This window comes from Equus quagga, chromosome 10, assembly GCF_021613505.1.
Source record: "Equus quagga isolate Etosha38 chromosome 10, UCLA_HA_Equagga_1.0, whole genome shotgun sequence".
NCBI classification, from domain to species: domain Eukaryota; kingdom Metazoa; phylum Chordata; class Mammalia; order Perissodactyla; family Equidae; genus Equus; species Equus quagga.
The window spans coordinates 78,627,552-78,699,640 of NC_060276.1; the positions used below are offsets into that span (position 1 = coordinate 78,627,552).

The 72,089-nt window shown below is 38.2% G+C and overlaps 1 protein-coding gene and 1 pseudogene across 2 annotated transcripts; both read right to left on the reverse strand.

Annotated features, from left to right (window-relative positions):
* Positions 1–12,892: 12,892 nt before the first annotated feature.
* On the reverse strand, positions 12,893–38,858 carry RRAGB (Ras related GTP binding B). 2 transcript variants are annotated; one of them, XM_046673591.1, is made up of 11 exons: positions 38,184–38,858; positions 37,281–37,314; positions 34,254–34,353; positions 29,754–29,837; positions 27,785–27,851; positions 23,149–23,371; positions 20,244–20,339; positions 17,941–18,063; positions 15,514–15,605; positions 14,340–14,455; positions 12,893–13,416 (listed from the first exon to the last, which is right to left on the reverse strand). In XM_046673591.1, the coding sequence occupies exons 1-11, from the start codon at positions 38,273–38,275 to the stop codon at positions 13,319–13,321; spliced, it is 1,125 nt and encodes a 374-aa protein (XP_046529547.1). In that variant the 5' UTR covers positions 38,276–38,858; the 3' UTR covers positions 12,893–13,318. The 2 variants fall into 2 exon arrangements, with proteins under 2 accessions (XP_046529547.1, XP_046529549.1); XM_046673593.1 differs by lacking the exon at positions 29,754–29,837 and having other exon boundaries at positions 38,184–38,857.
* On the reverse strand, positions 24,040–27,766 carry LOC124245828 (aldehyde dehydrogenase, mitochondrial-like; annotated as a pseudogene).
* Positions 38,859–72,089: the final 33,231 nt, after the last annotated feature.

Consider the following 72,089-nt stretch of genomic DNA (forward strand, 5'->3'; position numbering starts at 1 on the left):
GGTCCACCAAGAGGAGATACCTTCTTCATATTCTCACAAAAGTGCCATAAACATTAGTGGCATACCTGAGCTTATTCATGGTCATTAAATGTGTGCAAGTGGATGAACACTTCCAAGGATGATTTGTAGTTCAAGAAGAGCAATGAGCTGAGGATGGAACCTTGAAGAAAGCTTACATTTAAGGCAACCGGTAGTGGAAGTGGAATAGGTGTGTAAATAAATAATAAATGAAAGAATGAGTGAATAAAAGAAACAGAAAAAAATGGTTGAGTTCTAAGAGATACAGGGAAGTATGTTATAATGGAAACCAAGACAAGATAATTTCCAGACACATGTGGTATAGTTGGGTAGGTGTGTCCCTGGATGTCTGTTACCTTATTTTCTACATTCATCTTTCTTGTTTGATATATTTAATCAAAATATGTAGAATTATAAATCCTATAAAATATTATGAAGAGATCTGGTAAGATAAGACTGAAACTGTTACTTTTTTTTGCATTGTGTTCCTGTTATCTGTTACAATGTATGTCTCCTCCAGTAACTGTGAGCTACTTGAAGCCAGAGACTGGTCTTAGTCATCACTGTATCCCTGGAACCTAGAAAAGTGGCCTAGAGCAGGCACTCAATAGTGTTTTCTGAACAAATAAATAAATGGCTGCCCTTAGTGTCTAACACAGGGCATCACACAGGATAGACTCTCCAAGAATGCTTATTAATTGCTCAATTGATTGAATCAATGAGAAACAAGCTTCTTTCTCTTAAGGGTTCAGGTGGATGAGAGACTATCTCTTTCCCCACTCTGGTAGGATAATTGTGCTTGCATATGCTGACTTAGGAGTTAAAACACATCAAAATCTAATTAACTCTACCAATTTGGAATTCATGATGATTCCAGCAGGAGCTGGGCTATAACTTTCCTTATGTGGAGGAAGATCACAAAGAAATACCAGAGAGCAACTGGACTGAGTCACTATTCAGAGTTTGGTCCTCAGCTTTGTAGGCCCAGATGGACTTCATTCACTCACCCACATGATAAATTATCCCACAAAACCCAAATTCCCAATTATTAATTCAAATGAGGACTTAAATTTTGCAATTTTGTGTTATATAAATAGGACACAGCCTTTCCCAGTATTGGGGTGCCTGGTATACCAAATGAGTGATCATAAACTTGCTCAGAGATGAGGGAATTAGAACAGAGGAAACTGGATAGCTTTGCCGGATGTTTCATTATGGCCATGGACAAAACCTAGTGCATGATCCCCGGCTCAGAGAAGACTCTACCTCTCCAGTGACCAGAGTATATGTGTCTTCCAGCACTCTTGGACAGCACAAAAGAAATGCTGCCAAATTCCTACCCCTTTTTAGATGTAATATAGACTATTCATTTCTACTAACACAATTTCCCCCCCAGCTTTATTAATACCATTGGTCGGCCCATACTTTCCTTCAATTATGTTAAAGTTTGATTAGATTTCCAAACCTTATCCTTCCTGCTTTGACCAAGGAGGCATCCTGATTTTTCAAAGTGACTTCTGCAGATGATTCATCTCACTGAATATGTGGTGAATTCATTAGCTTAACTCTAAGAGGGCAACATTTATTTCCAAGGTCACTTTAGCTTCAGATGCTGACAATAGCCAAGGTCTATGACTTTGTTTAATCCTTGCTTTGTTTAACTCATTAGTCTTTAAAAAGATTAGTTTGCAACATTTTAAATTCTGAGGATTTCATGCAAAACTAAGAAATTTGGGTTGCTCTTGAAAATTTGGCAATAAAGAGATCACATTTCTTCATGGTAACAATTGGCTCAAGCTGAGAAGTGGCTGCCCAGTTTAGATAGGGCATGTGCGTGTGATTTTCTCTCTCCATATTATCCCCTGACAATGAGGCCATGTGTCCCTCGCCATTTTATCATATTGTTTCTCTTATTCTTGCCTGCTTTACTCATGTATACTACCTGCTTTGTCCCTCTAGAAATTTAAGTTTGCAAGCCATGAATTACCTTTAAAGAAATGGCCTACCATGTAAACAAACAGTGTGAGTATAAACAAGATTTCAGGGGAAATACATACCATGAACTATTGAATGTAACTAACAAATCTCAAGCATCCAATGTTCCATTAAAAATAGTCCATAAAATATTCCATTTAATATAGTCACAATGAATTATATGTCTTTCTTCTATATTCCTTATAGCCATTATCTCTGTTAGAAAATTCTGCATTCTAGTTTCTGTATATATTCGAAGGTAATCAAGCTATATTTCTTAAAAAACAGCAGCTGATTCAGTCACCATTGACCTAGACTGGTTGTCATCCAGTTTTTCCACACTAGTGAGGTGTAAGTGTATGAAGCATGAAGAAATGTTGCTCTCTGGTTTGGCATATATTCCCATGCTTCCTCCTTTCTAGAAAAATATTTCTAGATCTGGACAGAATTCGTTGAGTACATACTGATGCCTAGAAAGAAGAGTTAGCTACATTAAAGGTGAAGTTGTTAGAGAAAATTTCAAAAAAGAACCACAAGCTTTTCTGGAGATTTGTGCCACTGGGATGGGTTAGAAAATTTTACTTGTGCATGTCAGCAAAAATTGTCCCATTCGGACAACTCACTTTTGTTTCTGTTGCTTTTATATTTCCTTTCAACTAAATTGAAGAGGATGCCCGTAGCTTATCAGAAATCAATTTAACTTTTTAATGACATTTTAAAAAAAGAGTTTACTCTTGGTGAAAAATTTGGCCTTATGCTGGGTAGATTATATAGTGTATGATTGGGAGTTATCTTCATTTAAATTTGATATTAATCTTGTGTACAGAAAGAGGATGGGATTAATTGTTCTGAATCATGGGTGAAATTCTTGAGGTAACCTTTTCCTTTTTTTAAATGTATGTGTGTTGTATGAGTGCATGTGTCTGCACCTCTGTCTTTCTGTTGGGCATTTCTTGGTCTACCTTTGTCTTTTTCTTGTTGGTTAACAGTTAGTTATTAATGATACTACTTCCTTGTTGAAACTTGGGTCAGCTGAAACAGAAACAAATTTCCTGATTCTAGTCCTCAGAGGGACATGGATGTTTTATGAACTCAAGTCAGAGTCAGACTCAGAGTCAAACTCAGGTTGGAGAAGGAGACCAAAACTTTCCTCATATCGTAATCTTCTGAGCATAACATGGGACCTGCTAGGTTCCTCAGCCAACTTTTGAAAGCCCTTTACAAGTGCTTTCTGGCTTTGCTGATCCTCTGGGATCACATAGGCCTATCCTCTGGTTAAGGCCAAAGCAGGAGCATGAAGAGCATTGACCTTTTCCTGGCACTTGCTTAGCAGAACAGCATGGCCTTCCTGGTCCATCAAGGCATGCATAGTCCTCTGCACATGAGCTACCCTCAGACCCACAGCAGTATGAGATGCAAGGCTTCCTCATTTTCCCCAGGTGAGTACATATTTCTTCTTAAGCGGGGATTCTTAACCTGGAATCCATGGATGGGCTTTAGGGAGTTACAAATCTCATGAAATGTACAAATCCCCTGGAAAATATTTGGTATATGTGTACATTTAACTATGTAGAGAATCCATGGCTTTTATCAGATCAACTAATGGAGTCATGAGCCAAAAATATTAATAATTACACATCTAGAGAAAGGTCAAGATGGGGAGGTACAACAGCAGTAAAGGAGTGAAGTTTGACGGGAGAGATTCCACATTCTTAGGGAAAGATTCTTACAGTTTAATTTGTGTTGTATCAGTCAGGTGCTGGCAAAATGAAGTGAAAACTTGTTCTTAACTATTCTCAATGCCTTTTTGTTCATTAAAAGTGTTTTGTTTAGTTGGACCACATTTCTTGAAGACCTGCTACATGCCAGGCCATAATGCTAAGTATTTGGGGCTACAGAGATGGATGAGGCACAATCTCTGGCATTGAGCAGCTCAAGTTCTGGTGGGACAGATATACATAGCTCATTTCAATATAACTTGGAAAACACAGTGTTAGAGACACATAAAGGGTGCCATAGGAATTTCCAAAAAAGGGTAGGTACAAGTCAATGAGATAGATATTATTATCCCAGATTTTCATATGAGGAAATTGAGGTTTAAAGAGGTTAAGTGAGGGGCTGGCCCTGTGGCCAAGTGGTTAAGTTTGCGCACTCCGCTGCAGGCGGCCCAGTGTTTCGTTGGTTCGAATCCTGGGCGCGGACATGGCACTGCTCATCAAACCACGCTGAGGCAGCGTCCCACATACCACAACTAGAAGAATCCACAACGAAGAATATACAACTATGTACCGGGGGGGTGTTGGGGAGAAAAAGGAAATAATAAAATCTTAAAAAAAAAAAAAAAAAGAGGTTAAGTGACTTGCCTTTTATCTCTCAGTGGCATGACCCAGCAGTGCACTAGAACCCAGGTCTTTTGACTATAAATATAGTCTATTACCCCTTTTCTTATACCACAGCTTGTGTCTATAGAAAAGTTGCTCTTGGCGTAAAAGCAGTACCCAGGTGGCAAAAAAGGTAAGTGTGGTATCGGTGTGGTAATAGTTAAAGACTCCATATGTTCTACCTTTGAGAAATGGCTGTTGATAATAGGAACTAGAATAGGAGTGGAGATGGGAAAAGTTGAGGCTCAGGGCAGAGATCCTCAGTTTTTGAGGTACAATGGGAACCCTTCCTTGTCTCATCTCTTATCAACAGCTCTTTTTAGGGCTCTACCAGAATTTTAGGCCTCATAGACTACATGTCATATATTAGTTTGCCAGAGCCAGATCTGTATGAGCACTGCAGTGTCAAAGGGACATATCATAAACATAGTCTTAGGTAACTCGGGTCTCAACATGAAATTTTTAATTTAGTGAAATGTGAATTGGTCTCCCTACTGCTGAAATAGAATGCACATTCAAATGGAAATTAAATTTTTTAAAAAGCTCACTTCTTATCAGCACTAGTTAATTAATCTCTGTTGAATAATTTTGTGACACACAAACCGCAATGTGCACCTACAGTCATGCACCACATAACAACATTTCGGTCAACAACAGACTCCATGTATGATGGTGGTCCCATAAGATTAGTACGATATAGCCAGGTATGTAATAGGCTATACCATCTGGGTTTGTGTAAGTACACTCTGTGATGTTCACACAATGACGAAATTGCCTAATGACACATTTCTCAGAACATATCCCATTATTAAGCGATGCATGACTGTATAGGCTAGATCGCTAACATGAGACCAATCAACTGAGAGTTGTCTAAAGGTGATAGTCCAAGTCAGATGGAATTCTGAAAACAAATAGTGCATGATGTATACTGTTTACTGAAAAAAAGCGTTGTTTTATTAGCTGAACGTTATGTCTTTTAAATATGTCTCCCAAGAAGTTGTCTGGTTTTAGAAAATCACATGTAATAAATACACACCAAATTCTTTATTTTGAAATAAAGAGATATAAAAACGTATTGGTAGGAAAATTGATTATAATTTCAAAAATGCTAAAAACTAATGTTTGAAGAATATTGACTTCATGAGGAACTAAATAATTACCTTGCCTGTGTTCCACATGTCTGCCTTTGGTCTGGCAGTAACATTTCCTGGGGCTTCACTTAAGGGCCATGATAATTACTTACAATTCAGTTAAGTTCATTTAATGAATATTTGAGAACTATTATATTCCAGGGACTGTTTTAGGTGCTTAGGATATAACGGTGCACCAGACAATGTCCCTGTCCTCAGAAAAGTAACATTTTATTGAGAGAGACAAAACATAAGCAAGTAAACAAAAAATGTTTATTACCATTTCAGATAGTGACAGGTACTTTTTAAAAACTGAAAAACGGTAAATAGTTAGAGAGTAACAAGTGGGAATGGGGTTTTCATCGTCAGAAAAGATCTCTCTGAGAAGGTGACATTTGAGCAGAGACCTGAATGAAATGAAGGAGCAAGTCATGTGAATATTTGAGAAAGGAGTGGTCCAGAGGGAACATCAGGTGCAAAGCACTTGTGGACAGGCAGGCTTAGCATATTCAAAGAACAGCGAGGAGAACAGTATGGAGAAAATTCTGCAGGCCAGGAGCAGAGTGGTAGGAAATGAGATCAAAACAAGTCACGTAGATCCTTTTAAAGTCTTGTTAAGCAATTTTGTGTCTTTTCTAAGTGTGATGAGAGGTGATCTGAGAATTTTTGTTTTTGTTTTGTGTATGTGCACGTTTGTGTTTATCTGTATTTTGCTTTTCTATTTACTTTAAAATTTTTTATTATGTAATGTTTCAAATATATACTCATCACTCAGCTTTAATAATTATCAAGTCATGGCCTCTCTTGTTTCATCTATATACCTACCTACTCCTCACACACCTCCAGGTAATTTTGAAACAAATTTCACACTGCCTATCCTTTCATCCATAAATATTTCAGCATTTATGTCTGAACGGTAAGGACCATCTGATAGTTTTGAGCAGGAGAATGTTAAGTAAGATTACTTTGGGGATGAAACAAAATAAGTAAAATGCCTTTCCAAATAGCAGTTATTATCTCTATTATTCCGGCAGGATGCTGAGTGAAGTTGCAATCTTGAGTGAGATTGAGACCAGAATGACCGAGAAGGGTAGAGACAGAACTGGGGATCAGATTAGGGGGAAAGCCAGTCAGGAGATGGAGACTGAATAGGGATGGATATAGATTAGGCAAATGAGCTATTGCCATCATGGTTACCAAATCAGACCCAGGTCTGTAGAGTGAGCCACAGATAGTCAGGTACATCTCTGAGCTAAGCTCCCTCAGTACCACAAGGAGTATTTCTGCTCATGTGAAGCCTTAGGAAGGCAGAACTGTGGAGCTTTCTATTGACCTTGCCAGGCTCAGAATTGCCAGAGATTTGTAGAGACTCCAATGCCTCATGACATTTCAATGGTTTAGAGCTTCAGTTTCTGGGGAGTTAATCAAGTCTCCTCCCCCTTAACATCTTCCTGAGCCCAGTATTCCAGCTTCATCTCACCATGGATCTACCAACTGGATGAACTTTTATTGTTGCTGTTATTATCTACTGTTGTTGAGTACCAAATATTTGCCAGGCATTTAGGGAGATTAAGATACATTATCTCATCTCATCTCATTCTTCATACTGCCTGGTAATGCTGGTATTATTACCATTTTACTGATGAGGAAATTGAGGCTAGCAGAGGTTAAGAGAATATCCAAAATAATCCACCTAGAAAGTATAAACTTGGTTTGACTTTAATGCCCATCCTTTTACTTCTACACCAGGCTACCTTAGAGAAAAGTCATTATCTTCCATATTCAGACATCTAGGTAGCTCTTGGCAACCTGAGCCATTGAAAGTTGCACCTTACCTATCTCACTGAGTAGGGGGCAAAAGGAAGACCAGGCATCTGATTTGGGGGTTTGCAGACCCCAGTCCCTGACAGTTCTAAGACAGCATGACTAGAGGCAGAGATAGTGTCTGCAGTGAAAAAGTAGGAAGTATACATAACCTTGGCCATCCTTCTCCTCCTAGATACCAATCAGAGAATAGCCTGATATGAACTGATTTTATTCTCAAAGGCCCACAGCAGCAAAATACCTCTGTCTCGCTCAAAGTTTTGAGAGGTATTTTAGCAGTCTGGCTCAGAAAAACAGAAACCAGCTGGCTCAGGAATTTGACCCCCTGCCTCCAACTGACGACATAAAAAAGAATCTGACTATACAGCAATCTAAAAGCTATTAACTAGAGCTACGTTTATTCTTGACCTCAATTAATCCAGCCAGCATTGCTTGCTCCCTCTCTAGAATAGAGACCAACTAGAGCAGAAGCTTTACTCGTTCATTCATCAACTATTTAGTGAATGCCTATGACATGTCAGGCACTATACTGTGTTGGGGAGAGACAGTGGGGAGGGGAAATAGACATGTTTATGCCCTCAAGGAGTTTCCAGTATTGTGAGAAGACCTTTTTTGCAAGCAGAATTTTTGTCTTCCCAACCACAAGGCTTAAAACAGAGATAAATACATAGGGCTGCTCAGTCAATGCTTGCTAATATATGAAGGAAAATTTAAAGTGATACCCTATTGGGCTAATTTAGTTTCAACCTAGTAGAGAGATAGTGTGTCTGCCTAGTTCTGTCCACCCCAATCTGAAGTTTCTGAGCTATACAGACTGCAGGCATCTCCTTATCTAAAATCTTTTCTGCTATTCCAGCACTACAGCAGGAGAGGTTGGTGGCACACACTAGACTGCTTGGATTCAAGTGTCAGATCTGTCACTCACTAACCATACAAGTTGTGGGCAAGTAACCTAACCTCTTTGTGCCTCAGTTTTATCATATATAATAGTACCTAATTAATGGAATTTTTGAGGGTTAAATGAATTAACATATATAAATTCTTAGAAGAGTGCATAATATATGATAAGCAATCAATAAATGTTGGAAATCATAATTGTTGTTCCAGGGCTAGAATGAAGGGAGCTATCAAAAGTTAGTTATTTCCAATTGAGCTACTCCAAAGAAATTCAGTTTCCTGTTTTTATGGGGTGAGAACTTGGCTGCTTTCTCTTCTACACTGAGTTGAGCCTTTCCAGTCTGAAGAAGTGCTCAAGAGGAGCATATATCTGGCATTGAAAATAGATTATATATGAGGCAGTCTTTCATTCAGAAACTGCTGGTCAGACTGAGAAATTTCTTTTGGAATGAGACCAGCCCAAGCAAGAAATTCTTAAGGAGTTATGAAAAAATACTTCCCTGGACTTTGCTGCCATCTTATCTCTTTTCTTCCCTGCATAACTATACTTTTTTTTTTAAAGATTTTATTTTTCCTTTTTCTCCCAAATCCCCCCAGTACATAGTTGTGTAGTTTTTTCAGTTGAGGGTCCTTCTAGTTGTGGCATGTGGGATGCCGCCTCAGCATGGCTTGACGAGCAGTGCCATGTCCATGCCCAGGATTCAAACCAGCAAAACCCTGGGCCGCCGAAGCAGAGCACACGAAGTTAACCACTCGGCCATGGGGCCGGCCCCATAGCTATACTTCTGGAAGGAGGAGTTGTCACTTCTTTGGTTCATCGTTGTCCACATACTCTTCATGCCCAGTGAGCGTGACTTCTGCCTCCTTCACTCCAATGTAACCATTTGTAACATTGCCATTTGTGACATGAATGAACCTGGAGAGCATTATGCTAAGTGAAATAAGCCAGACACAGAAAGACAAACACTGTATGATCTCACTTATATGTGGAATCTAAAAATGCTGAACTCATAGAAGCAGGTAGAACAGTGATTGTACCAGGTAGGACAAAGATGAATAAGTTCTAGGTATCTAATTACAGTATAGTGACTATAGTTAACAATACTGTATTGTATACTTGAATTTACTAAGAGAATAGATTTTAAGTGTTCTTACCAGAAAAAAAAAGGTAACTATTATGTGAGGTGATAGATGTGTTAATTAAGTTGATTGTGGTAATCGTTTCACAATGTATATGTATATTAAATCATTACATTGTACACCTTTAAAAAAACAAACACATTGTCCAACTAAATATATGCAATTTTTATTTGTCAATCATACCTCAATAAAGCTGGAAAAAATGCTGATTATGTTCCACTAAATTACACACCGTGAGGACATTTACATGCAATGAGGCCAGAAATCTTGTTAGTGAGGCTGCAGGAAGACCCTGACTGCCTTCCTGCTTTATAAGGAAGTTAGGAATTTAAGTGGGAAAACATAAGCTGGCCTTTGCAAAGCACTGCTGTAGGTGACCAAAAAAGTTACGAACTTCTTCTCTCCTGTTTTTAAAGGGGCTCCAGAGAAGTAGAAGCTATAACTGCTCACAGTAGCCCAATTCTGGGAAGAAAACACTAAATACTGAAAAACTGCTTAGGTTTGATCTAAATCCTTCAAGCGAGGTTTTTTTCCTCCTGTTGACTCTGCTTTTTACTGCCTACTGTGATGAATGCTTCTTATTCCATATGGGAAAGCCTCAGTGAAAACAAGAGTTAGATTCACAAGCATTTGGTTTATTTCCATAGAAGCCAACACAGTAGTAGTCTCACAGCTAGGTACTGCACCTGGGTGCACCTCAAACTCTCCACCCTGAGTAGGCCCTTAAATTCAGGAAAGCCATATAACTTCAAAGTTAAGATTAAGTGCACAAGCTCTGGAGTTAGACTACCTCAGTTCAAATCCCAGCTTCCACACTACTGCATAACTGTGGGAAAGTTTCTTATCCTCTCTGGGCCCAGTTTCCCCATCTAAAACAATGGGATAGCAACTTATCTCATCAGGTTCTCATGAAGATTAAATGAGATAATCCTTATAAAGCATTTACAATCTGACACTTAGCAAATATTCAACTAAAGGTAGCCCTGTTTTCATTTGGCAACCCACCTAAGTTTTCATGGTATCCTATTGAGTTAGCAAATAAAGCTGGTTGAAACTGGAAAAAGCTAGTTCCCAACACAAATCACTATCCATACTCTCTTTATGCTATAGCAATGGTTTCAATTTGCAACATATTACTTAGGAAATAGAAGCTTCCTAGTTATTGCTATTGTCTAAAACAGTGCTTCCCAAACTTTTGGATCACTTTGAGAATCAGTGTTCTAAACTATATATATCTTACATTAGTATCATGCCTTCAACTTATTCTGGCAATCCTTGTGAATATGTTTTCCCACTCCTGTTCCTACATCTTCTTTTCCCTAAAGAAATGGTCCCCAAAGTGTAGACTCTGGACCAGTGGGATAAGTACCAGCATCACATGGGAACTGGTTAGAAATGCAGATTCATAGGCTCCATCCTAGACCTACTGAATCTGAAACTTTCGGTGGTGGGGGTAGGGTAGCAGTGCGTGTTTTAACAATTCCCCTCCAAGTGATTCTGATACATGCTCAAATTTGAGAACCATTGCCCTATCCTACTAACATAGCTAACGGCCTATAAAAAGCATCATTTCATTGTATCACTAATTCTATAATTTTAACAACTCTGGTTTTGATTTCTTCTCTCCATCTGTTTCTATGTACATTCCTTCCATGTCCACTTGTGTTTTCTTCAGTTTCTAAGTGGCTCTATCTTTGGACAAATATCTCAAAACATTTTTTTGTCTTCAGTGACAATGAAGACTGGCTGGTCATTACCATAAGAAGGACTGAGTGGATTCATAACTTTATTTTTCTAACCTTTCATCATCCTTTCATACATTCCCTAAGTTATACCTAGAATCTGAGCAAGGGTTGAACCAAGAGCAAATAGAGTAATGATGTAACTTCATGTTGTTCATTTTTTGTGCTCATCTAATTTAATGTCTATATCTATATCTAGCTATTCACCTTGTAAAAACAAAAGCACCTTCTGAAAGACAAGAAAAGAACGTACAACTGAAATTGCACAATGATGTAAACTATTTTGAACTCAAATTTTAAAAAAATAGAAATATTGTATGATCCAGCTATTCCACTTCTGGGTATTTATCCAAAGAGCATGAAATTAATAATTCAAAAAGATTTATGCATCCCTATGTTCACTGTAGCACTTTTCACAATAGCCAAGACATGGAAGCAATCCAAGTGCCCATCAATGGATGCATGGATAAAGAAGATGTGGTGTATATATATACACAATGGAATACTACTCATCCATAAAAAAGACAAAATCATGCCATTTGCAACAATATGGATGGACCTCGAGGGTATTATGCTAAGCAAAAAAAGACAGAGAAAGATGAATACCATATGATTTCATTCATATGTGGAAGATAAACAAAGAAACACATAGATACTGAGAACAGATTACTGGTTACCTGAGGAAAAGGGGGTGGGGGGAAGGTGAAAGGGCTAAAGGGGCACATATATATGGTGATGGATAAAAACTAGACTATTGGTGGTGAACACAATGCAGTCTATACAGAAACTGATATATATTAATGTACACCTGAAATTTACACAATGTTATAAGCCAATTTGACCTCAATAAAATAATTTTTTAAAAAACTCTCCTTCTGCATTAGATTAATATAACCATTGATAAAATTAATCCCATGAGGTTCTTTAAAGAATTTAGATTTTTAATCTACATTATGTAGACTACCTAAAAAACAACATGTTCTTTGCCACTCAGTGAAAACTCTTTCAACTGGAGATCATAAGATGGGGAAAGGTGAGGTTCTGGTGGTCTGGAATAAGTTTGTTCATGACATAGAGACAAGAAAAATGAGATGAGTTTACTGTGCTGTAGACTGCCTAAATGCTTTTCTGTTCTGTTATCCTATCTACAGAGACTGAAAAAGTCAGTGCTTTGAGTAATTCTAGTTAGTGTTGTCAAGTTCCATTTCTCCCAGTTCACAATGCTTCATCTTTTCTTTAGGCGCTAAAGTCAAATACAACTCCCAGCTTGAAAAAGGTTTTAATACTACTTGACTAGCATAATGAAAGCATATCCCATTAGGTGTTATGGAATATATAAAATTAACCATTCTCAAACCTCAAAGAATGAATTACATTTCATAAATCCTATCTATTTTCCCTGAAGTTTTTATTCATTCCTTCTCCAGTTGCATCCTGGAACAGACTTTCAACACAACTCAGGCTGGGATTACTACCACAGCTTCCCTAACTGCCATCAGTCAGCCCATACATATAGTCTAGGTTAATTTTCTTTCAAAATTCCTTTCACATAATTCCCCTCCTCAAAAGCCTACAATGGTTTCCTATTTCCTATCGCATTATATCTAAACTCTTCTGCCTAGCTTTAATGGTAGAATCTGGCTCTATCCTTCCAATCCAACTTTATTTTGTACTATTTCCCAACCAGCAGGTCCCCTTCCCCTAGGTTTTGAATAATTGTGAAATTCATTTGCTCTTTTCTAGGGAAAAGTTGAAGAAACCAGGAAAAGAAAAACAGACACTGAAATCCCTAACAGCAAATTTTATTTACGATTGAAGTTAAGGATTATTTTTAATGCATGCTGAGAAAAGAGTAATATTCAAACTTATAGGTTACTATCTGATAAGGAATACAAGACGATGTTGGGAAAGGCTTTGGCATACACAACTACTGGAACCAGGTTATCAGAACACTACTATTGGAACATTGTTATCAGAACACTTACATATCACCTACTTTTATATCACACCAATTTCATGGACAGCTCATCTTCTAACTCCTCACTGGCTATTTGAGTAACAGCATTCAAGGTTAAATGCTAAGACTGGGGAGTATGGAAGAAATACAGAAGTGGTAAGCATCACATTTCAGAGCCTATATATATGAATACAACATTAAGTTTAATTAAGAAAGAGTATTTCAACTTTTTTCTGAAACAACATTTGGCAATGTTTAGCGCATGAGAAGACACTGCTTTGGTCCATCCACTCTTTCCAGCTTTTCAAAGTGTTTCCTGGCATTGCGGATGTTGATCAGAGTAGCTGCGGAAGCTGAGGGTAGGGGTGGGGGAGATACCCAACAGAATAAGTACGGGCAGCCAAAGGAATGTCTGACTAGTAAAAACAAACAAGAGAGAGCCAAATCTCTCATAATATATGTCACCAAGAACATACAGAAATAGGAGGTCCCAAGTTAACCAGAGTTTAATTTTTTTGAATAAGTAGATTTGTTTATATTATAAACACAAAATTTCCAAAATAAATTTTCAAAATCTTTTGGTTTGGGGCAAATACTATAAAACCCATTATCTTATGTTGCATTTTAATATTAACCTAAGGCAGGAAAAGCCAGTGGATCAGAGATAATTTAAAATTCTGGGAACACCCAGGAAATACTGCTAGAACCTTTATTTCAATGGTTGTGACGGATACAGCTATTATGGCATGGAAGCGCCAAATATTTCCCTTTATGCCCATAACATAATTACGGGAATACAGTACTTAGGAATATACAATGACATATAAAATGGTTCAACATTTAATAGTTCAGAGCTTAGACTGACTAGTCTTTTAAAAATTCCATACCATATGGAGCATAAATCATACATTTTGGTTCTCTTTTCTTTAAAATCCCTAGATTTAGCAACTTGATTTTTGAAGTTCCCATGAAGAACACATAATACCCTGGAGTCTAAATTATTTTTAAGCTTCAAAGTATAAGTCTATTAAATAAAAAACTGTTTACCACTAGTACTAAAATATTTTTTTTTATTATGGTAAATATACATAACAATAAATTTACCATTTTAGTCATTTTTAAATGTACAGGTCAGTGGCATTAAGTAGATTCACACTGTTGTGCAACCATCCCCACTACAAAATAGTTTTTCAGTATCTAATAAAGTACTACCTCTAGAGCAATTAGTTTAAAGAATATGTGGCTTTGAACATATGTCAGCTAAGTTTAAACTTACGAATGGATGGATCAGACATCACAACCATCACATAAGTGTTGGATGTAAAGATATCAATGAAAGCAGCAAAGTTAGAGTTCCTGACTTCCATGCTCTGGAAAGAGGCAGCCAGCTTGCTATAGGAGAAAGGAGAAAAGTGAGTAAACATAAAATAACAGCAATATAAGAAATTCTTATCTTTTATGTTAAACATTTTCATAGCATTATACCTCACTTCACCACTTCATGAATACAGTTAATCACTAACCCCTCTTTGTTTTCTAAGGAAACTCTAATGCTGAATTTAACATATTTTGGAAAGTGACTTAGACAGAAAGTGGGTTAGGACTTGATATTGACTGTGAAATGAAAGTGGGTTTAGACCTAGATCCATGGTAAAAATCATGTTACAAAAAGTTTCTCTAATATTTAAGACTATTTAATACTTAAGTTTAAATTTCCCTATCATTGAGATTAATAATTATGTCTTTTGAATGTTATATTGAAATTTAAAAAATGATCCTATTTCTTTGAAAACAAACAAGATAATTACATTTGAATGTAATTTGCTATTTCTTCTTAAAAATATTAGCATAAACATGCCAGAAAGTCTCAAAGTGTGCTAAGGCATAAAAGGAGTAAACTTATACCTATTCTATTATCTGGGCATCAAAGTTGTACCAGGATAATAATTTTGATTATTAAAGCTTTACTAAATTATGATGTTCAGCCATTCTTTTTTCCTATATTCGCAATGCTAAGATTCAAATTGTATTTAGTCAAAGCTCAGACAATATGATATTTCTAGACTCTGTATTTTGTACTATTTCCGAATCAGTACCTCACTATTTTAGTTACTGTAGTTTTACAGTAAATTTTGGAATTTGGTAGGGTAAATTCTCCTCCTTCTTATTCAAAACTCTCTTGGACATTTTCTGTTTATTTCCTCCCAAATCATATCAAACATCTTGAAAGGGCACTCTAGATATTTTTCACACGCTTCTTCTGTATCAATTGAGTGTGCATTAAAGAACAATGACTTTCACCTAAGTCAACTGTAGGCTCCCTTGGAGTTTAGCTTTCTTTTCAAAGGAACTATTCTGAATATAGATGTGAAGTCCACTATAGTTATTTGAACCTCTCAAAAATGACAGTAAATTTTTCAGGGATAAACAGGTCACACAAGATCTCTTACCTGCAGCTCAGCTTAAACTGCTTAATAATGTTGCTGATTTTTTCAAATCTGTGAGCATCACGCTGCTCTTTACACTGATAGTGAGAAATCACCTATAAAAAAGAGCAAGCCCTTTAAATCAATGCAGTGTAGTCATATCACCTCTGCTACTCCTCAAGGCAGACATCTGTCAGTCTTTTGGTCACCCTGATTTTCAGGGTAAACTTGGCACCTGGCTTACTGTCTCTTTTCCTCGGTCCTATATCCTGCCAAGATTTTGCATAATTTCAACATCCCTATGGATGATCCATCCAGTACCATTTGGTTATTATTTTATCACACCATTTAAGTATTATCTAATTTGGTTCACTGCTGTTCTTTCTCACTTACTTTAATCATTAAATATACATCTTTTTTCAATATTTCACAGGATGGTCTTTGATTAAAAACAAGTACAAATCAAAAAGGAAAAAGAGGGGCTGGCCCCGTGGCTGAGTGGTTAAGTTCGCACGCTCCGCTGCAGGCGGCCCAGTGTTTCGTTGGTTCGAATCCTGGGCGGGGACATGGCACTGCTCATCAAACCACGCTGAGGCAGCGTCCCACATGCCACAACTAGAAGGACCCATAACGAAGAATATACAACTATGTACTGGGGGGCTTTGGGGAGAAACAGGAAAAAAATAAAATCTTTAAAAAAAAAATCATTCTCAATAACATATTAAAAAAAAAGGAAAAAGAAAAAACTTTAGCTGTTCTTGAGGTATACTTAACGTTAATTATAATGAAGGCTATAACAAAGTAGCTTTTGGTATTATATTTAAAAAGCATAACTAAATGAGTCTAACCTCTGAGGATTTACTATTTATAAATGAATGTATTCATGATATACACCCATGCCATCTGAAATTACTTTCCCTCACACTTTCAGGTTTTATTAAAACCACACAAGTATTTCCTATAGGCTGAATATACAGATGTAAAGTTTTTAGTAGAAAGCAAAACTGAGTCACTCATCAGAAGAAATTCACAGGGCAATTCTCTGAAACCATGTGAAACTTTCAAAACATAATTCCTAGACCAATGATGGAACTGGTTCCCCTTGCTTGACTTCAACTCTCTCAGTGAAAATGGTCAATCACACCTAAACTTGGTCTTCAAGAGAAACAAAAGACACCTGTAACTCTTAGTGAATAACAAGCAGCTTATATGAGGTTAACCCCTATGATCATGTGTGGTGGATGTAGCAGGGGAATACTGCTGAAAGAGAATTCTGCTGTGGCATGTACATCAAGACAGACAGAATAGTTCACTTGCTTCTTGCTATTCACACTAGCATGAAAAATAGGACTCAGGGTGGCATAATTCCAAGCAAGTGACCCCTGCCAATAGGCTAAGACAGACAGACACTCTGGTTAGGACTCCTTGCCTCAGGTGTACCAGCTAGAAGGAAGGATGACTCGCAAATATATTTACATTTACAAACAATGTTTTCACAAAGGAAGGAGGAAAAATTGCACTCTGCATTCTCTGCCCTCTGTTGCCATATTAGCAAAAGGATCCAATGTTTAATTAACATTAATAGCAATGTTTTATATATATATATAATAATAATAATAGTGACATGCTAAGCTATGTGCTAGGGCTTGATGTTGCCTTGTCCCATTTTAATCTACACATAAAACCTACGATATAGACATTATTATCTCCATTTTATAGAAGGGGAACCAAGCTCAGAGAGATTAAAAAATGTGTCTAAAATCATCAAGCATTGGTAGAGCTCAGAAACAAATTATTTACTGTGAGCTGTTCTTAGAGTTACATTTACTAAGGTGATCAGCAATGACTTGTGCAATGCTTTGTGACATCTCAAATTAGTTTCTATTACTGTTATTTAGAAATTTTACTTATAAATATAGGTATTTGCACCCCCCTCAGGGCCATACACACAGTAGACTCTAATATAGTTAAGTTGAATTTATAAGAAAAATAGAAATATCAACAAGCTCCTAACTCCTTCCACCTCTCCATCTGAACTCTTAGCTACGTCACTGAGTTGACCATTTTATCTCTTCCATGTTAAAAGTTTTCAGCTCAGTCTTTTGGAGAAAGAAGTGGAATGCAAGTTTTCTCAAAGGGAAAACTCTCATTTCATAATAAAAGTCATAGGAAATAGGAACCCTTTAACAAAAATGAACAATTATTAGCAGAAATAATCTAAGCTGTGTAGTAAGGCATACCTGCAAAAATGTACGTTTTACTATTAAAGAGCTACACGCCAAAGGACTTCTTTCAGGTCATTTGCTGACAACACTTATAAATAAGGCTATGCATGCTAAAGTAATGACAAGAGGGAAAAAGGTTCTTCCTGAAAATGGGAACGTGTTGTTTTCTGTTGCTGAGTAGAAGAAGGTAAGAGTGAAGTACGTATGCAGAGCAGAAAGTTCTCACCAGAAAAGTAGCTCTCTCAAAGAGAAGCACTTCATCAGCCTCGATAATTTCAGCAAAATTCCTTAGGTTCATTTCCAGCTGCTGAACATTGGGAATCAGCTGATAAACAATGCTGGACCAAGCCTAACAGAACAGAAGCACAGTGTAATATTATTAACAGATAGCCAGTCCCAGACCTGCGTAAATGAGTAAGTACACTAAAACATATGGACAGCAAAATATGGTAATAATTGAGTCTAAAGCAAATATTGATAACAAATATAACACAAATAAAATGAGAAAAAGATAATATTTGATTTTTATCCTTTAGTTGGATTTTTTTTACATTTTACTTTTTTTTACATTTTGTCAAATGCAGGAGAAACTTCTTTCCATTGATAATTAAAAATAAACAAATGATTTAATTCCATCATGTTGCCTTAGGAAAAGTTGAAAACTCTGATCTACTGGGCTAAAAAGCTTCTAATCCAGCCATTCAACAAATATTTAAGTCCAACAGAGTAGAGTGCTCTAAGATCAGAATCTAATAATGCTACATTTAACATACATCCAAAAATCAATTTTGTGAAAATATTAGAGCCACACAAACGGCCCCTCCTCTCAATGGGATAACATACAAGAGAAATTAGTGGCATTATCATTCCAAAAGGCTTCTTGTCAGCTGTATAAATTACTGATCCAATTGAGTTAAAAATGGTCCACTGTGTGTTTGCCTAAAACTGACTTCATCCAGAGGAGTACAGCTAATGTAAAGGAGTTGAAATTAACCACACACTCCCTCTATTCTCTTAAGGCTCTTTTATTTGACTTTCCATTATAATACTTCCTTCAATCTTATTCCAATTTGTCTGGTATGGTGTACAATGTTCTTCTCTCCTCTACTAGAGGGCAGGAACCTGGTCTTAGTCATTTGTGTGTCCAACAGCATCAAGCAGATATGAAACGAGTGCTTGTAGAATAAAACAATATAAAAGTTTGTCAGCTCTATGCAACATTGATGTAAGAGATAGTAGTGTCATGTTTTTGTTCCAATTAGTTTTATTACTTAAGCATGGGGGTTCGGGTTCCAAGATCCCAGGTCGGTGTTAATGTCACTGCTGAATTTACCTTGGAGAAGGCACCAAAGCTAACCACAGCAGAGACATTGTCACTCACAGCAGTGTTGTGATTAGCCAATTGTCTTTGGTCGTGTTATGTATTGCCATCCTTCACACCGCAGTTGGTTCTTATCAGTGCGTGATGTCCATCCTTATTCACGGTTACCTGTTCTATGGGAATAAGGCTTTGAGAGAAATTCGGCCCAAATTAATCTAGAACAGTATTTCTTTGACAGGCATCTCAAAATGATCTGTTATTAGAGTGAGGCTGGGTCAACATAATATTGGGGAAAAAATGAATTAGTTAAAAAAATAAATCAATGGCTATTGTTAAAGTCCAACGGTTTTTCTCCTTGGCAAGTCAGGTTTCTGTGCTTCTGGTTGTAGACACTTGTCAGATGCAGTTGATACTGAGGCTGTAGCTACCATTGATGGAGAAGGATGCTTTCCCACCCAGAGTCAGACTTGTCAATGGATACCAGAAGTAGTATGAGGAAAGGTCTGACCACAGGAGGACCCAAAAGGAGCCAGTCTTTCAAATCACTAGATCGGTAGAAGAAAGGGAGGAAGGAGGATAAGCAGCCTATGTGCCAATAAGGTAATTTTAGCTTCATCCATAACACAGCTACTGTTGGAACCTCTACAACTACTGCAAGCAGTGTGGTATCCATTCCGGCAATGAGAATAATCTTTCTGGTTGAAAAAAATGCTAGTCTCCAATTTGGCATGAAAGTTGAAGCTCCCATACTCCAGACATAATATGTCTCATTCTAAGACTCCTTTCTCCAATCTCTGTCCTAAATATTTTTCTTCTATTGCTGTCCAAACTTAGGCATAATAGCTTATATCCTGTAGAGGTATCTGAATATTACACAAGGCTCCAATCAGCATTGAGACCACAACAGGTCAAAATGGATGATGGCCAGTGAAACTTCTGCTTTCACGAAGATCAGTGTCAAATTTATCATAACCAAACTGGCTAACTCAGTCTGATTTGGTAGGTATGTCAACCCAATCTAAGATAAAAACCAAAATCTCTTAAGGTTAAGTCTGATATTTTTCAAACAATTTATTGTAGATTATTTCATTTTTTAGTTCAACACATCTAGATGGCTATGAAAGAGTTCAAAATCTTTTAGTTTTGATAATACCCTTCTAGCTTTTTTTGTGGTCTTAAAATGAGGGAACTCAGGGAAACATACACACCTTATAGAGAGTTTCATCCCAGATAGATGTTCGGAAACAAGAACATTCCAATGGGCGAGACAAACGCCTCAGATCTTCTTCTCGCTCTTTAAAAATCTGAATTAAAAAGCCCAACATATTGATTAACACATAACAGCTGTCCTCTTTCATAGCAAAATCTAAGATATAACTGTTTCAGCATATTTTAAACAGGAGCATTTCCTCTTTCCTCAGAGGAATTTTTCAGTGTGAACATTATTTCACAAACTGGGATGGCAGGAATGATTTCAGATAAGGTCTAAAAGTACAACAGTTACTATAATTCTTCAGGCCCATGCTGTTTGTGCTGAGTACTCACTGAGAGCACTATGTTAGAAAATAAAATTTACCATACTGAGGAGTCTTAATAAAATATATCTAACATTCCAAATCACCCAACCTGGGTCATTTAAAAGATAGCTATCCCACATCAAGATTTTGTACACAAAAATACTTTAACCTATGCAGATCTCTTTCTCTCTCACACACATACATGCATAAACTCATATATATTATTTCTGTATGGACTGTATTTATTTGGCTATATAGATATAACACCCCAGACACACATAAATATCTATCCATCTTGGATATGTCTCTATGTATATATGCCCACATATACATGGAAAAATATCTATTTATACAAATATATATATACACAGATATTTTCCATGACTGAGTGGGTCTCTAGTGAGTTTGTGTATACACTGTGATAGTTAATTTTATGTATCAACCTGGCTAGGCCATGGTACCCAGACACTGGGTCAAACATGAGTTTAGGTGTTGCTGTGAAGATATATTTTAGGTAAGATTAATATTTAAATCAGTAGACTGAGTAAAGCAGATTCCCCTCCATAATGTGGGTGGCTTTATGCAATCAGTTGAAGGCCCTAAGAGAAAAAGACTGCCATCCACCAAGAAGAGAGAATTCTACCTCCAGATTGTCTTCTTAATAGAGCTGTAACATCACCCCTTTCCTGAGTCTCCAGCCTATCAGCCTGCCCTGCAGATTTCAAACGTGCCAGCCTCTATAATGCTGTGAAGTCAATTCCTTAAAATTAGTCAAACAATCAATCTATATACAGATACAAATACACACACACACTTCTTATTGGTTCTATTTCTCTGAGGAACCCTGACTAATACACACATAATAGAAGGAAACATCTATATTGTTTGAACTTGATAGTTAAGGAAGCATTCTAGCCATTTTTAGTTCAAAACTTCTGAATCTTTAGTTCAAAAGCCTAAATCTTTAATGAAATAGAGTATACTTTTCTTAATTAAGTTTAAAATCCCACAAAGAACATTAATGTATCTTTAGGCATATTTATAGAGGCATTTAGAAAACAGTAAGTTGATCACTAAAAATGAGAAGTAATTAGAAAATGCATACAGAGCTCATTTGTTGGAATGCTCTAGGTTTTTCTATTGCAAATTGGGACAGGGCATGAAGTGATTTTTAAAGGAAACAAAACAACAGCAGCAAGAATAACAATAACAAAACCCTCACAATCTCAAGACCCAAGCTACATACAGGATTTTATGCTGAATTAAAATAGAATTAATACTTAGTGAGAGAGAGAAAAGAAGAAGATACTAAAAAAATCTAGATACTCAAAAGTAGTTTTTGGAGTCAAATAGAGAACCCTGTCAAGTGCTTTTTGAAAACCTGTAAGCTAACCTAGAAACATCAAAACATACCCAACGCTGGAACACTGGAGGCAATCCTGTAACTAGTTACAGAAAAAAAGTATTCCTGACCACAGCTATTACCAAAAAACCCCTTTAGTTAAATAAAGGGTATCCTTAGACTCCTATGCTCCAACCCAAAGGGGAACTGTATTCTTCTACATCAGCAGCATGCAGGCATACCTCATTTTATTGCACTTCACTTTATTGTACTTTGCAGACATTGTCCTTTTTTACAAGACTCTCCACCAGCAAAAAGATTATGACTCACTGAAGGCGCAGATGACAGTTAGCATTTTTTAGCAATAAGGTATTTTTTAAGATATGTACATTATTTTCTTAGGCTATTGCACCTAATAGACTACAGTATAGTGTAAACATAACTTTTATATGCACTGGGAAACCAAAAAGTTTGTGTAACTCGCTTTATTGTGATATTTGCTTTATTGTGGTGGTCTGGAACAAAATACACAATATCTCCGAGGTATTCCTGTATTCTAAAACTGCTTTCCTCAGCTTTACCCTTGGAAATAGAGGATCTTCTCTTTCAGCTTAGACTTTAAAATCCAATCTTCTTATTTTATATTAAGCAAACTAAAGCTAGACTATATTTGTGACTTGCCAATCCTGGGGTCTCATAGCTAGAAAGAAGTCTGACCTTTCTACTGTGTCTTCTCTGGTTTAAATTTACATGCACTAACTCCCATGGTAGAAAAGAAGAGAAATATACCATATCAGTGCAGTTATGAGGGATTTGGCATTGTGACTAACACAGTGTGGCTGGCACTTGTATTGGTGCATACCGGTTTCCTCGATTAACCTAGTGACAGCTGTGACCTTGCTTCATCTCACCCCTGGTAGGTCTTCTAGCCTTGACAGTAACTGCCAGCTTTGAAGATCAGTAAAACAGGGGCAGCAAACATATTAAAAAAAATAAAACAGCTTCTTGGTGATATCACATGGTCAGGTTCCTTACCTAAATGTGAAAATTATTTGCTAAATTAATATGATCTTTCCCTTACAATGGAAAATTTGTTTATGAGCATTTTAAAACACAAATGACAAAACTTTATTTTGAAAGTTTCTGTGAGATTTTCTTCCTGAAAAAAGAATGATACAAATTTACCTATACTTCTATAAAGGAAGTTTACAAAGCATGTCAACCATTTGGTGCATCTTCCTTTCTGTTTCTTACCAGGTCCCGTTGATCTTCCTGTACCAGATCCATTTTGTGCACCAAGCAAAAGATTTTGGCATCTGGAGAGTTCTGCAGAATGGCTTCCAGGCATGACTGGTAATAGTGCATATCCTTTTCCAGTTCACGGCTCTCCACATCAAAGACATAAATCAGAACCTCCACATTTCGGAAGATGTTGTCTCGTTGGCTAGTGAAATAATTTTCCATGAAGGTGTCCTGTCTAGAAGGCAAAAAATAATCTAGGTAGTAAGCAAGTCCTCAGTGTAGTCACTCCTATTTACAATCTATTTTTGTTGACTTAATCAATGTAAAAGATAATCTTAAGGCTTCAAATTAAAGGGGAAATAACAGCAAATCAGATTGGCCTCATCTTACTTCCTGAGCCACACCCTGTACCACCATTTGCCCCTCTTTGTCTTCAAAATACACTTTGATCTTCCCTCAGTTCTAGTGGCCCATGGTTTATCCACTGAGGGGCCTGTATACATGCTGTTCACTCTGTCTCACATGCTATCCTCCTACCTCTACATCTAATTAACTCCTACTTGTCCCTTTAGATTTCAGTTCAATCCATACTTCCTCACTGAAACCTTTATCCCTGTCCTCTCTGACTTGGGCAAATCCAGGTACCACAGGCCCTTATACCAACACACCGTTTTGTTTTCTTTCTGTGAGGAAGATTGGCCCTGAGCTAACATCTGTTGCCAATCTTCCTCTTTTTGCTTGAGGAAGATTGTCGCTGAGCTAACATCTGTGCCAATCTTCCTCTACTTTATGCGGGATGCTGCCACAGCATGGCTTGATGAGTGGTGCTAGGTCTGCGTCTGGGATCCGAACCTGAGAACCCCAGGCTGTGAAAGCAGAGTATGTGAACTTAGCCACTGTGCCACCGGCCCGGCCCCCACATTGTTCTTATTTTTAACACTTACCACAAGTGTGATACTACACGTTTGTGTATTTCATTAATGGCAATTCACTTCCCTAGACAGCAAGTTTTATGAAGGCAAGGATCATGTCTGTTACTATTTGCCATTGTTTCCCAGCTTTCCGCACAGAGCCTGCCATAGAGTAGGTGCTCAATGAATATTTATTGAATGACTAACTAGTAAAATATTCTAAACTATATGAAAATAATTCCAAGATAACTTTTTAGCAGAATGTTGCTCTTTGCTCCTTAGGCTGTGTGCTGCTTCCCAAGAAGTTCTCAATTACCAGCTGCCTAGCAGAAAACAGTAGAGTTTTGTTGTGAAAAATAATCATGAACCCAGTTTCTAGTTCTGCACTTTGCTATTAATTAGCTGTATGACCTTGGGAGATTCATAATCTCACTTGACCTCAGCTCCTTTATCTGTAAAAATGATAACATCTTAGTGCCTAAAAGCAAGGGACTTGGACCAATCTCTTGACATAGATTACAGAATTAGAAGCAATGATAATGAGGAATGATTTGTATAGAGAGAGCTGCTAGGGTGTTAAGTGTTAAGTGATCCATCTGCTAGCAGTCATGGAATCATTTTCTTTTTGTTTTTTTTTTTAGCATTGTTTTTAATGAGTTTTAGTCCAGAATACAAAGCAAGGTGCTAGCTGTTGCCTCAATATTAATACAATTTTAAACAACGGCTTTTTCTTCCCCCATAAAGGCAAGTTAGATAAGTGTATGAGAAGGACAGGATGAGACATTCATTGAATCTATTTTTGAAAAATCACCCTGAAAGCTAGTAGCACTCTTCACCCAACACCTGCCCTATTTATTGATTCAAATTCTGGGACTTTCTTGATCTGACAGATATTGTGGGACAATTTCTCTTTTGAGACTTTTAGCATGTAAGGGTCATTTTTCTTGGTTTTGTTGCTCATCTCATTGAACTTTCATCTCTGGATGAGTAAGGAAGCCAGCATGGTTCTTTATGAGTTCTTCTGAGGAACTCTGATTGTGACAGTTCTCACTTTGGTATATGCCTGCAGGCCATACTCTCCCAGCTCCTGGCCATTCCCAGACATCTTGTAGCTACCAAATAGTGACTGGGCCCTAAACACGTCATAGCAGTTGATCCACACAGTGCCAGCCTAGAGGGCTTGGGACAGATACTTGGCCTTGTCCAAGTCCTTCATGAAGACAGCTACGGCCAGCTTATACTTGGAATTGTTGGCTCTCCCAACGACTTCCTCTATGGTCTTCAACTTCAGGATCTGCATCACTGGCCCAAAGATCTGCTCCTTTGCGACTATCATGCCATCTTGCACATCTCCAAACACGGTGGGCTGGATGAAGTAGCCATGGTCAGCAGCTGTCCCTCCACCACACAGCAGCTTCGCCCCCCTCTTCCTTCCCAGATTTGATATTGCCCAGGACCTTCTTAAACTGAGTTTCATCCACCTGTGGTCCCTGCTTGGTCTGGCTGTCAAAGGGGTTCCTGACCACACCAGACCGAGACCGGGCCTGGGCAACACTGTGCTCCACAAACTCAGTGTAAACATCCTCCTGCACAAAGGTCCGGGAGCCCCCACAGCAGCACTGGCCCTGGCTGAAGAACAGGGCAAAGTGGGTCTGCTCCACCGCCCAGTCCATATCAGCATCTGACATTATGGATATTGGGGCTTTTCCCTCCAAGCTCCAGGGTGACTTTCTTGAGGTTACCTCTCCCCACAGCAACCTAGATTAGGTGGCTAACCTCAGTGGAGCCTGTGAAAGTCACTTTGTCCACATCCTCATGGAAGGCAATGGTAGCCCCAGCCATGGGGCCAAATCCAAGAACAATATTGACCACACCAGGGGGAAAGCCAGCCTCCTTAATCAAGTTGGCCACATAGAGGGCAGTGAGTGGAGTCTGCTCAGCCACCTTCATTACAACCACGTTTCCAGTTGCCAAGGCCTGGGCCCAGTTTCCATGCTTGCATGAAGAGCGGGAAGTTCCATGGAATGATCTGCCTGCACACCCCCACAGGTTCATGCAGGGTGTAGCTGAAGAAGTCCCCATCGATGAGAATGGTTTTCCCATGGTACTACTCGGCCCAGCTGGCATAATAACGGAGACATTTGAGGACCATGTCCAAATCCACCAGGTAAGAGATAACGTACGGCTTGCCATTATCCAGGGTCTCCAAGGCTGCCAGGTAGGTCTGGTCCCACTCAATCAGATCGGCCAGGTGGTTTAGCAGCCGACCCCTGTTGGACGCATCCATGCAGTGCCAGGGCAAGCCAAGCTGAAAGGTGGCCCGGGCAGCCTTCACTGCCCTGTCCACATCTTCCTTGTCACCTGTAGCTACCCAACAGATGACCTCCCCAGTGGACGGATTGACGGTAGGGAATGTTTTCTTGCTGATGGCATCATGCCACTCCTTGTTTATGAAGATCTGGTTGTAGAAGACCTCGGGCTGCTGGCTGGGGGCCAGCACGGCCTAGGTGGTAGCGGCTGACAGGAGGCGATGGCCCAGGCGGGGCCTGAAGCCGGCGGCGGCAAGGGCAGTAGCACACAACATGCTGCGGTGGGAGCGGGAGTGCAGGGCCATAGAATCATTTCCTTACAGACTGTTTGGCTATTTCGTTATTCTTTCAACAAATACTCACTGAGCACCTACTCCACACCTGGCTCTATGCTAGGAGCTGGGAAACACTGAGCTAACAATATCTATTTTGTGAGGCATTTGCTATGTGTTTTTTTTGGTTTTGGTTTTACTTTTTTGCTGAGGAAGATTCGCCCTGAGCAAACATCCATGCCAATCTTCCTCTACTTTTTAGTATGTGGGCTACCAGCACAGTATGGCCTCTAACAGAGTGGTATAGGTCTACACTCAGGAACTGAACTCGGACTGCCCAAGTGGAGCACGCTAAATTTAACCACTAGGCCACTGGGGCTGACCCATATACATTTATATATATATTATCTTACTTAATTATCAAAACAACCCTATGAATTGGTATCATCATTACCCCTATTGTACAGATGAAGAAACTGTGGCTTAGAGAATTTAAATGATCTACTCAAAATAACACAGCTAACAAAGCTGAGATACCCCAATCTAACTCCAAAGCCTAGGCTCCTAACAACTGTACACTACATGCTGCTGCTTCAGCACAGAGATGCAAATAGCCATAGGGTAGGGAATAATACCCGTATACAAGCACAGTGAATGTGCATTTGTGATGAGATATTCCAGAAGCGACTTGGCAGTGAGAGGAAAAACTGTCTCTTATTCCTCCAACAGTGAGTATCTCAGCTGGAGAATATGTGCTCAGGTCCGATCTACGGTTCTTAGACTGCCTGGAGATGATAATTGAAATAACAAAGAATGTGCTGGTATGGTGTGATGTCTAAGAGCTCAACACTGGTGTTAGGCTTGCTGAATAGAAACCTAACTTCTTCACCGGCAAAAGAGAGGGATAATCTATCCTATATTACAGATATCTAGATTCAGCTTATTTTAGTGCTGCTAAAACATGTCACATACAGAGGGCATTCTCACAATTACATAAAAGTCAGAGATCTTTAATCAAGTGCTCATTCTGAAGTAATTTCTAGCCAATGTTTCTACTATAAGTGATAGTTACTCAAGCGTATTCTCTGTGCTGATTATACTAGATGCCATGATTACTGCCACTGACCTCACAAACAAGTAAGCAGATGATACTTACCCACCACAGTCCCACAGGTTCAATACCAGGTTTCCCAGAAATCGAACATGAGAATGTTCTACATCAACTGGAAGACAAATATGCCGAATCTAGTAATTGTAGCATGTGAAATGAAATTCAAAATAAGCAAAGCACTAACCCATGGAATTTAGAAGGACCAAAGTGGAGTGAAATGCTCAAAGCCACAACAAGAAGGTGATTTTCAGCTTAGTAGCGTGGTTTAGTGGCAAGATGGGCACCTAAACTACCCTGAGCTACAGAACTGACTCTCGTATAAGTCATTTTACTCTCAGCAGCTTATAATACTCAGTTTATAATACTCTAATTATAATACTAATGTTAAAATTTCAACAAGACAGAGACATATACCATTTAATAGCTCTTCCCTGACTCACCTGCCCCACCAACACCCTCCCTCCAAAATTAAAAAGTTACAATAAAAACCAAATACAAAACAAACATAAAACATAACCAAACTTACTCCCTCTATTGATTTCATTATTTTGATTAATGACCCTACTATTTTCCCAATTTGTGGGGGGTCATTTTTGACTCCTCTGTCCACATTCAATTCATTGCTATTCCTTTGTAATCCCTCTCAATTCCACTCATTTTACAACCTGCCAGTAACATTAAGGAAAGCCCTGACCTTCTCAACTACAATAGCTCCATAATTACCTCCCACCAGGAAGCCTTACCCACTTTACTTCATCCTATAGACTACTGCGAGGTTCATCTTCTTAACACCACTTTGAACATGTCACTCCCCATTCAAAAAATTTTCAATGGTTCCTCCATGCCTATAGGGGGGGCATTCAAGGTCCTTCAGAATTTGGCTTCCAATCTACCTTTATAATCTCGAATGATTCACATTAATAAAGCCTTTTGCTCCAGTCCAATTTGGTTTATTCATAGTCCTCCCAAACCCCACTATCTCCCCAACCCCAAAACACCTTACATCAGGGGTCGCAAACTTGCTAATAGGGGCCAAGCCAGTAAACATACAAGAGCAAATTTGATCATGTATGGAGAGTAAACATCCACCCAAGGAGACAATGGAGTGGGTGGCAGTTACTCAACTCTAGCTCATTTGCCAGGCAGGAATGTGGGCTCAGGATTACCAGATCTTTAAATTTCTCAATAGTAGTGGGAAATCCAGATTTTTATGGAAACTTTTACATATTGATAACTAATTCCAAATTTTATAAACATTGCACAGGCCAAACAAAACACATCTATAGGCCTCATCCAGCATATAGGCTGCCTGTTTGCGACCTCTGCCTTACACTTCCCTCCCCACCCTATGCTTGGCCTACTCTGTCCATCTGCCTAGAAAGTCCTCCCCACTTTTCTTTCAAAGTTAGATTCATCTTTTAAGACCCAGCTTAAATCCCATTTCCTTTAAAAGCCCTACCTGGCCACCCCCACTTACCGTCATCACTCCCTCTGAATTCATTCAAACATATATTAAGCATCTACTCTCTGCCAGGCACTAAAAATCACAAGGAAGAATAATGAAAATTCTTATCCTGGAAATTTCTCAAAGTCTAACAATTATCATCTTTACCATTTGTGTAATAGTCAATCACACAGTGGTGTTTCTTCTATGACTATCATGAAGCTGTTGATTAAATTGACTGCTATCTAACTTTTGCAATTTTATCTTCTCATAAACTAGATCACAAGCAGCAAAGCATTATTTTAAAAAACATGGGCATTGGAGTCAAATAGTTCTTAGTTCAAATACCAGCTCTACCTCTCTCTGTGTGACCTTGGGCAAGTCACTTAACCTCTGAGTATTAGTTTCCACTTCTATTAAAAAGGTGGGAAGCATACTATTGACCTCACAGGTTTGGTGTGAGGATTAAAGCAGTTACTATACATGAAGTGCCTGGCACGTAGTAGGTGCTCAAACTACTTCCCTTCTCCCCTTTACTTCCCCCTCCTTGGAAAAGGAATCATATCTTACATGTCTTTGTATTTCCAACAGAGTCTACGAGAGAGTAGGTGCTCAAACTGCTATTAATTTGAAGACTATGTAAACGGTCTAGTACTAAAAAAAAATGGAAAGAAGTACTACTGAGAAAGGGAAAGACAATAACAAAAGAAGTGACAGGATTCAGTGACTGTTTAGATATGGAGCACATGGGATAGAAATCTGGTTTCTACTTGCATACCATAGAAATTGTTCTCATTAAGTGACCAATGGCCCCATTACCAAATCCAGTGGACTTTTTAGTCCTTGTCTTACTTTCTGAAGCATGACACTGTTGACTACTGTTTTCTCAAAAAATTCTCTTCTCTTGGCCTCTGATATCATACCTACAACCTCTCTGGCAGATCCTCCTTCACAGGCTCCTATTCTTCTTTCTGTCCCTTAAATGTTGGAGTTCTTCAGGATTCCATCTTTAGCCACCTACTCTTCTCTCTATGTATTCTGTTCCTAGGCAAGCTAATCTATTTATATTATTTTACTTACCATTTGGATACTGATAACTCATAAATATGTATCTCTAATACAGATTTCTCTCCTCCCTTTCTGAATCATACATTGGACATCTCCACTTGAATAAACCACAAGTATCCCAAACTCAGTGTATCCAAAAATAACTCATTATCTCCCCATTCTTCCTACAAGATCTATTCCTCTTTCGATCTTCTCCATCTCAGTGAATTTAACCAGTTGCCTAGGCCAAAACCTTAATTTCATTGTTGAGTCCACTCTTTCCCCACCTTTCCTACAAAACCTATCAGCAAGTCCCACTGACACTACCTCTTAAATATATCCCAAATCCATTTGCTTGTAACCATATCCACTACCACCACCCTAACCCAAGTTAAGCCCCCATCATCTCTTACCTGGTCTACTAAAATAGTTTACTAATTTGTCAACCTGTTTCTACCCTTGCCTCCCTCCAATCTATCCTCCAAATTACAGATATAGTCTCTCCAAAAATGCAGATTTTCTATTCCATTCTTCTTTAAAAAGAAAAAAAAAAAAAACATGTCTCTGTATATATATAGGATTGTATACATCCAGAAAAAAAAAGGAAGGCCAGAAGTATAACCTCAAACTACTAATGGTGGTTGTCTCTAGGAAGTAGGCCTGAGAATGAGGGAAGAAGTTGACTTTCTATACTTCTGTAATGTTTGAATTTTTCGCAAGTATTACTTTTGTAAATAAAATTGAAAATTAAAAATCATAAAATCTGATGTTACTTTTCCATTTAAAACTTTCTAGGGGCTGCCCTCTACCCTCAGTTCAAACTACATGACTTGGCTTATAAGGCACTTTATCATCTAACCCCCCACTTTCTTCCTCCCTCTTTAGTCTCATGTCTCCTATATGGCCCTCTGGCTCTCCTAGTCTTCCTGTCCTGCTATCATAAGAGCAACTAAAAATAACCAAAAACAGAGTTTGGGGAGTCACATACACTTATGGGGCAGAAAGAAGAAAATATTCTTTTTTTTCTTAAAATAGGGGGAGGGATGGTTAAACATAAAGGAAGAAAACCAGGGCAATAAAGCATTAAATGAAAGCCAAGGGAACAGAGAATTTTGAGAAGGTAGGAAATCTTGGAGCCATCAACAGTGTTTGAGACTAAAATTCTTCATAATCATATTTTTATTGACGAGTTTACTATTCCAACAAACACATTTTAACAGCCCCCTAATAAATTAATTATACCACTATTTGGTATCCTTACTTCAAATTTCAAAACACAGTAGGCTCTAAGTTTAACAAAATAAAACTGGACTTTTTTTAGCAATGACAAACAGGAAAAATACTAAAACAGTAAAAGTGATGTAATATTTTAGAAGTACTCTTTTACTACTTTTAAAGAAAATCAGCAACTGTGTAAAAAGGAATAGCAAGTAAAAATCAATGCACTGTATGTTTTTTAATTAGTCTATAAGTTAAGAAGTAGAACACAGACCTTTCTTCAACAATGAAAAACTAGCTAATGATACACTAAAGCATTAAGGCCAACATAATATTTTAAAGTATACTTTTATTATCTTTAAGGAAATACAGTAATTGCTAACAAAGTATTATCAATAAAGGCCCACTTGAGATATCCTTAAGAGCAACAGCCCCATACAATTCACAGTGCCTGGCACACAGTAAGCTCCAGAAAAGCACTTGAATAAATGGCTTGCTTTAATGTATAGGGTTCATATAATTTGCAACATTCTGTTTGTATCTTTTTAATTATGCTGCTAGATTATTTCAAAGGTATTTTAAGTAGTTTGAATAGTTCTGAAATTTGGGTTGCAAGACTATTCACTAGACATAAGGTAGTAAATCAACTCTGCTGATTAGCTAAAAACAAAAATATTAATTGGACTAGAAAAAGGTGCTTCAATAAAATGTGTAGAACTTAAAACACAAAGAGAAAGAAGTCTGCCAGGAGTTGTGGCTGTAGCATAATGAACAGAGCAGGAGTGTAGATTGACATTCCAGATCTAATGCTTAATAGTTCAGTAAGCTTAACTTCTAGGTCATACTTTCTTCATCTATTAAAATGAAGTTAATATGAGGACTAAAGTATATAAAGAAGCATACAATAAACATTAGCTTCTCTAATCTACTGAAACCATATGATGATTAGGTCTAGATATTTAACTTGAAAGAACAGAAAAAAAAATTAAAATCTAGCAAATCAAGACAGGGAGAATTCTGGACAGGTATTTTCTAGAAAGAAGTCTCTCAAGGCATAACAGGCCATAGGACCTTGTCCTGACCAAAATTTTTGATGAATGACTTAGATGAAAACTAGATGAGATGCTTATCAAATGTACAAACTGCAGAGTTAGGAAGGATAGCTAATATATCAGATGAGAGAATAAGTAGCTAAAATGAAAATAGACCAACTCCTTTTCTATGGACAAGGAAACTGAGGCCCAGTGAGATGGTGATTTGCCCTAGACTTCAGAGTTAACAAACACAGGGTATAGGAACATATCATGGGCTAAAACAAACATAACTGAATAATTTAACAGAGATAAGCATGTATTCTTAGGTTGAAAATATGAACTGCACAAGAATCAGAAGGAAGATATGTGTTTTAATAACAATATATGTGAAAAAGAATTGCTTTTTTTTTAGTGTGACTCAGTATAAAGGCCACTCCACAAAAGGAGAGTAGGGACTAGACTGTGCTAACAGCAGTGAGATGCCCAGAACAAAAGATGTAATAGTCCTACTCTGTCCTCATCAGACCACATCTGCATTTAAGTCTCAGTGCTTTAAGGAAAATGCAGACACGTTCAAACAAGTCCCTTAAAAATGCTTAAAATGATGTCAAATGCGTAACAGATGGAGGAACTGGAGATGTTTAACTTAAGGAAAATAAGATTTGGGAGGCAAGGGATAGCTAGGATAGATTGAGACACTAACCATACTCAAATATTTATAGAGGCTCAAGAGAAGAGAAAGGGACTAGCTAATAGAAATAAAGGAAAATAGATTCTCGGCTTTAACTAAAAAATAGCTTTCTAACCATTAAAACTGCCCTAATTATGAGAGTCTGTGCTATACTCCATGCACTTTAAGAACAGAAATGAGGTTTCCTTCTCCTTTATATCCTAGGATCTGGAACATAAAGTGTTTTTAAAATGTGTGTTGTGCCTGAAACCAGAGTGAGATACCTTATGAAGTAGTGGGTGACTTGTCCCTAAAAGCAGTCAAGACGCTAGAAACTTAGATCAGGAATATATGAAAGCCAGGTAGGGCAATGATTTTGTCACCCAGAAGCCAACGACCAATGCAGAATCCAGAAATATTCAGATGCTCCAAAATGAAATGGCATTACAGCCTAGAGACAGAAGGGATCTCCCAGGAGCATAGATCCACTGAACTGGCAGCCAGGGCAGCCCAGCTAGTCTATAGTAAGAAGCCAGATTTAATATTTAAACCATAAAAGGCAATCAAATATTTCTCAACTCAGAGCTGGAACTCCAGTGAGAACATCTATGCATATCCAGGAAGAGAAGCAGCAGAGTACAGATCAAGTTACCCTCCCTCCCGGCCCCAGCAGTTTACCTTTTAATGAAGGCTAGGACTAACCACTGCTTTAAAAATATCTTAGATTTTAGTGTTATGCTTGTTAATACCTATCAATTAGTTTCCCAATATATAATAACAGTTAAAAACAAACCCCTGCCCCCCAAAAGAAACAAACAAAAGGGTCCCTATGCCTGTTTAAGAAAAAGCAGGGCAAAAAAGAAGTTGAACAAGGGCATCCCACTTGCTAAGCAACCAAGAAAGGAAAGAACCTCCCCAAGAAAGCGAACAATAGTAACCAGAATTAGGCCACACTCCTCTGAGAAGGAATTAAAAAAGAGGAAACATGCTCCAAAAGAAATCTCTCAACCTCTGTATCCCCAAGTTACTGCAACCAAGTGTGTTATGCAGATTAATAATAGTTAAGATCACCTGACTTTACAATAAGATAAAACATCTTACTTGTTGCACCAAGGCGACGTGTGTCTCTGGCAATATAATTTGCAAAGATAATAGATCTCATGCTGGTCTTACCAGACCCACTTTTACCCATCAGCAGCACCTAAGGACAAAGTGGTAAAAAAGAAAGAAAAGAAGTTAGCAATCTACAGCAAATGAAGTCTAAAGGGATCTATTTCTCTCCTGTACTTGATGTTTTACTAGAGTGATAGTACCAACACCCTGGAGTGGATACTTGTAACTAACTAGTTCCCCAATCAATGGTGAATGCAGATACGTGGAATTCCAGGGGCCAGGCACTTACCTGTCATGGGTCACACACGTGCTTGATGATAGTATTGCAGTGAATTTATTATGCTATTAATATTCACTATCATATCTTCAGAACCATGTTAAAGAAACACCATCTTGAGAGGAAAGTGAACCCTCATCTCTCATATTCTAATGTTTTATGCATTGAACTAGCTGGCAGGGAATTTCAGTAAAACTGAAAGTTCTTCCTCCTGCTCAAGGTTAACCTTTCCACCTTTGCCCCTGATCTCATCCCTTCCACTTACCTCCATGATTTTGTTCCATTAATTACTCTGTCTCTTTTTCTTTTCAAAAGTGTCCCATGGCCTATAGGATCAAATTCTTAAACTACATGTAAGACCCTCCTTGATCTGGCTTATCTACTCCTTTGCCCTCCTCTGTTGACCCTCCTGGGCTGGAACTTCAAGAGTCCAGTCATACTGAACTGAACTGCCTGTAGTACTTTTGACTGCTCCCAGATCTCCAGGGAGCCCTGCTCTACATCTTTGTTTCATGCTACACTCTATGCCATTAACTTTCCATTCCCTTTTCTTCCTTCAGCTAAGCTCCACTTATCCTTCAAGACTTGGTTCAGTAACCATCTCCTTAAGAGGTATTTCTGACCCCAATGCCCTAGGCTGGCTTAGGTGTGTCTCACCTCTGTCCTCCCACGGCACTCTTACAGTATTGCAAAGACCATAATGCATTGCAGTTATCTATTTTTTTTTTTTTTTTGGTCTGTCTCTCATAAGACTCTGAGCTCCTGAATGGCAGGGAGAATCCCCTTTGTATCTCCAGTGCCTAACATACAACAGATGCTCAAAATATGTTCTTCAAAAGAATGTGCAAGCTATCAAAACAAAGATACAAAACAAGCAAGTTTTTAACAATAAGAATTGTCCAACAGAAAGAGTGGCCTTATGCAGGTGAACAGCCTTCTTGTCAATATCATCATTTAACAAAGACTGAAAAACCTACCCAAGACGCTGTAGATTCTCACAGTAGGAGGGAATTAGGTAAGGTGACTTAAAAGTCTTCTCAAACTTAAAATTTATGAAATATAGTTCCAGTTCCCTTGCTTTTCCAATGAAGGGGTACATGTTCTATCTTCAATACCAAGATATTTTATAAAAATTTCTAATTACAAATAAGAGAGTATTCATGAAAGTGCTCTGCACTCAGGCTCAATTTAATCTATTAAGCTATATAACTTAATCTCACTAAGGAGATGTTACTGATGAGCCAGTCTAAAGTTGTTACCAAAAAGTTTTCTTTTTCTTTTTTTTTTTTAGATTGGCACCTGAGGTAACAACTATCACCAATCTTCTTTTTTTTTCTTCTCCCCAAAGCCCCCCAGTGTATAGTTGTATATTCTAGTTGTGAGTGCCTCTGGTTGTGCTATGTGGGATGCTGCCTCAACATGGCCTGACGAGCAGTGCCATGTCCGCACCCAGGATCCAAATCAGTGAAACCCCGGGCCACCAAAGCAGAGCATGCGAACTTAACCACTCGGCCACAGGGCTGGCCCCTGTTCTTATTCTTAAGGATGTAGAAATTTCTGGTGTTTTTAGGCATCCTTATTTTTTTTTCATGTGGCACGCTTTTTTTTTTTTTTCCGGTAAGGAAGATTGGCCCTGTGCTAACATCTGTTGCCAATCTTCCTCTTTTTTATTTTTCTCCCCAAAGCCCCCATACATAGTTGTATATCCCAGTTGTAAATCCTTCTAGTTCTTCTATGTGGGATGCCACCACAGCATGGCTTGGTAAGCAGTATGTAGGTCCACGCCCAGGATCTGAACTAGTGAACCCCAAGCCCCCGAAGCAGAGCACACAAACTTCACCACTACACCACTGGGCCAGCCGCTAGGCATCCTTATTGATAGCAACTTCAGACAGGCTCATCAAGAACATTCCTTCCAAATTGGAGTTATATAACTGAACTGTTAGATGAAGTTAAGGCTAAATATGGTACATTTCTTTTGTTAAGACATCTTATCTCAATTGCTTATGAAAGAATTACCCAGACTAAGTGTGTTAGGTATTCATCTAAGTGCTCTACCTACATCTGCTCATTTAAACTTCACAACAATCCTAAGAGATAGGTAATGTTATTATCATCATTTTACAAATGAAGAAACTGAAAGCCCGAAATGTTCAGAAATTTGTTCAGAGCTGTGCTCTTACTGATTCTGCCTAAACCTGAAGGTGGAGCACAGTACCTTGGAAGGAGTGTTAAGAGCACAAGGGAAGGAGTGTTCAACTGTATCTGGAGAACTCATATAAGACCTTATAGTGGCAATATTTGAGTTGGGTTTAACATAAATGTGCAGGCAGAGACCTGTGTAGTATGTGTGTATGGCTTGCACAAAATGCAAATTAATTTTTAAATTTGGAGAAGAAACAGATTCTGTATGGCTATGATAGGGTGCATACGTGTGGAAGATGGTTTAGTCAGGAGTAGATTTTTAAAGGGTATTCTACACAGTGAAGTCATTTGGATTTTATTCTATGGGCTTTGGGAAGTTACAAAAAGTTCTTAAGCATGTGAATGACCCGGTTAAATTTATATACTAGAAAAATTAAATCTGATAGCAAAGAAGGAGAAAAAAGTCAGAAGAACACATAGAAGGTTCCTGCAAGAGTCCAGAAAAGATGGTATACATACACCACAAATATATTTCCTGAATAGACACTTCTTACCTTTACCTTCATGTTTTTGATGTACCTAACACGTCTTACCTTTTTCTTCATGGCTGTATTTGGTAGCACCCACCTGTAGATATAAACCAAAAGACAGAGTTTCCATGATCCAATTGCCTTAGAAATTAGAATTAAAGAAATATAAATAAATGTGGAGGTGCAAAAGAGAATATTTAGTACAACAGCTGAATATAGCTGTGTGTAGGACCTCAGTCGAGTAGAGGCCTTCATTCTCTTAAATTATAAAAGTGGGTTTATGCTCCCTATCTCCTAATTACATGCTCAGGAGATAGCTCCTAGGAAGATTTATTTAGGAATACAAATGAGCCATTAAAATTCAAGATTCAATTTTTCATCTTAAAAAATTCATCAGAACATATACAAGTGCTTTAACAAATCAAACAATATTGTCATATTTGAATGTCCTCTATTTTTTTAAATTAGCCTCCTATTTTTAAAATCTGGAAGACTCTTTAGTCCTTCAGCTGTCCTTCCAAGTCATATTTCAGTCATCGCAGGCACAAAGCATATAAAATATAATTCTCAAATTCAAGTACAAATTGACACAGAAAGCACTCTCCAGCCACTGATCTTGGCCCGGGAAATGCCAACCCTCTTCCTAATCTCCTTATCCTCAATATGATGTCAAATCTCCTTTATTGATAATTCAAAGCAACTCAGAACTGCCTCCTCAATTCGAATACTTTCCCCCTCCTCGCCCCCGGCCCGCGGCCTGATTATCAGGCCCGTGCCAAAAGGTTGTTTCTACCCAGTTAGCAACCAGTCCTCTTTCCAGTTTATCCTGTCACCAAAACCATGATACCAATCAACCTTACTGGTAAATCGAAGCAATTCATCATGGGTGGGGTGTTCTAAGTCACAATACTCTACTCAATTAGAAAGCCCCCCACTTCCAAGTTTGACATAATACCCTTCACCCACCCAAGCGATCCTTCCGGTTCCCCTATGGGAGGATCCATTTTCGGCCCCAGATTCTCTTTCTCCATCTTTTTCTCAGAGTCAGATTCTTCCATCGTGCAACAAGTCCTTTCCAGTCCCTTCTAAATCCGCAGTATTTTTCTTTTTTTTTCCTTGTTCACCCCCTCAGCCGCCTATTCTCATCGCCTGCGGCCCTTAGGCCTGCGCTATTCTTGCCTCCGCCTTTGTCCACTGGGGGGCTGCTTTACCCGCGGTTACCTTTACCGCCTGGAACTTGGCCTCAAGGCACGGCTGAGCAAGCCAGCTCAAAGGCTGTTTCGGTGGTGCAAAGGAAGAGATGGAGGATGGGAAGGAAAGAGGGGTGGGTGGGGGAGTCGTCTCGAGTTTGGGCCTCAGGCTCCAAGGTCTCGAAACCCAAAGGTGACTTCACCCGCAAAGAGGTAGGGACGACGAAGGCGAAGGTGGCAGAAAGAGCAGACCCGTGCTGTAGGGCACCCGTGCTGTAAGCGGTGAACGCCTCAACTGGCTCCTTGTTCCCGAGCTTGGCTGCCCAGGAGAGTCCGCCGTCGGCTACGGTTACGACCTAACCGCCAGCCCTTCAGGAGCCCAGGTACTTCACCGCAGCCACCCGACTGCAGGCCAAGATCACGTGGGCACCTGCCGTAAACCCGGAGCCTGTCACGAGACTGCCGCTACCCAAGGAGCGGGTGGGCTGGGAAGAATACCATAGAGACTGCGCCGAGAAAGACAGAGTGCCGCCTGTCGCCGTCACGTGGCCCCAGCTCTCACTAAGCTTGGGCCGGGGAGGGCGCTGTCCGCCAGAAGGTGCTTTCCTTGTAAGCCGGCCTAGTTCCACCCGCCAGCCGTAGAGAATTAAAGGAAACGGTTGCAATTGCAGTACCTTGAAGCTAGCCTTTTTTCGTTCTTTTAACTGCTATTTCACCTTTAGCGTTTTTCGGTGGGGAAGGAGGAGCATTGTCTTTGTCTTCCTGTTTTTTTAAATCTTTGTTTATTATTAGTCCCTGTAACCGAGTTTGTAATTGAGTTAACACAGCCAAAGTAACTACAACTGTGTCTTCTATATAGTAAGGGTACAATTAAAGTTTTTTATTGCTGGGACTAGGGATTCATTGGAGATTTTAGTACACACTCATCCCCTCACTTGTTTAAAACTGGTGGTAAGGGAAATAAATTCTCATATACCATAGTAAGAAGTCAATAGTCTAGAATTGATAGCTGAAGGACTACTGGTAGGTATATACATACTCTATCTAGATATAGAGACCACCAGAAAAGACGGCCGAAAGAGTTCAAAGGGGTTGTTTCTGGAGAGGGGCAGGGGATGGGAAGTGAGGAGACTGTTGCTTTTCATCTTAAGACCTTTTGTAGTATGTATATATATATATATTACTTGATGAGAAAGAAAAGGAAGGAAAGAAGGATAGAAGGGAGGAGAGAAGGAGGGGAAGGGAAACTGGAGAGAAACAGGGTGCTATCTGCTCTCAGACTTTCCCATTTGCTGTCCTATATGGTCCCTTCTCACAACAGCTGTCATGCCTCAAGAAAAATTTACTCTATTCCGATTACAGCTTCTTTAGCCCATATCACTCGCTAATCTCCTCCCTCCTCCCCACCAGCTTCCTCCAAACCAGCTCCAGTTCTAGTTTTCCCTATGTAGTGAAACACCCTGAGTCTCAAACCAGGAAGTCACTTTAGATTCATTGCCCTCTATACAAGCAGTGAGACTAAGCCATGATTAGTGTCTAGGACAAATACAGCCTGAGTTAAAGCAGTGAAAACAGACTTTATTCAACAACCACTGACAGTAGGGGGAAAAGCTGAACTCCGTTCCGGTTTGTGCAGAGGTAATTGTTTGTTTTAAGGGGTAATGAGGGAGGAGGGAGAGCTACAGCTCCGTAGAGTCACAGAAGTGAAAAATTACAGAAGGTTGGTCAATGTAAATACGATTAAGCTAACTGTGTTTGCTAGCTGACAGTTATCAAAATTAGGAATCTATATTCCCACAGAGACTGGGAGACAGAGGCCCTATCTTTCCCAATGATTACATTTCAAAGGAATGGCTCTCAGGTCCTTGAGAAAGACACTTCTGAAGTATAAGAGGTACGTGTTCAAAATTGTAAACCTTTTTTAGTAAATGCTCTGAGAAAAGGAGGTTAGGAGCCTATCATCACACTAGAACAAACAGTAAATTCCCCTTGTAGTGTTGAGCTTTCTCAGGCAGGCATTTTAATGGGGGGTTGGGGTCAATGGGGAGCTGGGGGTCATCCTAAGGGCATGACAAGCCTCTTGGTGCAGGGGTTTGGAGGGAGTTATGTGCTGAGAGTTCTGCAGTTCTCATTAGTCCGTTTTCTACAGTCTATCTGCTCCTCCCTATTCTTACTGGTGCTGCTTTTGTTCCAGCTCTTGTAATATCTGGCTTGAATAATTGCAATAGCCTCATAAGTGATCTTCCTAAAATGGCAGCTCCAAAGGAGTTTAGAGTGGGTGGAATAATCTTCCTTTGTCAAGTCACTCGCAAAAAGCATTCAGTGTAAGTAATATGTGCTTGTTATGTAAAGGAAGCTTTCAAACATATCCTCTAACCCCTACTACCACCAGATTTCACCAGCCAAATTGTTCCCTTAAGCTGTTCTTTCATAGAAATTCACTGTCTCCCTACTTCTAGTCTCCTTTTCCTCCTCCTCCAAACCATCGCATTTCTCTGCCCACTCTTACTACCTCCCTTAAGGTCCATGAAGAACAGATGAAGAAAGGAGGGGAAGGGATGAAGAAGAAAAGGAGGAGAAGTAAGGAGATGGTAAGAGGAAAGGGAGAGAGGAGAAAGGAGTAAAGGAAAGAGGAGGAATGGGGTAGGAGGATGGGAGTGGAAGAAAGGGATTTGAAAAAAATTGAGGAACTAAACCAAAGTAAGAGTTGATTCCAAAGAATGATGAATAAGACTCTTGGTACAGTGCATCCCTATATGGTCTGAGGTTAATGTTCTGGTTTCCACCCAGGTATCCTTGGCTGTTTATTTTTACATTTTCATTAAAGAATCTTGCATAGATAGGAGATGAAGATTGATTTTTACTTTTGCTAAATTAGTTTTTAAACTTTTTATTATAGGTTCTTTTCAGAAAGTGTTCATTAAGCCCTGCAGAGTTGTTCATGAATTCATCTAACAAATATTTAGTGAGCAGCCATTCAGTGCTAGGAACTATGTTAGACACTAGAAATACAACCATCCCTCTGTTTCAGGTCCCACTGCCAGTCAGATGCTTCTGTCTAACATCTCAGCTCCACTATACTCATACACACACATCTCATACAAACACATCAGCTTTCCATTTGTCCAGATCCCACCCTATATTTTTTTCAACCATCCATCTCAGCAAGAGAAAGTAATATAGACCCCTAAGATCCAGTAAGATGTATTTCCCTTTATTCCTTAAATTCATTCTAATTGCCTTTTTTCCTCAACCACATCTGAGTCATCAATTCTCAAACTGTCCCTCATAACTTCCCTGCCCTTCTTTTCCTACACCTTCCCTTCTTCCTCTGTTCCATAGTTCGTTGTTACTTCCCAGAGCCCCATGAGCTTATTTCTACATCCTGCTGGCAGCTCTTTCTTCCCCATTCCCAGACCTTTGCTTAAAATATCAAGAAATGATATTCCAGTTAACTAGACTTAAGGATTTGATGAATGAAAGTCTAATGGAGGGACATCTGGTTTTCTGCCCAGCATATAAGGAACTTAGAAGTCACCACTCCATACTAACGACAAATAAAAGGCTAAACAAACTGAAAAATCAATGTCTTCTTAGATTCATCAGGGAAGTGAAGTCATAGAGCAAACTGCTGCTCCTAAAATTGGAAAGACAGATGCGGGTACAGAGAATGATAACTCTCTAAAGCAGAAGCCCATCCACAGAAACCTCTGTGGGAACTACTACCGGAGTAGGAAAACCTAAACTGTAATTGGCAATTTTCTGGAGGCTCAGCGCGGACAAGTCTGAGAGTTAAAAACTCCAGGGCAGCCCAGTCATAAGTGAGCCTTCACGCTTTTGTGAGTTTTACCTCCAGGAACTCTACTAGATCCTCACAGTGAATATCAGAGGAAAACCCCCTCCTGCTACTAGCTGTGGGAGGGGAAAAGTAACCATTCTGAAATAAACTAGAGCTTTTTGTTCTTAACAAAGCTTGCCCTCAGGAGAGGTTACTTTACTAGTGTCTACTCTGCTGGGATTTTATCAGTGCCTAGCCTATCTGAGGGAAGGGAAATACCCAACTTGAGCCCACTCTAGACATCCTGTCCCACCTAAAGGGGTAAAAACCCTGAGAAAAACTAGTAAGGTTCACAGTCTAGAGGCACAGACCCACAAAAGACTGAGACATAATCATAGGACTATAGGTTATAGTCCGCTTCCCCCACAGATTACCACCACATTACTAAAGGCCTATTGACCAAGCTCCTTTCACCCAGAACGTCATGTCCACCTTTCAACCAAAAATTCAAGGCATACAAAAAGGCAAAAAACACACTTTGAAGAGACTGGACAAGGATCAGAACCAGAATCAGATATGGCAGAAATGTTGGAACTACCCAACTGTGAATTTAAAGTAACTATGATTAATATGGTAAACGTTCTAATGGAAAAAGTAGGTAACATGCAATAACAGATGAGTGATGTAAGCATAGAGATGGAAATTCTAGGAAAGAATCAAAAAGAAATGCTTGAGATCAAAAACCCTGTAACAGAAATGAAGAAGGCCTTGGTTGGATTCATTAGTAGACTGGACATGGCTGAGGAGAAAGAATTTATGACCTTGAGAATATGTAAAAAGAAACTTCCAAAACCAAAAAGCAAAGAGAAAAAAGGCTGTAAAAAAACCCAGAAAGGAATATCCAAGGACTGTGGCATAACTACAAAAAAGGTAACATATGCATAATGAGAATACCAGAAGGAGAAGAAAACAAGAAAAGAACAGAAGCAATATTTGAAGCAATAATGACTGAGAATTTTCCCCAATTTATTGTCAGACACCAAATCACAGATTAAGGAAGCTCAGAGAACAACAGGCAGAGTAAATGCCCAGAAAAGAAAAAAATACACCTAAGTATATCATTTTCAAATGCAGAAAATCAAAGACAAATAAAAAGTCTTGAATGAAAACCAGAAAAATCCCTACACACACCTTACTTATAGAGGAGCAAACATAAGAATTACATCGCACATCTCCTCAGAAAACTTGCAAACAAGAGGAGAGTGGAGTGAAATATTTAAAGTATTGAGAGGAAAAAAACCCCACCAAGCTAGAACTCCGTACTGTACAAAATTATCCTTCAAACATGAAGGAGAAATAAAGATTTTTTAGACAAACAAAAATTGAGGGAATTTGTGGCCAGCAGAAATTCTGCCCTGCAAGAATTTCTGCCCTGCAAGAAATGTTGAAAGAATATCTTTGGAGAGAAGGGAAATGATATAAGTCAAGAATTTAGATCTAGATAGAGAAAGGAAGAACATTAGAGAAGGAATAAGTGAAAAATTATTTTTCTTATTAATTAAATAGGTAACAGTTTGTTCAAAATAATGATAGCAGCAAGGTATTTGACAATGATAGCTTATGTATAAGAGAAATGAATAACAGCAATGATACAAAAGACAGGAGCAAGGAATTAGGATTATTTGCACTACCTGTGAAGTGGTATATTGTTATTTGAAAGTGGACTTGGATTATTTTTAAACCTATATTGCAAAGTCTAGGTCAACCACTAAAATAAATTTGAAAAGAAATAAGATCAATATGCAAAGGAAGGAGAGAAAATGGAAGAAATTACCAGAAAAAGAATGGAAGACAAAAATAGGAAAAAAGAAGGGCAATAAATAGAAAACAGTAAAAAGTATTGGTAGATCTTCATCCAACTATATCAATAACCACTTTAAATGTCAATGGTATAAATACACCAATTAGAAGACAGAGATTTTCAGAGTGAATCAAAAAATAAGATCCAACTACATGTTGTTGTAGGGGAGGAAAAAGTTTTCCTTGAGCTTCTTAGAGACCATGGCTGGGTCTGAAAATTAAACTTACAAAGACTAATAGGAGAAAAGCACGCAAATTTATTTAAGTTTTATGTGACCCAGGAGCCTTCATAAGGAAATAAAGACCCAAAGAAAAAGTTAGAGCTGTGTATTTTTAAGCAAGGTTTGATGAAGAATGGACAGTCGTGTAGAAATAGAATAGGTTAAGGAGTTGTGTAGTGTAAGTGTAGGTAAGTGTAGTAAAGTGGAGGAAACTCAGCAAGGCCTGTTTGTTAGGATTCTTCTTGGTATCCATTTGTCTTCAAAGATAAGGATGCTCTTTTCCTCCAGGTATAGGGAGGGCACCTCTCACGTGAGGGTTTTATGACCTGTTTCTGGGAGAAGGGTGGGAGGAAAGTCAGAGTGACCTTCCTGCTTCTGTTATTTTCTCAAATTGCTTCAGGTTAAAATATTCAGGGGCCAGCCCAGTGGCACAGTGGTTAAGTTCACACACTCTGCTTTGGCAGCCTGGGGTTCGCCAGTTCAGACCCGGATGTGAACCTGTGCACCACTTATCAAGCCATGCTGTGGCAGGCGTCCCACATATAAAGTAGAGGAAGATGGGCATGGATGTCAGCCCAGGGCTAATCTTCCTCAGCAAAAAAAAAAAAAAAAAAGGAGAATTGGTGTTGGATGTTAGCTCAGGGCTAATCTTCCTCAAAAGAAACTTCAATATGCCAAGGTGCCACATTTTGGAGTAGTGTGCCCTGAACCCCATCATTGTTTACAAGACACCTACCTTGAATATAAAGACACACATAGATTAAAGTAAAGGGATGGAAAAAGATATACAATGCTAACAGTAATCAAAAGAAAGCTAGAGTACCTTTATTAATTTTAGACAGAACAGATTCCAGAGCAAGCAAAATTATAAGAGATAAAGAGGGGCATTACATAATGATAAAGAGGTCAATACTCCAAGAATACATGACAATTCTTAATGTGTATGTGCTTAACAACAGAGCATCAAAATCTGTGAAGAAAAAATTATGGAACTGCAAGGAGAAACAGATGGATCTACTATTATGGTTGGAAACTTCAACTCCACTCTATCAGAAATGAACAGATCCAGCAGGCAGATAATCAGTAAGGACAGAGCTGAACTCAGCAGCAGCATCAATCAACTGGATATAATTAACACCAATAGACTACTTCATCCAAGAACAGCAGAATACACATTCTTCTCAAGTTCACGTGGATCATACGCCAAGATAGACTACTTTTTAGGCCATAAAACACACATTAACAAATTCAAAAGAATCAAAAGCATACAATGTATGCTTTCAGATCACAATGGAATTAAACAAGAAATTGACAGCAGAAAGATAGTTGGAAAATCTCAAAATACTTAGAGGTTAAAAAACATACTTCTAAATAACACACAGGTCAAACCAAAAAATCTTTAAAAAATTTAAAAATATTTTTAACTAAATGAAAATACAATTTATGAAAGTTTGTGGGATGCAGTGAAAGCACTGCTTATAAGGAAATTTATAGCAATGAATGAATATATTAGAAAAGAAGAAAGATCTAAAATCAATAAGCTTCCATCTTAGGAAAATAGAAAAAGAAGGGTAAATTAAATCCAAAGTAGGCAGAAATATAAGAAATAATAAAAATTACAGCAGAAATTGATGAAATGGAAAATTAATAGAGAAAAGAAAACTACAGACCAACAGCTCTTGTGAACATATAGCCAAAATCGTCAACAAATATTAGCAAATCTAATCCAATAATGTATAGGGAGAATTGTACACTATGACCAAGTGCAATTTATCCCAGTATGCAAGTCTGGTTCAACATTTGAAGATTAATATAACCCATCACATCAACAGGCTAAACAAGAAACATCAAATGATTAAAAACATTTAACAAAATCCAACACCCAATCATGATAAAAACTCTCAGCAAACTAGGAATAGAGGGGAACTCCCTCAATTTGATTAAGAACATTTATATAAACCCTACAGGTAACATCATACTTAATGGTGAGAGACTTGAAGCTTTCCCACTAACTTCAGGAACAAAGCAAGGATATTCCCTCTTACTACTCCTTTTTCCATTATAGTGGAAGTCTTAGCTAATACAATAAGACAAGAAAAAGAAATAAAATATATACATATTTGGAAGGAATAAAGAAAACTGTCTTTGTTTGTAGTTGACTTAATCATCTATGTAGAAAATCTGAAGTGATCAATGAAAAAACTGGAATAAGTGATTATAGCAAAGTTGCAGGACATAAAGTTAATATACAAAAGTCTATAAAGGAGTGTCAATATACCAGCAATGAACAAGTGCTTTTTATTAAAAAAAAATTAAAAACACAATACCATTTACATTACCACTAAAATAGTTATACACTTAGGTATAAACCTAAAAAAAGTACAATATCTATAGGAGGAAAACTTCAAATTATGATGAAAGAAATTAAAAAACTAAATAAATACATAGGTATCCCATGTTTATGGCTAGAAGTACTCAATATTGTCAAAATGTCAGTTCTTACCAACTTGATCTATAGATTGAATGCAATCTCAATCAAAATCCCAACAATTATTTTGTGGTTATTGACAAACTGCTTCCAACCTTAATAAGGAGAAATTAAAGACCCAGAAGAGCAAACACAATATTGGACAACAAAGTTGGAACTCTGACACTACCCAGCTGCAAGACTGATTATAAAGCCACAGTAATCAAGGGAGTGTGGAATTGGCAAAAGAATGGACAAATAGACCAAGGGAACAGAACAGAGAGCCCAGAAATAGATCCGCACAAATAGAGTCAACTGATCCTTGACAAAGGAGCAAAGGCTGTACCATGGAGAAAAGATAGTCTTTTCAACAAGTGACACTGGAATAACTGAACACTTACAAGCAAAAAATAAATCTAGACACAAAACTTACACCCTTCACAAAAATTAACTCAAACTGGATCATAAACCTAAATGTAAATGCAAAACTATAAAATTCCTAGAAGATAACATAAGAGAAAACCTAGATGACTTGGAGTATGGTGATGCCTGTTTAGATACAACAACAAAGGCCCTATCCATGAAAGAAATAATTAATGTGCTGGACTTCATTAAAATTTAAAAACTTCTGCTCTATGAAAGACAATGTCAAGAGAATTAGAGGACAAGCCACAGACTGGGAGAAAGTATTTGCAAAAGATATATCTGATTAAGGACTGTTATCCAAAATATACAAAGCATTCTTAAAACTCAACAATAAAGAAAAAAGCAACCTGACTAAAAATGGCCCAAAGACCTTAATAGACACTCTGTTAAAGAAGATATAAAGATGGCAAATAAGCATATAAAAAGATGCTCCACTTCATTTGTCATCAAGGAAATGCAAATTAAAATAACAATGAATACCACTACACACCTACTAGAAAGGCCAATATCCAGGATATATACAAAACTAGATGCTGGCAAGGATATGGAATGACAGAAACTTTCATTCATTACTGGTGGGAATACAAACATGGTATAGTCACATTAATGGGAAGACAGTTTGGTGGTTTCTTACAAAACTAAGCATAGTCTCAGCATACAATCCAGCAACTGCACTTATTGATATTCATCCAAAGGAGTTGAAAACTTATGTCCACACAAAAACCTGCAGACTTTTATAGCAGCCTTTTCATAATTGACAAAACTTGGAAGCAACCAAGAAGTTCTTCAGTAGGTGAATGGATAAATGAACTGTGGTACATCCAGAGAATGGAATATTATTCACCACTGAAAAGAAATGAGCTATCAAACCATGAAAAGACATGGAGGAATCTTAAGGGCATATTACTAAATGAAAGAAGTGAATCTGAAAAGGTTACGTATTGTATGATTCCAACTATATGACATTCTGAAAAAGTCAAAACTATAGAGACAGTAAAAAGACCAGAGGTTTCCTGGCGTTGAGGGGGAAGGAGGGAGGAGTACAAAGGATTTTTAGAACAGTGAAACTATTCTGTATGATACTATACTTGTAGAAACATGTTATTATACATTTTCCAAACTCATAAAATGTACAGCACCAAGAGCAAACCCTAATATAAACTGTGGACTTTGGATGATAATGATGTGTCAGTGTTTGTTCATCAGTTGTAACAAATGTACCACGCTGGTGTGAAGTTTTGATACTGGGGGAGGATGTGCATGTGTGGGAGAAAGGAGTATATGGGAACTATCTATACTTTCTGCTCAATTTTTCTGTGAACCTAAAACTACCCTAAAAAATAAAGTCTATTTAAAAGGGGGAAAAATAGGGAGCAATTAAGACAATCCTAGGTAAACAAAAGTTGAGGGAGTACATCAAACTTCCAAACTTTGGCACTGCTGTTGGGAATGTAAAATAGTGTAGTTGCTGTGGGAAACAGTATGGCAGTTCCTCAAAAAGTTAAAAATACAATTACCATAATCCAGTAATTCCACTTCCTGATACATATCCATAAGAGTTGAAAGCAGAGTCTTAAAGAGCTATTTGTACATCCATGTTCACAGAAGCATTCACAATAACCAAAGTGTTAAAACAACCCCAAAGACCATAGAAGTAGGAATGGATAAACAAAATGTAGTAATACATACAATGGAATGTTATTCAGCCTTAAAAAGAAAGGAAATTTCACCAACAGTGTACAAGGATTTCAATTTCTCCATATCCTCACCAACACTTGTTATCTTTTGCTTTTTTGATAATAGCCATCATAACAGATCTGAGGTGATACTTCATTATGGTTTTGATTTGCATTTCCCTGAAGGTTAGTGATCTTGAGCATCTTTTCATATACCTGTTGGTGATTTGTATTTCTTCTTTGGAGAAATGTCTTATGAAGTCCTTTGACCATTTTTTAAATATGTTAGGTTTTACTATTGAGTTGTACTTATATATTTTTGATATTAACCCCTTATCAGATATGGAAAAACAATATGGAGGTTCCTCAAAAAATTAAAAATAAAACTACCAGCAATCCTACTTCTGGGTATTTATCCAAAAGAGTTAAAATCAGTATCTCAAAGAGATACTGATACTCTCATGTTAACCTCAGCATTATTCACAATAACCAAGTTGTAGAAACAACCTAAATGTCCACCAATGTAGGAACAGATAAAGAAAATATGGTATATTCATACAATGGTATATTATTTAGCCTTGAAAAAAGAGGAAATCCTGACAAATCACAACATGGATGAAACTTGAGGACATTATACTAAGTGAAATAAGCCAGTCACAGAAGGACAAATACTGCCTGATTCCACTTATATGAGGTATCTAATATAGACAAACTCATAGAATCAGAGAGTAAAATGATGGTTGCCAGGGCCTCAAAGTAGTGGAAAATGGGAAGTTACTATTCAATAGGCACAGAATTTCAGTTATGCAGATGAATAAGTTCTAGAAATCTGCTGTACAACAATGTGCCGATAGTTAACGATACTGTATTATACGCTTAAAAATTTGTTGAGGGTAAATATCATGTTAAGTGTTCTGACCACTATAAAAAAAGGACATTCTTTCATAAGCTACAACAAGTGTGAACCTTGAAGACATTATGCTAAGTGAAATAAGCCAGTCACAAAAAGATTAATATTGTATGATTCCACCTATATGATATACCTACAATAGTCAAATTCATATAGATAGAAAGAAGAATGGTGATTTCCCGTGGTTGGGGGGAGAAGAGAATGAGGAGCTATTGTTTAATGGGTACAGAGTTTCAGCTTTCCAAGATGAAATGAAAGAAAGAAATTATTCTGGAGATAAATGGTGCTAATGGTTGAACATGTGACTGTACTTAATGCCACTGAACTCTATACTTAAGTATATTTAAGATGGTAAATTTTGTGTTAAAAATTTAAAAACATATATTGTTATGATGGTTTCACAACTCGGGGAATTTGCTAAAAATCACTGAATTGTATACTTTAAAAGAGTGCATGGGGCTGGCCCCGTGGCCGAGTGGTTAAGTTCACGTGCTCCACTGCAGGCGGCCCAGTGTATTGTTGGTTCAAATCCTGGACGTGGACACGGCACTACTCATCAAACCACGCTGAGGCAGCGTCCCACATGCCACAACTAGAAGGACCCACAACGAAGAATATACAACTATGTACCAGGGGGCTTTGGGGAGAAAAAGGAAAAAAAATTAAAATCTTAAAAGGTTGCATGTTTTGTATGTAAAATATACCTCAATAAAGCTGTTAAAATATTAAGAGGAAGAGGAAGAAGGTGAGCACTAGATGAACAGGAAAATCATGTGATGATATGGTAGGAAAGTCTTTTCTAAACAAAAGAGCCAAACAGAAAACAATAAAAAAAAATACTTAGATCATTTAGTTAAGTGATTCTGGATCCAGTCTGATTTCAAATATCAGATTTTCCACTCACTGGATGTGTGACTACAGGCAAGTTGCCTAATTTGTCTGTAACTCAGTTCCTCATGTATAAAATGAATTTAATTATAGCACATGACTTAGATTTATGTCAACAATTTAATTTGGTGATAAGCACAGAATTAATTCAATAAATGTTAGTCACAATTGCACATGCCTTAAGTCTATTCACATAATAAACACAATTAAAAAGCAAACAACTGAAAAATTTGCAATATATATGGTAGAAGAAAGGTCAATATCATTAAAAATAAGAAATATAAACGTGAAAAAAGTGTCTTGAATAGTACATTAAAGAGAAATATCAATAATGATTAATAAGCTAATAATCAAAGAGAATTTAACCTTGCATACCATTTTAATCTATCAATTTCTGAAATTTTTAAAAATAGTCTGCTACAGTGTTTGTAAGATGATAAGGGAATAGATAGTCTCTTATAGTCTGAGGGGAGATAAATTGTTATAAGCTTTCTACAGGGCTATTTGGAAATGATTGTGAAGAATTTATGTGTCTGTGTCTTTTGGCAATGCTACTTTTTATAATTACTCTGAGGAAGTTACCAGATGGTTGAATATATAAATACAGACACACACACACAAAATATCTTTATATCCTTCTTCATGATACTAAAAACTTAGATTCAACGATATGTGATACATTGGTCAGATACATTTTGTTAGACCCATGAAAAATTATACTGGATTGTAGAAGACTAGTTAATAACAAGTTCATGTTATCTTGTAAAATTTTGAAAGACTGTTCACAAAACAATGTTTACAGTTTGATCTTGGTTTTGTATAATAGTGGCTATCCCCAGACAGAGTTTTATGCGTGATTTCTAGTTTTTTACTTCATGCTTTTATGTATTTTCCAAATTTTTTGTGGTGAATACACATGTATTTGGTAATTAAACAACAATTGTGAAATAGGGAAAAAAGTATTTGTTGTTTCTGCTATGCTGCTGCCCCAACCACATGATTAATCTTCCTGTTGAGAAACTCAGCACTGTGCCTCTTCCATCCCAACTTCCTCACCTTCCAACTTCCTCTTCCCCACTCCCAACTACTTTGATGGGACAATACTTATATTTGAATAAAGTGTGCTGGGGGAGACTCAGACTCTTATGGTTACACCTATTTAGGATTTAGCATATTGCAGAGGCAGCCTAGTATAGTAGTTAAATGTATAATTTTGCATCCAAATTGCATGGAGTTGAATCCTGGCTCCTTCACTTGTTAGATATGTGACTTTAGCGTAGTTACTTAATTTTTCTGTTCTTCAGTTAACTTATCTATAAAATCTGGCTAATAATAGTACCTAACTTTTTGAGTTGTGAAAGTTAAATGAGTTAATTTGTATAAAGCACTTAGTTTCTAACACATGGTAAGGATTCAATAAACATTAGAAATTTTTATACACTTAGGCACATGGCACATTTTACACATATATTATACCTTTACAGTTGTCTCAGTTTCCGCTTCTCAACTTCACCTTCTTGACCCCTTCTAGCTTTCTGGAAAAACTCGTAACATCCTTCAGCATAATCAACTCATGACAAAGACATATCACGTTGTTTTAGAGTGAGATGTGTATGTATCTTTACTATGCTGCAGTTAGGAATGATGTCATATGTACCTTTGCATCCCCAGTATCTAGCACAGACTGTCCATCAGTTTCAGTAAATATTTTTAATTGACCTGTTTATTTTGTTTCAATATAGTTCTATAGACAATGATCAAGTATTGACTTTGTACAAGGTGCTTTTCATCAGGAGAGGAAAAGATAAATAATGCATAATTCCTACTCTCAAAGAATATGTCTATTGAATTGGTGGAGAAGGTGAAGAGGACAATACCACAAATGACTAAAATGTATGTGGTATAAAATTAGTAACATAAGTATTAGAAGAGTCAAAGGAAGGAAAAGTCACTGCCACTTGAAGGATCAATATGAATTCTTCTTTTTCTATATGAATTCTTTGAAAAGTTAATCTTAGAGGATTCATGAGTCAGAGTCCAGTCAAAAAAGACTGTAATACTGATAATTCAATATGGATAACAAGTTACAGCTAGTAACAGGTATTGGAATCACTGAAAACAGGAGAAGGTGAGAGGAACAACAGATTAATAATTATGGGTAACAACTACCACTCCTGTACTTAGAAGAGCAAAGGAAGGAAATAGTCTTACCAGAGTCCAAGAGGTGGGACCACCTGTTGGAAGCTAAGAGTGTGGGCCAGACCACAGAGCTGCCACATAGAAACCTGAACAATAGAGGGAGGGTCTGTTCACTGGGAGATTGAACCACTGAAGAGACACAGCCACTGCAAGAGATTCTGCTCAAAGCAGAGAGAGAGAGAATAAATGCCCTGGCTTTTCTCTTCCCCCTGTCCGCTAGCCTCCCACCAGTACTTCCTATTGACCAAAATTCACCAAAATTTAGTGAGTAAAGGGAGCATGGAAAATGCAGTTCACTATAATTATCCCCTTGCAACATAGAGAAGAGTGGAGGAAGACAGTACAATAGATGTGAGACTAAACAAGCAAATGACCAAAATAGGATGTGGTGGGTATTGTTGATTGCTTACTGAGCATCCATTCTCCCTTTATCCCTTTCCCCCCTTTTAAGAATAATGTGGCTTTTGTTCAGGTATTCACTCTCTCCTCCACAAAGCCCAAGTACTTCATGTGAAGCTGATTTCACGCACAGCTACCCTGTTGAGACCCTCATAAATTTAAGCCAATTACCACATTCTATTTCCATGGCCTTGGTCAGGGTAAGCATGTGATCCAAATGGGCTGATCAGGGTAAATCTTAGAACTCTTGCTTGGAATGTAGGCAAAATGACTTTCTTGTCTTCTTGATAGTGTGGTATTCAGATGCGAAATCTGAAATTGCTACATCATTTTTTGGGCCACCATGCGGGAAACAGCCTAATGATGAAGCTAATATACACATGAGAACACAGCCAAGGAAACTAAAGAAAAATAGAGCCAAAGACACTGATTTAAGTTAACCTCTCTATTACTGAAGCCCCTTCTCCCCCCAAAATCTTATTGTTTAAGGAAGTTTCTCATATTTTCTGTTCTCTATATCCAAAGACATCCTAACCGATACCTAGACTGATTAGGGTCAGAGAATCAGTCTGTGATGAGTGTTGACATTATTATAACAGCCTTCTAATTCCCTGCCTTCAGGCTTACACCTTGTCAATCTATCATCTTATATATCACCATTAGAAGGATCTTTGTAGTGAGGATTTGTCATTATTTTTACCACCCACACTCTAAGCCCACTTTCCTGTCTCTGGGAAATCCCTGTCTTGTAAGGCAGAGTCCACTTCTGACTGCAGAACAGAAAATGCCAGATTCTCACTTTCCAGAATTTCTTTATAGCTAGCATGTAGGTGCATGTTATTGAAGCATCTGCCCAAGACTGAATTGAAAGTTAGTGGCACAAAGAGGCAGGGACCACACAGTGGTGACAGCTACATGCAATTTCTAGAAGCAGCATTGATATTGGTTCTAGTTATGATATCCAGTGCTAACTGCCTTTGGTATTGGTGGTATGAATTGTAGTGTCTTTGCACAGCAGCAGTGTCATTGGCATCTTCAGTGGATCAGTTCTGCAGCATGATTTTGGGCATCATTCCTGCCTACATGGCTTCCAGCCCTGGTACTCTGGCTCTACAGGAGAATCTGTAAGCCATTCAATGAGTATCTTTTAAATCCTTGACTGCTCAAATGACTTAGAGTCCATGTCTTCTGCTTACAACAAAGAATCCTGTCAAAGCATTCAAAAGCATACATCTTGATGAAGTCACTAGGGTGCTGAATATTTTTCATTGGCCTCAGTATAATGTCAAAATTATTTATCATCACCTGAAAGGTCAGTCTACCACTGGAGTCTCATCTCTCCTCATTCTCACCATTCATTTTATGCTCTGACAATCAATAATTGAATATATCAGTTCCTTGCATTCAATGTGTGCATTTTGCATTTCTGCAATTTTATCCATGTTATCCCTTCTGCCTAGGATATCTTTCTCCACTTTTTGACCTGGCTTAATTTTACTTTTTAAGACTCAATTTTGCTCTCTTTTACTCCAGCAAGTGTTCTGTGACTGCCACTCTCTCCCTGCCCCAACTAAAGCCTGGATAAATTGCTCCCCTTTTGTGCTCTTATAGCAACAGATGTTTGGGAGTCATGCACATATTTGCTCTCAGATCCATTTCTTGCCTATCTACTGCTCTTCTCTGTGTAGAAGGAAATTATATTTCCTAGGTGCCCGTCTTGTTAGTTTCAGGGTATATTTAGCCAATGGGTGACATGGTGGAAGACTAGAGGGTAAGAGGAGGGAAGAAGTCAGGCTATTTCTTTCTTTCCTCCTTGTTTTTTCTTCAGTCTTGACAAGAGATATTCACATATTTAAGTATATGGGATAACTTATGGTTCAAAACTGATTTGGCTTGAACTAAAGAAGCCTGGCTATGGTCTATCAAACATACAGTGTACATCTGCTTTAACCATTAAAAAGTGCACTCTCTTAAGAATGCATACTTCCCCTCCTGTGCCCTATCAGTAAGGCCCTATTGATAAAGCCTATATTAGTCCCTTTCCAGACATCAGGGTCATATTGACCTGCTAATTTGCAACTTAATACCTCCTTGAAACTTTGATAAATATGTATCCTGGGTATGTGTAACGTATATTCTCTGTTCTAAAAATGTTTAAGACTATATTGAAAACCATACTTCTCCAGAATGCTTTCTTCCTTTGTGGAAACTGCCTTCTCAGGTTATAATCCTCACCCTGGCTCGAGTAAAACTCACCTTGTCTCTCTTATCTGTAGAATGGTTATTGGTTATTTTCCATCAACAGTCTCATAACCTAAGAATTAAATTGACGTAAGGTAGGTAAATAGGAGGAAAAAACCCACAATTTTAATACATATGTATACACAAGGGATTCACAAAAGTATGAGAGTCAAGGAGGTGGCCAGGTGCCTGGGACATATATATTATCCTGGGCTACATAATGCAATAGGGGTTTGGGGTTCCTGAGTGAGGGAGGAGGAGGCAAATAGTAGGAAGATCAGGGGAGTAAGTGTGTGTATGGTAAATAAAGTTTGCCTTATTATGTAGCTAAGAGTCTCTCAGGTGATAAAAAAGTTGTCTCTAGGAGTAGCTTTATTCCTGGTACAGGTATATTTACTAATGGAAAATTTCCTCTATGAAGGTAAATTTCCTTTACAAAAGGCAGTTAAGGGGGGATACAAAGAGCTTTTCCAGTATGTACTCATTCTCCATTGTCTTTTCCTCACAATAGTTCATATGCCAAAGTGGCTTGTTTTGGGGTGGCATGTTCTGAACTCCTTCATGGGTTTCCTGTTTCTGTCTGATAGCACCACCCTCATTGTCTCAGCTTCCTCTGAGAAGCTCCTAGCATGTTTCTAGCTCCCAAGGGATAGTTCTGCACTCTGGCACAATTCCTTTCTGTGTCCATCTATCCCTAGATATGATAGTGATTTTTATGCTACTGCTAATCTCTGGGTTGCCTCAGCCTTCCTTGTTTGGCCTCTCTATCCTTCCATTATCTATCTAACCAACTCCCTGTGCTGACACAAATAATCCATAATCAATCTATAAATCAAAATTGAGATGAGTTTATTATATGAGCCAGTTTTGAGGACTATAGCCAGAGAGAAAGCAACCTTTACCAAAGAAGGAAGCACTCCAAAGAAACAGGGTTTACAGAGTGGTTATATATTGTCTTGGAAGAGGGAACAATTTCAAATATGACAGGAATATCCCTTTTACTACAGTCACAAGATGCTTTGCTAGCACAGCAGATCAGTGGTCGAGAGAGGAGCACAGTAGGTATGTAATTAATCCTTAGTTTCTGGTAAGAAATGCTTATCTATAAAGAGATGCTGATACAGGGGAGGAGGCAACATCCCTATTTTTAAGGGCATCATTCTCAGCTTTGGGACACTGTACATGTTTAAAGTAGATGCACAATGCATGCTTGACAGGCAACGTCAGGCCTTTTTGAAAAAACAAGGTCAGGCCAAATTAGTTTTAAATGAAATGGCTTCCTCATAAACTCCAATATTTTAAGTTTTCTTATTGCTTTTCATTTCATTTAAATTTATTCATCATTTTCCCCCTTTTTTGTTTTTGTTGCTTTTTAATTTTATTTTTTCATTGAGTTCAAAATAGTTTACATCACTGTGAAATTTCAGTTGTACATTATTTCTTGTCCATCAACACATAAGTGCTCCCCTTCACCCCCTGTGCCCACTCCCCTGGTAAACACTGAACTGCTTTCTTTATCAATGTGTTTGTTTATATTCCACATATGGGTCAAATCATATGGTATTTATCTTTCTCAGTCTGGCTTATTTCACTTAGCGTAATACCCTCCAGGTCCATCCATGTTGTTGCAAACGGGATGATTTTTGTGTTTTTTTTATAGTTGAGTAGTATTCCATTGTATATATATATATATATATATACCACATCTTCTTTACCCAATCATCAGTCGATGGGCACTTGAATTGTTTCCTGGTCTTGGCTATTGTGGATAATGCTGCAATGAACATACGGGTACATATGTCCCTTTGGATTGTCGATTTCAAGTTGTTTGGGTAGATACCCAGAAGTGGGATAGCTGGGTCATATGGTAGTTCTATTTTTAGTTTTTTGAGGAATCTCCATACTGTTTTCCATAGTGGCTGCACCAGTTTGCATTGCCACCAGCAGTATATGAGGGTTCCCTTTACTCCACACCCTCTTCAGCATTTGTTATTTTTAGTCTTAGTGATTATAGCCATTTTAATGGGTGTTAAGTGGTATTTTAGTGTAGTTTTGATTTTCATTTTCCTGATGATTAGTGATGTTGAACATCTTTTCATGTGATTATTGGCCATCTGTATATCTTCTTTGGAAAAATGTCTGCTCATATCCTCTGCCCATTTGTTGATCGAGCTGTTTGTTTTTTGTTGTTCAGTTGTGTGAGTTCCTTATATATTATGGAGATTAACCCTATGTCAGATATATAATTTGCAAATATTTTCTCCTAATTGATAGGTTATCTTTTTGTTTTGATCCTAGTTTCTTTTGCCTTGAAGAAGCTCTTTAGCCTGATGAAGTCCCAATTGTTTAGTTTTGCTTTTGTTTCCCTTGTCTGAAAAGCCTTGGAATTCGAAAAGATCCTTTTAAGGTTGATGTCAAAGAATATATTACCTATATTATCTTCCAGGAGTTTTATGGTTTCAGGACTTATCTTCAAGTCTTTGATCCATTTTGAGTTTATTTTTGTGTATAGTGTGAGATAATGGACTACATTCATTCATTTGCCTGTGGCTGTACATTTTCCCAACACCATTTTTTTTTGTTTTTGAGGAAGATTTGCCCTGAGCTAACTGCTGCCAATCCTCCTCTTTTCGCTGAGGAAGACTGGCCCTGAGCTAACATTCATGCCCATCTTCCTCCACTTTATATGTGGTACGTCTACCATAGCACAGCGTGCCAAGAAGTGCCTTGTCCACACCCAGGATCTGAACTGGCAGACCCCAGGCCGCAGAGAAGTGGAACATGTGGACTGAAATGCTGTGCCACCAGGCCGGCCCCCAACACGATTTATTGAAGAGACTACCTTTTCTCCATTGTATGTTCTTTGAACCTTTGTCAAAGATTAGCTCTCCGTAGATGTGTGGTTTTATTTCTGGGCTTTCAGTTCTCTTCCACTGATCTCTGTGCCTGTTTTTGTATCAGTACCATGAGGTTTTGATGACTATGGCTTTATAGTATATTTTGAAGTCAGGGATTGTGATGTTTCCAGCTTTGTTCTTTTTTCTCAGGATTGCTTTAGCAATTTGGGGTCTTTTGTTGCCCCATATGAATTTTATGATTCTTTGCTCTATTTCCGTGAAGAATGGCATTGTGATTTTGATTGGGATAGCATTGAATCTGTAGATTGCTTTGGGTAGTATGGACACTTTAAGCATGTTTATTCTTCCAATCCATGTGCATGGAATCTCTTTCCTTATCTTTATGTCATCATCTATTTCTTTCAATAATGTCTTATAGTTTTCATTGTATAATTCCTTCAGCTCCTTGGTTAAATTTATTCCTGGATACTTTATTCTTTTTGTTGTGATTGTAAATGGAATTGTATTCTTGAGCTCTCTTTCTGTAAATTTGTTATTAGAGTATAGAAATGCAACTGATTTTTGTAAGTTGATTTTCTACCCTGCAACTTTACTGTTGTTGTTAATTATTTCTTATAGTTTTCTGATGGATTCGTCAGGGTTTTCTATATATAAGATCGTGTCATCTGCAAACAGCGAGAGCTTCACTTTTTCACTCCCTAGTTTGATTCCTTTTATTCCTTTCTCTTGCCTAATTGCTCTGGCCAAAATCTCCAGTACTATGTTGAATAAGAGTGGTGATAGTGGGCATCCTTGTCTTGTTCCTGTTCTCAGAGGGATGGCATTCAGTTTTTGCCCATTGACTATGACATTGGCTGTGGGTTTGTCATATATGGCCTTTATTATGTTGAGGCAATTTCCTTCTATCCCCATTTTGTTAAGAGTTTTTATCATAAATGGCTGTTGGATCTTGTCAAATGCTTTCTCTGTGTCTATTGAGATGATTGTGTGGGTTTTATTCCTCATTTTGTTAATGTGGTGTATCACATTGGTTGATTTTTGGATGTTGAACCATCCCTGTGTCCGTGGTATAAATCCCACTTGGTCGTGATGTATGATCTTTTGGATGTATTGCTGAATTCGGGTTGCCAATATTTTGTTGAGGATTTTTGCATCTATATTCATCAGCAATATTGGCCTGTAGTTTTACTTGTTGGTGTTGTCCTTGTCGGGCTTTGGTATCAGAGTGATGTTGGCCTTGTAGAATGTGTTAGGAAGCATTCCATCTTCCCTAACTTTTTGGAATAGCTTGAGAAGGATGGGAATTAAATCCTCTCTTTAAGTTTTGTAGAATTCTTCAGGGAAGCTGTCTGGTCCTTGGCTTTTATTTGGGGAGATGCTTTTGATTACTGTTTCAATCTCTTTCCTTGTGATTGATCTATTCACATTATCTATTTCTTCTTGATTCAGATTTGGGAGGTGGTAAGAGTCTAAGAATTTATCCATTTCTTCCAGATTGTCCATTTTGTTGTTACATAGCTTTTCATAATACTCTCTTTTAATCCTTTGCATTTCTATGGTATCCATTGTTATTTGTCCTCTTTCATTTCTAATTTTATTTATCTGAGGTTTCTCTATTTTTTCTTTGTAAGTCTGGCTAGGGGTTTGTTAATTTTATTTATCTTCTCAGAGAACCATCTCTTTGTTTCATTGATCCTTTCTACTGCCTTTTTTGTTTCAATAGCATTTATTTCTGCTCTGATTTTTATTATTTCTCTCATTCTGCTGACTTTGGTCTTTGCTCTTCTTTTTCTAATTCAGTTAGGTATAATTTGAGATTGCATATTTGATATTTTTCTTGTTTGTTAAGGTGAGCCTGTATTGTGATGAATTTCCCTTTTAGGACCACTTTTGCTGAATCCCATATGAGTTGGTATTGTATGTTTTCATTTTCATTTGTCTCCAGACATTTTTCGATTTCTCCTTTAATTTCTTCTATGATCCATTGGTTGTTCAATATCATGTTGTTTAGTCTCCACATCTTTGTCCCTTTCTCAGCTTTTTTCTTGTAATTAATTTCTAGCTTCATAGTGTTGTGATTGGAAAAGATGCTTGTTATTATTTCAACCTTCTTAAATCTATTGAGGCTTGCCTTGTTGCCAAACATATGATCTATCCTTGAGAATGTTCCATGTGCACTTGAGAAGAATGTGTGTTTTGCTGTTTTTAGATGGAGTCTTCTATATATGTCTATTAAATCCAACTGCTTTAACTTTTCATTTAATTCCACTGTTTCCTTGTTGATTTTATGTCTGGATGATCTATCCATTGATGTGAGTGGAGTGTTGAGGTTGAGTACTATTATTGTGTTATTATTAATATCTCCTTTTAGGTTTATTAATAGTTACTTTATTAACTTTCGTGCTCCTGTGTTGGGTGCAAACATATTTATAAGTGTTATGTCTTCTTGGTGGAGTATCCCGTTGATCATTATATACTGCCCCTCTTTATCTCTCTTTAGCTGTCTTATTTGGAAGTCTACTTTGTCTAGTATAAGTATTGTGACATCTGGTTACTTTTGTTTGTCATTAGCTTAGAATATTATCTTCCATCCCTTCACTCTGACCTGTGTTTGTTGTTGGAGCTGAGATGCGTTTCCTGGAGGTAGCATGTTGTTGGGTCTTGTTCTTTAATCAATTTCGCCACTCTGTCTCTTTTTATTGGAAAATTCAATCCATTTACATTTATGGTGATTATCGCTATATGAGAGCTTAATGCTGCCATTTTATCGCTTGTTTTCCGGTCCCCCTGCATTTCCTTTGTTTCTCATCCTGTGTGTTTCAGTCTACCAACTGAGTTATGTTGTTTCTTATCTTCTGTTTCTTTGTTTTCTCCTTATTTATTATTTGTGTCTCTGTTCTGCTCTTTTGTTTAGTGGTTACCATGAAGTTTGTATTCAAAATATCATAGATAAGATAGTCCATTTTTTGATGGCCTCTTATTTCCTTAGACTAAACCAATTCAGTTCCTCTCCCTTCCCCTCTTGAGTTGTTTTTCTCACAATTTATTCCATCTTGTGTTGTGAGTTTTTGGTTAAAATGACAGGATTATCTTTGTTTTTGGTGTTTTCCTTACCATTTTCTTTAATGTTATACTTCAGTATTTGCTAACCTGTTCTGATGTATAGCTACAATTTTCTGATTTTGTCTACCTATTTATTTCCTTACTCTGTGCTTTGTAACCCATTTCTCTCTTTTTTTTTCAGGTATGAGGGCTTTCTTGAGGATTTCTTGTAGGGGGTTCTGTTGGCTATGAACTCCCTTAGCTTTTGTTTATCTGAGAAAATTTTTATTTCTCCATCATATCTGAAGGATATTTTCTCTAGGTAGAGTATTCTTGGCTGAAAGATTTTGTCCTTCAAAGATTTGAATATGTCATTCCCGTCTCTCCTATCCTGTAAGATTTCTGCAAAGAAATCTGCTGAAAGCCTTTTAGGAGTTCGTTTGTAGGCTATTCTGACTTGGTGCCCTTAGTACTTTTTCTTTGTCATTCCCTTTTGCCAGTTTCACTACTACATGCCTTGCAGTAGGTCTTTTTACATTGACATATTTTGGAGATCAGGTATCCTCTTCCACATAGATTTCCAGCTTCTTCCTTAGTTTTGGCAATTTCTCTGCTATTATTTCCTTGCACAAGTTTTCTGCTCCATTCTCCTTCTCTTCTCCCTCTTGAATGCCTATAATTCTTATTTTGCATTGCTAATTTAATTGTATATTTCTCAGAGACTTTCTTCATCTCTTTTTAGTCTTAGTTCTCTCTCCTCCTCTACCTGGAGCATTTCAATATGTCTACCCTCGAATATGCTGATTTGCTCCTCTATAATGTCCACTTGAGCATTCAGGGAATCCATATTTTGTTTGGTCTCATCAATTATGTCTTTCATCTCCAATATTTCTGATTGATTCTTCTTTATAGTTTCAATGTCTTTTGTGAAGTAGCTCCTAAGCTTATTGAATTCTCTACATTTTCTTTTAACTCATTGGGTTTTTAAAAGATTTTGTTTTTTTCCTTTTTCTTCCCAAAGCCCCCTGGTACATAGTTGTATATTCTTCGTTGTGGGTCCTTCTAGTTGTGGTATGTGGGATGCTGCCTCAGCGTGGTTTGATGAGCAGTGCCATGTCCGCACCCAGGATTCGAACCAATGAAACACTGGGCCACTTGCAGCAGAGCACAAGAACTTAACCACTCGGCCACAGGGCCAGCCCCTCATTGGATTTTTTGATGATAGCTATTTTGAATTCTCTGTCATTTAGATTACATATTTCTGTGTCTTCAGGACTGATTTCTGGGTACTTGTCATTTTCTCTCTTGTCTGGAGATTAATATAATTTTTGATACTGCTAGAGGGCTTGGCTTTTTTCTTTCACATCCTCTTATTATTTGGTTACAGTTACCACCTATCGCCAATGGGTTGAGGTCAAGAGCCACGTATTCTGAGCCTTCTGCATTCCACTGTGATCCCAGGAACTGGAACCAATTCTGGGCAGGTCAGGGGGAGAGGCACTTTCTTCTGTGTGATCTTGCAGGTATACTTGCTCTGTTCTCACTCTCTGCTCTCCTGGGGTGTTGGCTTGAAGTCACCCCTGTGTTAGCTTTCCCTTTGGTAGAGGCTTTCTCCTAGGCTATGATGGACCTTGGGAATCTTTGATGTTCCCACTGAGTGTCCTCTCCCCACTACTTTCCTTTCTCAGAGTCTGTGTGCATTCCTGAATCACAGTCTTTTTGGAGGGTAATGAAATTTTCTCTTACCCCATTCCACCTTTTCCGAGGGGGACTCCAGCCTCTCCACCCTCTGATGTATGGCTGTGTGATCTCTCACATGTCTTTTGTGTTGTGTGGATGTCCTCTGTTGGATATGAAACTCTTTTTCATTGTATGGTGGAGGGGAGAGTGTGCCAGGGGAACTCACTCTACCATGATGCTGACATCCCTCTCATTTTTCCCCTTTTGATCAATAATCCTTTGATAGAAAGTATTGATCATCCAAATATTGTCCTTTTAGCACCAGGGGGGTTGCTGCCTGCTCTGGGTCCATCATATCCCTCATGTTAAGCTTTAGTTTCATTGATTTGCCCAGTTATCCATATTAGGGTAAAATAGTTGAATATAGTGGACAAGCATAGAGGTATGTATTAACAGGAGAAACATCTCATAGGCTACATAATTTTTCAATTAATCTTAGATTGTCACATGAACATTGTATATGTGCTTCTACATGACTTCTTATGCTTAAGGGCATTCACCTGCTTTTTCATGTGCTTTAGCAGAGATGACACATTGGAAGGTTCATCAGGTACAAAAGCACAGCATTCAGTTTGAATGCTTGCACACATACCACCTTGGGATGCAGTTAGAATATCTAAGGCCATTCTAGTTTAATAAGACAGTGTTTCTTATTAAATACGCTTCAGTATTTAATAAGGCTATTCCTGCTTGACTATCGTTAAGGGCTTGTTGACTAAATTTAGTCAGGTGTTCTGTTTGTGATGTGACATCTTCTAATGCCAAGGGAGGAACAAATATAGCTGCTAGATGGTCATGCAAGTGGCCCTAAGGACATATAAGTGAGCCCATCTGGCCTTAATGACAGGAAGACTGGCAACAGATGTTAGCTCAGGGTGAATTCTTTCCTGCACCCCAGGGAAACCCAGGATGCAGTGTCCTAGGGATCCAGGTGGTAGCCAAGGCCAGAGGTTTGTTCCACATAACCATTGAGTTCCATTGGGAGCCAGTAAATGCCTGGCCTTCAAGACCAGACTGTTCCAAACCGATCACTTTCTTTAAGTATGATAGTATTCTGAAAACCCTAAATGGAGCAATTATAAAATTGGTATATGGTTTAAGCATTAAAAGGGTTTAAATGAGGAGATATAAGGTTGGAAATACAGGCCTGGTCTGGAGTCTTGAGACAGCTGTCTACAACAGATGCCATCTTCTTCTCATCCTGGTTTGGAGATATTTGTGTTCATCAGTTGAAGCTAGGTGTTATAAATGAGAGTTAAAACCCACTCAGGTGGTGAATCCTGGTATGGTCCTTTCCAATGAGGCTGCAAAGCGTCTCTTATCTGGTGTCTTTTCCAATGAACAGCATCTCCAGGTTGTAGTCCATGATCCCTAAGGTCTTCATCTCCCAGGAGCTCTCTGTGAAGGAAATCAGCTACCAGCCTTTCATTTCATTTAAGGTCTCAATGAAACCTTGACAATAATGTAAGATATCTCTTTTAAGCAAAGTTGGTTCTTACATTCCTCCATCTAATTTCATAGGCCTCCTGTTATTATCTCAAAAGGAGACAGCCAATGTTTACCAAAGGATGTAAATCTAAGGTTGAGGAGCACTAGTGGAAGCACTTTTGTCCATGAGAGATTAAATACTTCTGAACACTTTTCAAAGTGAGTTTTGATTGTGCTGTTTGTTAAAATGTATTATTGGCCAAATGTCACAAATAGATTTAATTATTTGTCCAGTGAAATGAGTTCCCTGTCACTCTGTAACTTGGTAGGAATTCCACAAACAGAAATTATTCTTTCCAATAATAATTTACCTACTACTAAAGCCATCACTCTTCTGCAATGAAAGGCCTCAACCCAATGTGAGAACATATAGATCATTACTAATATATGTCTATACCCTTGAGATGGTGGCATTTGAAAAAAGTCCAATTGCCATGCCTCAAAGAGTCCCTTAAGAGGGGAAAGTGGCCTTGTGACCCATGAAGTGGTTTCCCTATATTATACTTTGGGCATATAGCATGAGTGTAGGCTTTATGGGCCACTGTGGGAGAAAGTTTCTGAAGGTATTGTTTTCCCCATAAAATCATCTTTTCAGGTGCCTGATGGGTTAATTTATGTATATTTGCAATGGTAAATGTGCTCCAATAGCTCCAAAAGTTTTTTTTTAATCAGGCCCAAACCACATCTGCATGGCAGTGCCAAAAACTGCCCCCCCCTTCTTAAACTACCTTTGTTTCTCTTCCTCCATGGCAATTTCTTGAGGCTGTAGAAGGAAATCTTTACTGGATTAGCAGAGTTAATAGGAAGTAGTGAAGAAGTGGAAGAGTTAATAGGAAGGTCACTCTCGAGGCTGGACAGCATATCCAGCCCGATAATGTCCTTGCTCATATTCTAAGGAAATCCCGTCTGCAAACTAAATAAAATGCAGTCATGGTCATTTTCCTCATGTGGTGCTGGAAGCAAGGCAGCAGGGTTAAGATATGACTAGAATTGCCCACACAATATAACCTAAGAAGTTTTATCACCATTTACTTGACAAGGCTTCCCAAGCAATTTAACATACCAAATAAACCTAATTAGTTTAGTATCTCCCTCTTTATATGAAGAGAGAACAAGCTCTTTGAGAAGTCCCAGGGTCCCAATGGAAATTCTCAAAGTTACATTCAGGTCAAAAGAAAGGAACTTGTCAAAAATTTAGGGACAGCCAGTCAACAATACCAAAAATTCTTAAAATACTTGGTCAAACAAGATCATTGATCACTGTTAAACAATGTTTAGTTATCCATTTAACCATAATGACAATTAAAGATTTTCAAGCAAATACAGAAAATTAAATAGCTGTGAGAAAAACCTTAGCTCCATGATTAATGACCTGATAAAAACAATACAGGAAATTTATTTTGATAAAACATAAAATCCTTACCCTATGGTAGACTACTCAAAAGTAAAGAAAAACCTTTTATGTCTTTTTCAAAAGCAGACTAAAAGTCCAAGGAAATTATCCTTTTAAGAGAAATAATGCCAAATTCTAATTTTTGCACCAGCTTACTTTTGATAGTAAAGCTCATTAGCAGAGTAAGAATCTCCAGGCCCTTGATACCCCACAGAAACACCAAGTAAATAGCAATATATGGCCAAAGTAGCTTTGTCGGAATGCTAGAAAACAGTTGAGGATCTACAGCAATCAAGTAAACTCCCAAGAACAAAAAGCCTCACTCAAAATGGTAGGAATTTTTGTAGCATTTTTCTTGCCCTTGCCTGACACTCCCCTAGACATAGTACAGCACACTTGGGAGCAAGCCACTCAATTCATGCTTCTCCCCTCAGGAAGGAAGGAAAAAAGTGGCACTTGTTTGCAACATACTGACTTATCTGAGGGCTGCCCAAGGGGTTGGTTTATATCTCAGCTGACTCAGAGTGCTGACAGGAATGGTGGCACGGTTTGGACATAAGAGTGGAGGCCACTAAAAACAGTGGCAAATGCTGTGGCATGTGACAGCTGCAGGAAGATTGCAGACTCACAGTCACCTGGGGGCAAGAGATTATGGGCAGAGGAATATGATATAAGTTCTAAGACCCCGAGAAGAAGAGATGATACTCTTAGGGAACATAAGACACTTAAAGCAGTCGTGTATACAGATCAACTGGGAAAAAATGAACAGGCCCAAGAAAGATGCATGCCCAACAAAGTTCTGAAAGGTCCTTAAGCTTTCACACTGGGCTGTTTAGTGAAGGTCTTCCCTGCACTGAGCCTGTCAACAAAGATTGGGAGAGACGGCTGGTTTTTTAAATGCCCAATATTCAACAACAACAAAAATCATAATACATACAAAGGAAGAAGGAATCATGACCTTATCAAAGAAACAAAATAGATCTCCAGAAACTGACCACAAAGAAACACAAGCCTCTGACTTACTTGACAAAATCTTTAAAACAACTTTCTTAAATACACTCGATGAGCTAAATGAAAACACAAACAGATAACTAAATGAAATCAGGGAAACATACATGAACAAAATTAGAATATCAGAAAAGAAATAGAAACTACAAAGAAAACCCCAGAAATTCTGGAGCTGAAACATACAATAATAGAATTGAAATTTTCACTAGAAGAATTCAATATTAGACTCGAATAGGCAGAAGAAAGAATCGGTGTACTTTTGAAGAAAAGTCATTTGAAATTGTTGAGTCTGAAATGCAAAAAGTAAAAAGAAAGAAAAATGAACAGAGCCAAGGGTCTTAATGGTGTACCATTGCACGGACCAACATATACATTATGAGAATCCCAGAAGAGATGAGAGAGATAAAGGAGCAGAGAGCTTATTTGAATGAATTATGACTGAAAACTTCCCAAATTTGTGGAAAGGCATGTGTATACAAATAGAAGAAGCTGAGCAAAATCCAAGTAGGATAAACTCAAAGACCAGAAAGAGACACATTCTAATCAAACTGTTGAAAGTCAAAGACAAACACTGACTCTTAAAAGTAGCAAGAGAAAAGTGACTCATTACGTACAATGGATCCTCAATAACATTATCAGTGATTTCTCAGCAGAAAACTTGCAGCCCCAAAGGCACTTGGATGATATATTTAATGTGCAGGAAGAAAAAAAAAATCAAGGAGAATTCTATATCTGGCAAAACTGTCCTTCAAAAATGAGAGAGAAATTAAGAGATTCTGAGACAAACAAAAACTGACAGAGTTCATTACCACTAAATTATTCTACAAGAAATGCTAAAGGGTCCTTCAAGTTGAAATGAAAAGATGCTAGACAGTAACTTGAAGCCATATGAAAATATCAACTGTGTGAGTAAAGGTAAATATATGAAAAAATATAAAAGTAGGTATTATTATAATTTTAATTCATAATTCTACTTTGTATTCTTTCATATGTTTTAACAGTAAAGGTATAAAAATAATCATAAATTTATAGTAATAGGTAAATGATATATAAAGATGTAATTTATGATGTCAACAATATAAAGTGGGAGTGGGTGGAGATGTAGAGGAGTAAAGTTGTTATATGTGATTGATGTTAAGCTGTTTTCAATTTAAAATAGACTTATAAATTTATTTTTTATTAAAATATATTTGACATACATTTTGTAAATATAAAGTGTACAATATGTTATTTTGATACATTTATATATTGTAATATGACTACCATTGTAACAATAATTAGCACCTCTATCATGTTACATAATTATCCTTTCATTTTAGGAGTTGTAATACTTAAGTTCTAGTCTCTTAGCAAGTTTGATGATTATAACACAATATTGTCTATATTCGCTATCTTGTGCATTATTATCTGTAGAGTTTATTTACTACTCATTGTAAGTTTGTTCCCTTAAACATCTGTCTGTACCCCCACCCCCACACCATTCTCAGGTAACCACCATTTTATTCTCTGTTTTTTAACATTAGAAGAACTAACACATTTAGTTTTTTAAAATTCCACGTATAATTGACATCATACAGTACTTGTCTTACTCTGTCTGAGTTACTTCACTTAGCATAATGTGCTCAAAGTCCATCCATGTTGTCACAAATGGCAGTATATCCTCATTGCTCACAACCAAATAATATTCCATTCTATACATGTACCATACTTTCTTTATCCATTCATCTATTGATGGATACTTAGGTTATTTCCATATTTTGGTTATTGTAAATAATGCTGCAATGAACAAGGGGGTGCATCTATATTTTTGAGTTAATGTTTTCATTTTCTTCAGATAAATATCCAGAAGTGAAATTAGTGGATCATTTGGTAGTTCCATTTTTAATTTTTTTTCAATTATTCTATTGAGGTGATGATGGTTTATAACACTGTGTAATTTCAGGTGTATGTTATTGTTTATCAGTTTCTGTATAGACTGCATTGTTCTCACCACCAATAGTCTAATTTTTATCTGTCACCATACATATGTGCCCCTTTAACCCTTTTGCCCATGCCCCAACCCATTTGCCATCTAGTTACCACTAATCTGTTCTCTTTATCCGTGTGTTTGTTTATCTTCCATATACAAGTGAAATCATGCAGTGTTTGTCTTTCTCTGGTTTATTTTTCTTAACATCAGACCATCAAGGTCCATCCATGTTGTCACAAATGGCATGATTTTCTCTTTTTTATGGTTGAGTAGTGTTCCATTGTATATATATGCCACATCTGTATCCATTCATCAATTGATGGGCGCCTGGGTTGCTTCCACATCTTGACTATCTTGAATAATGCTGTAATGGGTGTAGGGATGCATAAATCTCTGAATTGTTGATTTCAAGTTCTTTGGATAAATACCCAGCAGTGAGATAGCTGGATCACGTGGTATTTCTATTTTTAATTTTTGGAAAAATCTCCATGATATTTTCCACAGTGGCTGCACTACTTTGAACTCCCTCCCTTTTCTCTACATCCTTTCCAACACTTGTTATTTCCTGTCTTTTTAACAATAGCCTTTATGGGTTCTCGTCAAGATGGCGCTGTAAGCAGACATTGAACTCGCCTCCTCCCATGAACACAACCAGGTTACAACAATTTTGGGAAGAATCACCCTGGATTGAAAACTGAAAACTGGATAAAAAGAACCCCCACGACAAGGGACAGTCCTGACGAAAGCAGAAGAGGTAGGAACTCTGGCCAGAGAGGAAAAAAGCCACCTTTGGGAGCAGCGGAGCTTCTCAGCTGGCCAGGCGGGAGCCAACCTAAGGTACAAGCCCTCCCTGGAGGAGTGAGGTCTGGAGCGGGGGCAACACTGCTATAAGCATCCTTCGGACTCAGCCCAACTGAGATGGGGGTCTTACTGTCTGGCTTTTCTGGCTATTAACTGCAGCGAGGACATCCCAGAAAAGCTATCGGCCGAAAGCCAAAAAGATCCGGGTCTTAAAGGGCCCATGCACAAACTCACTCATTGCAGCAACCTAAAATCACCAGAGAGAAGGCTGACTGTCCTGTGGTGAAACAAGACTCACCTGGTGGGTGCTGGGGGCAACTTGGTGAGAGGAGGATCCACTCCAGAGACTGAGACATTGGTGGGGGCCGTTGTTCTGAGCTGGTCCAGGCGTGCTGATACAGCACCAGTGGGGGCCATTGAGGTGCATCCCTTGGGCTGTTAGCCCAGGGATCTGCCACACCCACTAGAGCACAGATTTAATCCAGTTCAGCCAGGGCAGGCAACCGCCCTAGGGACTGGCCCCACCTAACAGCAAGCCCTCAGGCTACTTTTCAGCCTGCATTGACTGAGTTCCTTGATCCTCTACAGGCAGGCAAGGGTGTCTGCCTCTGGGGCAGGGCTTGTGTGAGGACCAGGTGAACTGTGGGGGGCATTGGGGCAGAGGTGGGGGCCTCTGCAGTGTGGCGGTGGGGTACGCTCCAGGGGGTTGAGAAGTGTGCACGGACCAGGACTGTGTTGACAGTCCATGTGGTCCAGAGGGGTGTGAGGCTTATCAGCAGCAGAAGACTTGTGTTTCACAAATAGCCATAAAAAGGATCAGCCCCACCTTCCAAAGCCTGAAACAACTGAGTGCCTCCATGCCAAGGGCCAACCCCACTCAGCTGCATTCCTAAGACAACTGACATCAGCCTTGTTGGCCTCAGGCCTATCACAACTGTACGCCCCTGAGCCTAGCAACCAGCTACACTGGGTACCAACCCAATTAAGAGGACAATTGCAATAAGAGTGTGCTGATAGATTTTGTAGCCAACAGTGCTGAGGCCCCTCCAAACCGGATTTACAAACAGCTGGCCAGGGAAAGAAAGATCAGACTCCCTGGGTACCTGCAGTGGGAGCAACCCTGCCACAGCAGAAGAACACAAGTAGCCCACAAAGGGGTCACTCCTGGTTATTATGGTCTGGTGACGAAGGGAAGCACACTTTTGGGCCTCATAAGGCATCTCATACATAACGCCACTTCTCCAAGATCAGGAGACATAGCTGACTCACCTAGTACAAAGAAAATAGCACAGAGAAAGAGGCATAATGTGGAGGCAAATGAATACTTTCCAAGAAAGGGAACACTACAAAACACCAGAAAAAGAACTAAGTGAAACAGAAACTAGCAACCTCCTTGACAAGGAATTCAAACAAAGTATAATGAGGATGCTCACAGATATACAGAGAAGAATGGATGAACACAGTGGATGAACACTGGATGAACACAATGGATGAACATCAGCAAAGAATTGGAAGATATAAAAAAGAACCAATCAGAAATGAAGAATACAATACTGGAAATGAGAAATTCACTAGAGGGACTCAATAGCAGAGTAGAGGAAGCAGAAGAATGGATCAGCGAGCTAGACAAAAGATTAGACGAAATCACCCAAGCAGAACAGAAAAGAGAAAAAAGAATTAGACAGAATGAGAACAGTGTAAGGGAACTCTGGGACAATATCAAGCATGCTAACATTCGGATTGTAAGGGTCCCATAAGGAGTAGAGACAGACAAAGGGGCAGAAAATTTATTTATCGAAATGATAGAGGAAAATTTTCCTCACCTGAGGAAGGAAACAGACATCCAAGTTCAGGAAGCACAGAGAGCTCCAAACAAGAGAAGCCCAAAGAGGCCCACACCAAGATATATTATAATCAAAATGTCTAAAATTAAAGACAAAGAGAGAATCCTAAAAGCAGCAAGAGAAAGGCCACAAGTGACATATAAAGGTAAGCCCATCAGGCTGTCAGCAGACTTCTCAGCCAAGACCCTACAGGCGAGAAGAGAATGGCATGACATATTTGAAGTGCTAAAAGGAAAAAACCTACAACCAAGAATACTCTATCCATCAAGGCTGTCATTCAGAATGGAAGGAGAGATAAAGAGCTTCCCACACAAGCAAAAATTAAAGGAGTTTATCACCAAGAAACTAGTTCTACAAGAAATGCTGAAGGGACTTATTTAAGTGGGAAAGGAACGACCACAAATAGAGATAAAAGAAAAAAATTATCAAAAAAACCCAAAACAACAGCAAGAAAAAACAGGCAATAAAATCACT

Bases quoted from the DNA above. Each gene is read 5' to 3' on its own strand.
- RRAGB (XM_046673591.1), bottom strand. From the start codon at position 38,275: ATGGAAGAATCTGACTCTGAGAAAAAGATGGAGAAAGAGAATCTGGGG. The intron at 37,315-38,183 runs GTGGGTGAAGGG...TTATATCTACAG, and splicing joins GAACCGGAAGGATCGCTTGG to GTGGGTGCTACCAAATACAG. The intron at 27,852-29,753 runs GTAAGATATGAT...TTTGTCTTCCAG, and splicing joins TGTTGGAAATACAAAGACAT to TTGATGTAGAACATTCTCAT.